The 72089-nt window shown below is 40.4% G+C and overlaps 3 protein-coding genes and 1 long non-coding RNA gene across 4 annotated transcripts; 1 reads left to right on the top strand and 3 right to left on the bottom strand.

Moving 5' to 3' along the window:
- Positions 1–26108: 26108 nt before the first annotated feature.
- LOC147616875 (uncharacterized) lies at positions 26109–27025 on the bottom strand. The gene is made up of 2 exons (XR_015262302.1): positions 26613–27025; positions 26109–26515 (listed from the first exon to the last, which is right to left on the bottom strand). It is a non-coding gene; the product is annotated as an uncharacterized LOC147616875 (long non-coding RNA).
- Positions 27026–36182: 9157 nt separating this feature from the next.
- LOC147616874 (secreted RxLR effector protein 78-like) lies at positions 36183–36641 on the bottom strand. The gene has a single exon (XM_086776282.1). It carries the CDS (start codon positions 36639–36641, stop codon positions 36183–36185), a length of 459 nt encoding a protein of 152 aa, XP_086632408.1.
- Positions 36642–37013: 372 nt separating this feature from the next.
- Positions 37014–38108, bottom strand: LOC147616873 (uncharacterized). The gene has a single exon (XM_086776281.1). It carries the CDS (start codon positions 38106–38108, stop codon positions 37014–37016), a length of 1095 nt encoding a protein of 364 aa, XP_086632407.1.
- A 29651-nt stretch (positions 38109–67759) lies between these two features.
- On the top strand, positions 67760–69892 carry LOC147616872 (uncharacterized). The gene has a single exon (XM_086776520.1). It carries the CDS (start codon positions 68307–68309, stop codon positions 69453–69455), a length of 1149 nt encoding a protein of 382 aa, XP_086632646.1. The 5' UTR covers positions 67760–68306; the 3' UTR covers positions 69456–69892.
- Positions 69893–72089: the final 2197 nt, after the last annotated feature.

Here is a 72089-nt window from a genome sequence, read left to right as displayed (position 1 = left end):
ATGATGCCAAAAACAACGCGTGGTGAGCAAATTGATAAGGCACATATGCACGAATGAAGATAGAAAGTATATGGGAGACATAGGGAAGCTGGATGACATAATCTTCTTGAAAAGGAGAAGGCGGCAATGGGGATAAGGGGTGAAAATTGTGAAGATTTTAGGGGGCCCTCTAGATAAGGTGGTTCGTGTTACCCACAGAGGAGAGAGAGAAGAGGCAGACTGCAGTAGAGTGGTCTCCTGCAAGTCTATATTTCTGATAATAACAGTTCACAGGTTTGAGAACCTGCCAATTGTGAAGATTGTAGAGAAGCAAAGCAATGCAGTGTAAGAGAAGTTGTTTGTGGATTAGAGCAAAAGACGTTGAAGAACAAAGAATTGGCCTAGAGGTGTGACTTCGGGTTCTCTCAGTAGCCTTTATATTAGATACATGATCTGGATCAAGTCATCTTCCACTGTAGCTGCTAATACATGACTTTCCTTGCTCTTGGATTCCAATCCTTGAATTCTTTTACATCTGCAGTAGTTGGATTAATCTCCAGTATCTCTGGTGCCTCCCCATGTTCACCTTCAATGTAGTCACAGTAACCTTTTCCCATTAGGAAATTGGTCAATCAAAACCTCCAATCATGAAAGTTGTTCTTGTCAAGCTTCTCTGCAATAATTTGGTTTACTCCATCATTCGACATCTTGTTTGCAACACAAATTTACCAAAAAACAGTACTCTTGTTTGACCTGCACACAAACTGTTGTATTCTCTACACAGCGGTACTATACTGCACCCAAACTATTACAACCAGTGACCTCAATTTGCATACATACACCCAATGGCAACTTTAAGACCTCTTTGCAACACACACAGTGTCAGCACAACCAATCGCCCTTCCTGCAGTTCTAAAAAAAAAGTTCTGTAGAGAATCAAAACTTACCTACAGTGCCCGTGAATGCATGCGAACTGAAAAACGGAGGTCTAGATACGCCCAACGGACAGTATAGTTGCCCTGTACCTCTCCTCCCGCGAAGAAAGCTCCTCAATTAGAGTTCGTTTATCGGTATCTCTCGAAGAGCTCCCGAAAAGGGTGTAGTAGCCAACACAAAGGGGGAAGAGTAGATGAAGCTCTTACCCTCGTACCACTTTCTGTGCTTCTCTTGCTTGTCGCTCAACCCTTAGCATGAACCAAGATTTGATACCATGAAAAGATACAGGAGAGAAGAGAGCTTGAGCTCTTGCAAGCACACACACACTCACACAAACCCTAGAAGAGAACACACAAGGTGAGAGGCTTAAAATTCTTCTCCTTCTTCACACAACAAAGAGGTCTACAAAGAAGATCAAGTGACTAACACACATAATAGAGTATATACAAGTGGTCCATAATGTGAACACGCTAAGTGGAGTGGGCAGATGTGGACTAGTCAGTGTAGTCCCCAGCTGTAGAATCTTTGGCGAAGATATGTCGGTGCCAGCTACCAACCCGCCAGTGATGTAAATGCAAACGGTCATGTAGGCGCCTCCTGAGTGTTAGCTCATGTTGAGCTTGACATATCAACATAACAAAGTAGTGGAGCAAAAGGGGTTGCCAAAACTGGACTTTGTTGGCTTCATGTGGCGGACAAGGCTGGGGCGAATTGGAGAGTTGTGAGGACTATTTACAATGGCGGGCCAAACAACAAAATGGAGGGTAGAGAAAGATCATGCTTGTTCCATTGGGAACAAAGTCTCCATAGTATGTGGTGAAGAATCACCAGGATGAGCATCAGCTTTTGTGTAGGCAATGGAGGTGTGCTGAAAGTGAGGAGGATGCCTTAGCCAAATACATACATATATAAGCGCGTGTGTTGAAAGTGAGGAGGATGCCTTAGCCAAATACATACATATATAAGCGCGTGATGGGGTAATAGCAAAGTGGCAGATGGAAATATTCCTTTTATGGATCGTTGGCGGAGCCGGTGGAATGTCCGATACTCTCATTGGAGAAAACAACTAGTCACGGTGAGATAATTGTTTAGTGGTTGGTGGTAGTTATACTTGTATTTGATATTATATTTAATTACCTTCTTCATTAGCAGGTTTTGGATGAATCTACATTGGAGTACGTTTCACAAACAAACTTGGCAAAATCCAAGCATGCAAGTTGGCTTGCTGGCGAGAGGTTCAAGGGGACCATCTCTCCTTATGATGCAGTAGTGACAAACCTAGCAAACGCACTGCTTCAAAGTGTAAAAGACAAGCATTCCAACAAGGGAAGCTCTTAGGGTCTGGTCCAAGCATCACAAAGTTATTAGAGAGGTGTGCTAACATAATGGATCATCACCAAGCCCAATCGCAACAAGTAGGTTGGTGGGAGAAACAGTCAAACTAACTCCTATGTTTCATGTTCCCAATGTCGTGGTGGGCAACAATAAGACAGTGCACCGTAAGAGGCGTCCACAAACTATCATGGATAAGGATGGAAATAGCTCCCATAGGTCTAAATATGTTATTAAGAATCAACCTCGAAAGGGTAAAGGGAAAAACATTGAATTTGTACAGGAGCAAAATAGAGGAGGAAGAGGAGGGAGTGCAAATAGTACGAGAATCAGATATTCATGATACAATGTGGGTAATTTGTTGTACGAAAATTAACAGCAAAGTCACTTGTCAAGCATGGCTAGGTGGACAAGCATAAAAATGTAGAAAATAAATCAAGCGTGAGGCCTCAACTGTGTGGTTGAGAGGCTTGGGCCCTTTTAAGAAAGAGGACATGTGGCTTTACTTTGAGGATCCATGCATGAGGGCCACCTTCTTTTGATTAGCTATGTTCCTAGATCTCAAGGTGGTAGTAAAGACTGGGCTACTTCGTTGTGTGTTACATCTTTAGTAGTAGGGTTTTTGTTGTGATTGTGGAGGTAGTTGAAGAAGAGGAAAATGTTGCAATTAGGAGTTGTTTTCTTTGAAGATCGTTGGAGGTTCCTATGCACAATTGAAGAGGATCTATGCAATGCCCCCCAATCCAGAGATGTATTTGGATGGATGTCAATGGTGAGGCTTGGTGCATGTGCGATCTATTGTGAGTGCTTATTTATGTAAGATGGTCTATAAGAAGTGTGAAGCCCTTAGTGATTATTGCAGGTGTTGTACATTGGTTGTGTGGGTTGAAGAAATGCCCGTGTGTATTCTTCTTCATGTGATAGCTCTAACTCATCTACTTTCACTCTTATTTTTGCTTTTCTTGATAGCTCCAACTCATCTACTTTCTTTCACTCTTATTGTTTCTTTTCTTGATATTTTGGTTAGGAGAAGATTCAAGGGTATATATGTGAAGAGGTTGTCATTGAAGGGGTTGGTTATTATCTGTGAATTAGAATGGTACATTAGGGGAATTTTGGACTCAACTTTGGGCCCTCTAAGAAGTGCCAACTTAGCTTAGAGAGAGATAATCCAAAAAGTCTTAAAAATAAGGTAAAAGTGATTTTGACGTATTTTTCTCCTATTCTTAAATGTAGATAAAGATATAAAAAATATATTCCTATTCTTAAATGTAGATAAAGAATGATAGAAAACTGTTAGTTTTTGAAGTTTTCAATCATGCTTTCTTGTTCATATGTAGTACAAACTACATGAAAAGTGAAGTACATTTATGATTTGGCCAATTTTTTAAGTCTAATGGCTCATATCTCAAAAATTTTACTTGGATGCCGAAATAGCATATTTCTCAAAATTTGAACCAAGCTCATCTAAAAGTAGTTCGACGTTTTCCTATTTTGGTGCCTTTTTATTTCCATTCTAATTTTGCCATCAAGGGGGATCAAGAGAAAAGAGAAGAAAAGATCAAGAGGATGTCATATGGATCAAGAGCAAGGAGGAATACAAAGAGGAGTGACATTTACAACTTGCACATTGAGCTTGAACGTGAATATGAGCCTTTGAGTAAGAGAAATAAACCCAATACTTTGTCTATTGCTTCTAAAGAAATGTTAAGGTTGGAAGGGAATAAAAACATAGATTTATGAATTGATGGGAAGCTATATCCAAAAGACCCTTTTACAAACTCCATACTTCCATTTAAGAATATGACATCTTTGCTTAACTATGTTGGAGATGGCTATAATGGGCTCCTAGGATACACACATCATTTGGAAGCAACAAGCAATGTTCTTAAATTAGAAAGAGATTTGTTTGAGAAGGAGAACTTCCATTTGAAGAGTAAACCATGGAGCAATGTGTACAGAAGCTATTAAGTAACAAGGAAACCATTCTAGGGCTTGAAAAACAAAGGGATGAATTAAGACTTAAGCATACCTCATTAGGTCTACGTAGACGACAAAACAAACTTATGGATATTAAGAAAATTACGCTAGGGGGTAGTGGCATCAAGAAGAGAATACATGCAATCAAGTAAGCTCCTTTCTATTAATCGGTTGATTGTTGTTATTGCAATATTTTTATAAACTTCAATCATTATTGCATATATTCATGTATAATAATTTGTTCATTTCAATCTGACATCAGATCATTGTTGCACTTGGATAAAGAATCAACAATAGAATCTTCTGGCACACATTTTAGTCTTCTTTTAGATTGCTAATATGTAGAAGCAATGATGAAGGAAAAGAAATATAAGAAGGTCGCAAAAAAGCAGATCAAAGACTTTATTAAAAAGAATCAACTTAATCCATAGGACATCTAGGTAATACTTGATGAGGCGAGTATATCACATAGAGGGTACTGAGCCATTTATAAGACTTTGTAGGAAAAGATGAAGGGTTCTAGTATGAAAGGATCATTATTGCCAAATCCTTCTTCAGTTTAAAAAATGCACAAACAAGTAAATGAAGAGGTACTACAGCATTGGGAGCCCCATTTCACATTGAAGACACACAAAAGGAGATGTGGTATATAATGGATACAATAATATTTTTTATGACTTGGAGGCCTTGCAATCGTATGTTGTCCAATTTCTTGATCGGCCTCCTCTTGTGCCAATTGTATTATCCCACCTCCACCACAACCACGTCCACGACCATCACCGAATTGGCAACCACTAACTAACATGGTAGTAATCGATCTTTTGAATGCTGAAGGATCTGAAGAGCAAATTGCGCAAACTGGAGAAACGCAACAAACAGAAGAAATGCAACAAACGAAAGAATCACAACAAACCTAATCTTCCTCTCTTTCTCAAAACAACTAGAGAAATCAAAGGAAATAAATTTCAACGAGTCATCTGCGTCTAATGCAAAGAGAGCAGCCTCCAAGGATGTAGTTTTCCTAATTTTATGGTGATGATATCATGCATGCTTTTTTTCAACTACTACTACAAATGTACTATTCATAGTGACTACACTAAATATATGTTATCAAGGCTAGATGGCAATATTGGTTAGTTAAGCCAAGATAGAATGTGGTTAAGATGATCAAAATTAGTGTGTTTTTGAAGCTAATTGATCATCTTACTTTCCAAGTTTCATGGAGCAAAGAGAGCCACCAAGGGTGTAGTTTCCTTATTTTATGTGTTTGGAATGTAATATTTATATCCAGTACACCAAGTATATGGATTGTAATATTTTTATCCACTACCCCAAATATATGGATTGTAAAAACTTTAGTTTGTGTAGCCTATGTAGATGCTAAAAAGCTAGAACAAAGTGGGATCAAGTTAGAAATGCAAGAAGGCATGAATCACTTGGGTGTTCCAATGCTACTTCCATGGCCCATGAAAACCTTAGAGAGGAGGAATCATCTACAACAAATGATTCTTAAATATGTCAATAATAATGAGATGCAACATAAACTCAAGGACATCAAGAGATCAAGTTTAAAGGGTATATGCTGGTCTTAGGTATTGGGCACAAGGTTTATGAAGACTAAGGTCTAATTATGAGTTTGTATATTTCTCTTTTGAGGAGTCTATTTTATGTCATGAAAGCAAAACTATGATTTATACTTGAGAGTATTGGACCATATTTTAGACAATATTACTATACACAAACCCAAGATAGGTCTTTGGGTAAACATTTTTCCAAATTATACTAGCTAATTTTTTTGGGACTCTCATAAAGTCTTCTAAAACTTATCCTATTTTACAAGGTGGCCTTTGTCTACTTAGAACATTTTGGAAAACCAAATCATGCATCAGCTACTTCTAAAAACTATTTGACATTTTTAATGACATTACATGTATATAGCTTTAAATGTGGCTCCACATGTATATAGCTTTAAATGTGGCTCCACATGTATAAACTTTATTAAGGTCTTATTGAATAGTTTTTAATCTTAAGGAAAAGAACTATTCTTTGTAAGCTATAATTTTAAGAGTTTTTGTTTGATAAGTTACACTTTTATTATGTAACATGCCGATCTTCAATAATAATATATGTCCATTTAATAGATGAATTTATGGTCCTTTTTCAAAATCAATTTTAATAATTGAGATATTTCCACTTGGAATCTTAAAATTCTAAGTCTAAATTTGGAATCTACGTGAGATTTTACCCTATTATAGGATTTTATAGCACTCAAAATGGACACCGGAATAAGCCTCTACGTAAATTTTTAGCTAACATACAATAAACTTTCGACCTTAATAAATGCATGTCCAGGTGTTCGATTGATGAACGGACTGCACCCCTACGACCAAGGAAACACCCTTGACAATTTCATCAAAGTTGTCGCTTTCTCGAGAAGATAATGTGGTTTCTTGTATCCTATGATTTAGTTAAACAATTGTGCTGCTATCTTGATTAAGTTAAAGTATAGGTACATCTTCTCCTTGCCTTGATGCTAATCTCGTTCCTGTGCTTGTGTAGTCGAGCGACAACATTAGCGAGGCTCGGAGTTGGCCCAAGATATCCCTCCTACCATTGGGAAGTTGGAACTCACCGGTTTGGGCCAGTGTTATGAATGCTGCCTAGTTCTATGGGCCCAGGCTAGTGTGGTAAATAAGTCCACCCTGGCACGTAGACATCCCTCCTACCATTGGGAAGTTGGAACTCACTAGTTTGGGCCAGTGTTATGAATGCTGCCTAGTTCTGTGGGCCCAGGCTAGTGTGGTAAATAAGTCCACCCTGGCGCGTAGACATCCCTTCGAGGAGCGAAAGAATCAAGCGACAGAGCCTAGAGGGCGCGACAGGCCTGACTTGAGTCCTTGTTGGCTACCAATGTGATGAGGTGTATGGTCCCATAGGGATTGCCTAGTCTATGGAGACTAAAAGGCCAAATTCTAGATTATTGGCCGGGGGGGGGGGGGGGGGGGACGAAATAAAATCAGCCTTGACTGGCCATGGATAGATTTGAACATTGTATCTATTTTTAATCCCTTATTTTCTAGTATTATTGTATCATTGTTAAGTGGTTGTTTTAACGAACACTGTGTAAGGTCTCTAATTAAGAAACTTGTTTATATATGTCGCAGAGTGTGGTAGGACTAATTAGAAAACAAAATTGATGCTCGATTTGGATGGAAAGTGGGAGGATGGAATGCCCTGATGGCACCATCCTATGGATGGGTGGACCTGATTAGTCGGGTAGCTTTTCAACAAAATTAATTGAAAGCTTTACGTTAGGTAAGTAGGTCCCTGGGAAACCCTACTCTAGAGGATTAGGCCAGTTGGCTGTGCCTCGCATAGATGGGAAAAAAAGAGTAGTTTCTAGGAATTAAGAATAGAGGTTGCCCAAGTTAAGTTCAATCACTCTATGGGTGATTCAATTTTAAGAGTCATTTAGGAGACCATGCTCCCCTTGCAGGATAGAACTATGTCTTACCTATTAGTCGTATCCTTGCATCTTTACACGGTTGAGGTGTTTATGAGTAGGAAATTTTTCTTTTGTCAGACTTAGTAGACTATCTTAAGGTTTCCCCCTTTTAGGTTGGGGGACCTTACAATTGGTATTAGAGCTGATCTTAGTTCCTAGGATTTGTTATTCAAGGTTGTTTTGGAATGTATGTTTTACCTAAAATAAATGCTTATTGATAAAATACCTTACTAGTACAATTTGAATTGGTGATTGAATGATTATAGGAAGAGGAAGATGCTTACTCCGATTTTCTAGTCTTCCAAACAACTTGTCGCTCTTTGAATTTTGAATTTCACGATAAGATGATGCAGCTACTCGAGAAGTGGTCCCTCTCTCATCCCTCTCGTATCCAAAGAGGGTGGAGTAGATATCACTTTTGGAATCGTGGGCCGAGGTACTTCATTATCTGAGCAGACCGAATTGGGAACCTCAACATCGATTTAAAACGGGTTCGTTGGATCGAGAAACTGAAGATGGTTTGTTTATTCTGGTTCATGGGTACTCCCAGACGACCTGATAGCTATGTGACCATAGAGGGGAACCATATACCACAGAACTGTTGGGTATATGACTAGGTAATGCAAGTCTTATCCATTGACATAGTAGTTATGGAACACAATACAATCTAGAGTCTACCTCCCCTACCATCAGTTTTTCATATCCTAGAAACTAGGGTGGAACCCCCATATTTTACCTATGTGGACCGCTTGAGTCTTATGCCTTAGTTAAGCCTAGGAGTCTCTTTTATAATGAATAAGACCAAATTCATTAATCTCAAATCCTTGTAATCAATCTTGTCCTTGTAAATATTTGAATTGAGAAAAAAAGCGATTTCAAGGTTTTACTTTTAAATCATGAGCATAGTGTAAAGTATAAATCTCATGATTCTAAATTTAATCTTGCGATGATGGCCAGGACGATCAGCCTCCTCTCCCCAATGCGCTATACACAGATACCCAAGAGAAGAAGCTCCTACTCAAAAAAATGCTACCTCCCTCTCCTTTAAGGGGAAAGGTTTGAAAATTGAGAAGGATGCCGAAGTATGGATTGAAGAAATGGACGATTACTTCTCAGCTGATGCTGGTACAGGAGCTACGAATCAATCCATGCTTGCATGGTTTCGCCTCACTGGGCATGCTAAACTCTGGTGGAAGCAATGGTGCCGCGATAAGGGAGTCACCGAACACTCCCGAACCTAGGATGACATCAAACAAGCTGTGAAGGAGCGGTATCTCCCCCCATCTCATGAATCTATCAAGATGAATGAGTTCTTCAGTCTCAAGCAGCTTAGTTTAACCCTGGAAGAATACTACTCTAAGTTCATCACTCTATGGAAGTATGCCCACCCATGACTGCCTCCCAACAAGTGGCCCGCTTCTACCAAGGCTTGAATGGACCGTTGGATTCTTGCCTCGAAGCAACGAGGCCAAGTACATTGCAAGATGCTCTCATACGAGCCAAACCTCTTGTGAAGAAGCTAAAGTTTGGCAAAGCTAGGACCTAGAAGAGATCTCACCCTGAATTAAACCCTAAGGATCAGTCTTAAAAGAAGACCCAACAAAATGCTCCCTACTACAACCGAGGTCGGCAAACCAACTCCTTTTTTCCCCGCTCATATACTGCTTCTTCTAGAGAGGCCCTTGTGTGTTTCCATTGTAATGAGCTGGGACACTTTAAGGCCAACTACCCCAAGCTAGAAACATCCTTTCCTCAAAGTGGTCGAGCAAATCAGGGCAGTGGAACCCCCATCCACCAAGGTGCAAGAGGTGGTGGACGTGGCAGAGGTAATGGAGCAGTTGCCCGTGCCTGTGCTATAAATGAAGAACCAACTTTGGAAATGGCTGAAGAAGAGCGTGCCACCGTCCATGCGGCGGTAGAACATCAAGGTCTTAACTAGCAATTTGGTGTTATTCAAACCTCAGCCACTCATCATGGTGGTAAGCCATTCTAGCTTTTGATTGATTGTGGCAGTACCCATTCATTTCTTTCTCCAAGGTGTTTACAAAAATTAAACCTGGGTCAAAAACAAGCTTTCGATGCCAAATGATCCCATATTAGTCAAGGTGAAAGAGTCTCATTTCATGATCCTGATTATCGAAGGATGGTGAACTTAGTCGAAGAAGGGAGAACTTCAGAGAAAGAGAAAAATCTAATCAAGGGTTACTTCACCCATGATGGGTGCCTCTACTTCAATCATAGGCTATGTATTCTTAAGGATCCTTCCCTAAAGAAGCTACTCTTCCACGAAGTTCATGATAGCCCCGCTGGAGGACACCTAGGCTATGCAAAGACCTTGAATGCTCTAAGGAGGAGCTATCATTGGGCACGCTTGAAAAATGATGTCCTTCAATACTTGAAGCAATGTCTCTCATGTCAAAGGATCAAAGCTAAAAGAGTCAAGATGCTTGGGAAGCCTCCGCTACTCAATGAGAGTCCATTACAATGAAAACACTGTATAGTTCCCCTTGTCATAGTCAAGTTTATGTCTATTCTTTTCAACTGTACTATGGTTTGAAACACTTGTACTGGCGTGCTATTCTATAAGACATAATACTCCAGTGTGATCTCTGTGGGTTCCAAGAAAATCGTTCATGACATGAACCGTTTTCTGTAACTTCACGTCGTGAACCACTCCTGGCATCAACGTCATGAGATTAATGCTGTAATTCATGGGATTACCTTGCCAAAAATAGGTAGCCTTATCTTGACACCTCTGACACCATAAGATTTGACAAAGTTAAGAATTGTGAAAGTGCAGAAAATCGTTCATGACGTGAACTATTTCAAAACTCTTCACGGTGTGAACCATTTTAGAACCCTCGGCGTGAACCATTTTTAGTTCACGACATGAACCAATTACTTTTCACAACGTGAAACCTTATCTCTTCACGGCGTGAACTTTTTCTGCAATCTCACGCCTTAATCAAATCAAACTCACGAACTTGGTATAGTCAGATTAAGGCTAAGGAATTCTTGAAAAGATTAAAACCCATAACAAGGAAATGGGGAATTCTAATTCCAAAAAAAAAAATTTAAACACGTGAAAGTACAGAAAATCGTTCACGACGTGAACTGTTTTCTGACACTTCACGGCGTGAACTTTTTCTACAATCTCACGGCCTCAGAAACAGGTCAATAGAATCTGATCAAAACTTAAGTGGGAGAACAAAAGAGCTTATTAAATCATATATACATGCACTTAAGGTCTGGAAAGCTCATCGGAGACGACCTTACACTTGACGATAGTGCATCAAATCACCCAGGATCTTCCTATAAAAAAAGTGTGGGTTAAGGCCACTTAGTAAGCACTCACTTGAGTGTCTTAAGGAATCTGACCACTGTTGAAACTAGTAGTGTGGGTTAAGGCCACTTAGTAAGCACTCACTTGAGTGTCTTAAGGAATTTGACCACCGTTGAAACTAGTAGTGAAGAATCCATGAAAGAAGGGCTACGATACTTTGGGTTTGGGGAAGAGGAGAAACCACCCTCCCCAACCAGATCTAGTGGTATCATTGATATCGCTCAGTGATTTTTTTGTTCTCCAAATGAACCATGATGAAGAAGCTCAATCTGTGGTGGGCATGGGTCCGTCAACCAGCGTTGGACTTGGTCCAAGGCAAGAAGTGCCCATCCAAACGTCAAATTCGAGACTATCAAACACCGCTTCCCCCCCGAATGAGCAGGACATGGAAAGTGCAGCCAGGACGGGTCAAGTATTCTTTCCAACCTCAGAGGAAGTAGAGTTAGATCTAAAAAGGATCGAGGTGGAACAACAGCTCTACGAGAGTTGAGCTTAAGGAAATAAGAGCTCGATACTCGAAGGGCGAGAGCTAAACAAAAGGAGATGGGAAGTGTAGACTTACTACAATCACGGGGTAAGGAGCTGGAAGAAATAGTCATGGGAAAAAGTGGGGGAGAAATTCCAAACTTAGAACCCATAAATAAAGAGCCCAAAGCTAAGGAAGGTTTTGTGACCCTAGAAGAAGAGGATAACCTAGCAAGAGCGGTGGGCGCGAAGTGGAGGACTGTCTGTACACCAAAAACAATATCAAGCAGATGATCAATCATCCTACGTTCCTACACAAGATATGGAACTCTCAATTTTGCAGAGGCGTACAGAAGCAACTAATGATGAGCCATTCCAAGGTGCAGTGGTGGCAGGACCATCCCATGGACTGGAGATACCTAGAAGAGCCAACACAGGAAGAGGACGAGGTCTAGGTAGGGGGGAGAAATTCCTCAAAGACCAAGGATGGATCAAACCCTCGATCTTAATGTAGCCACAAGGACGGATCTGTTGAATATGGCTGCAGAAATGGGCCGATGAATGGTTAGGGAACTAGGCACTACTCCAGAATCCCGACCCTCCTAGATGAAGCCACATATCATTTCCAAGCTCGTCCAAAAATTCTATGGGGACAGGGATCCTATTCAACATGTAGAGATTTTTGAATCCACATGCGAAACCTGCGGGCCTGTCAACAGTGATGTGACAATGATTCATGCTTTCTCACTGACCCTAGAAGGGAAAGCGCATCAGTGGTTCTGAACCCTCAAACCCGAGGATAAGGTTAACTTCACACGACTCAAGAATGTGTTTGTGCCCAGCTTTGCCAGAAGTGGTGACAGATGGAGCCCTGTGGCACAGTTGCACAATATCAAACAAAAGGAAATGGAGTCGATGAGAGACTATGTGTCTCAACTAAATTACTTAAATTCAAGGTGCAAACTACGAGAGAGACTAACTGACGATTAGTTATTGCCGTGCTTCCATAGAGGAGTTAGAGACCACAAGATGCATGATTATCTGGTACTAGCCCAACCAGCAACTCTAGATGCATGTTGCAAACTGGCAATTGAATATAAAGATAATATGCTGGAATTGCCACAACCGAAAGATGTCAGAATATCTTCGGCAACAACGGCTTTGCATGTTTCGAGTCACCAAGAGATTGGAACTTGGAGAGAAAGCAAGTCGGAAACATGACTGTGGATGAGCTCAGTAACGCAATACTAGAGAAATTGAAGGTAAATGAGGGAAGAGAAACATCTGGGCATGGGCATAACCATCTTTACTCTCATAGGGAATTGGTGTGGTGCTCCATGTGTAGATTGAATCACACTACCACTGAATGTCCACAGTTAAGAGCAAGGCTACTACTCTATTGTGCTTGTGCACACTGTGTAAAATTAGGGAATCATGACACTTCAACGTGCAGATATCCAAGGTTCCAAACACTTGCACAGTTGTCGGCACCTAGAGCTCCATTGGCCTTAAAAGCACCACCTGGACAAATCACTATAGCCGTAGGACAACCCAACTCTTCCTATTTGCCTAGGGGGATGTTTTGGGTACAGGACACTTCACCTTTACCACCACTTGTTCTACCATCACAACGACCACAGGCTAAAATCAACCAAGTATTGATTGAAGAGCCATCTGAAGATATTGATATGGTATGTGAAGTAGAACTTAGTGGAGAGTACTGTGAGGAAGCTGCGGAGGTTACACCTGAATTCTATGTCAAGCAAACACAATGTCTAGGATGTTTGAGGAAAATGCCGTAGAGTGAGTCCATCCATTTCTTCCCTAGGGATGGATACGAGACACACACATGGATGGAACCCTCAATCGCCAGAGAACCTAGAGACATAAGAAGCCTCGCGATTGTAGTGTCCACGTCTATGAAAATGCCATTGGGGCAACTGCTACGTAGTTCACCAACCCTATGGACATACATAAAGGAATGGGTAGAAGGGGTTAGGATCATCACTCACAAGACGTTGCTGGGAAAACTGGGAAAAACCCAATATAAAAAGAGCAAATCTAATCATCGTTAAAATGGCATACGGAACATCTTTAAGACCCATTGGACTTTTGGAGAATGTGAAACTCAAACTCTTTACATTTTGCTACCATCGTACATTTGTGGTAATGGACTTCTTGCACCAACTTGACTCATATGACATAATATTGGGAAGACCCTTCATGAGGGAATCCAAACTGGTGCACGATTGGGCATTAGATCATGTGTATGTGCATAGGGATTCACAAATTTTAAAGATAGATTTGAGAACGTGGAGAGCACACCCCATGGAAGGGAAGCTGTTCAGTAATGATTCGGTCAACTGAGCGGACCACATCCATACGAATATGCCAGCATTCGATGGAAAATTCCAAAGAGGAAGATGAAACGTGAATGTATGCATCACTTCCTCCTCCGGATTTCAGTGAAAACTGGATGCATGTGCTATCTACCATAGATGTGATGCAACCTAGAGGACCCAATATGTGGAATCTAGAAATGTTCCCATGACCTCTGTCTATATGGTTAATTGGCAAACCATTGATGAAGAATGAGAAGAGGAGGCATCTAGCATAGAAGGGACTGTAACACAAGGCCGAACCAACGCTCAACGACTCAGAAGATGGCGAAAATAGAAACGATATATTGCCCGACGAAATGCCCTATTACGAAGAAAACCCAAGCATGCTCAATGGCTAAGATACCTCGAAGCCTCTAAGGTACACAATGAGTTTTCCAAGGATTGGGGTGAGAAATTGATTAAGATATCACTAGAGGTAAAACATAAGGAGAAAGTCATCCTCCTTTAAGAGCCAAAAACACCTAAGCTTACGAAAGCTGGGCATTGAAAATAGAATAAAGCTCTGGCAGCAGAAGCCAAGCGAGAGGCTAGAGAAGTTATGGCTAAAACAAAAAGTGAGAATGAGGATAAACCAGACTTGCTCTCAGTACTAGACCACTTCAAAACCTACACTGTTGATGACGAACGGAAAGTGGTCCAACTGACGGCAAAAAGGGTTAAGGAAGATGGAGTGCCCACATCATACGATGGCCCGACTGAAGTCAAGGAAGTTGATATTGCGGGACCAGGAGGGGAGGAAGCTAGACCCATGTATATTGCTAAAGAACTTTAGCTGAAAAGATGAGCTCGTTACCCTTCTTAAGGAATTTAAGGATTGTTTCGCATGGAATTACAAGGAGATGAAGGGTGTACCAAACACCTGAGGTGGTGCAGCATACGATCCCAATCATGGAAGGATCAAGACTAACCAGATAGAAACCATACCAGATGAATCATAAGTATGCAAAAATTGTAAAGGAGAAAATAGATAAACTCGTTGCTGTGGATTTCATCTATGAGATAGAACATACGAATTGGTTATCACTAATCGTATAGTGCCAAAAAAGAATGGGAAACATAGGGTATGTGTCGATCTTAAAAAGGTCAGTGCAACTACTAGGAAAGACCATTATCCATTGCCCTACATACGGAATATGTTTTGGAGAGAGTGGCTGGTGAAGAAGCTAATCTATGATCCTACTAGGCTACAACTCAAGGACTCCTTGAGTTGGGATTATAACTTTCTTATAATCAAGAATATGATTGAGACTGTGTACATAAGGCTTTAACAAGCTTACATGAAATACATTATGGACCTTAATATGGACTGGGAGCTGTAGCTTATAGGCACTCTTGCCCAGACACTTGATGACTGTATAGGGTCCACAATATCTTGGGCTGAGCTTCTTATATTTCCCAAGTGATAGAGAGCTACACTTAGGTCGCACCTGTAGAAGAACTTTGTCTCCCTCCTTCTTAAAGATCCTTTTAGACCTCCTTATATTGGCATAATTCTTTTGTGCCGATCTTGAGCAACTTTAATATCTTTATGGATAGCCTTGGTCTGCTCTTCCATCTCCTTGAGCATTTTTCTGGTTGGATCAGAGAAACTTAGAGGAGATAAGCATTCCTGCCCATAGAGTTCTTTAAATGGTGATATCCCTATGCTCTAGTAATAAGATGTATTATAGGCAAATTCTACTAGAGAAAGGTATTAAATCCATCTTCTTGGCTCCTGTCCATAATATGCTTTGAGAATGTCTTCAATTACTTGATTAACTCTCTTAGTCTAGCCATCGGTCTGTGAATGATAAGCAAAGTTGAGTACCCAAGGCCTGAAATAAGGACTTTCAAAACTTTGAAGTGAAGTCAGAGTCGTGATTATTGCTGACTATCCTTTTTGGTAAACCATGAAGCTTGAAGACCTCCTTGATGAATAATTGAGCAACATCAAAATTTTTGAAGGTTTTCTTTGCTGGTATAAGATAATCTACTTTGGTGAGCAATTCCACACCATCACAAAAATGGAATCATATCCTCCTTGTACAGTGGGGAGACTTGTGACAAAATCCATGCTAATGCATTCCCATTTCATTTGGGGGATATCCAAGGGTTACAGCTTCTTGGATGGATTTTCAGGCTACAATCAGGTGTTAATAGCACCAGAGGACCAGCATAAGACAACTTTCAATACAATGTGGAGGACATTTTCATACAAAGTCATGCCCTTTGGTCTCACCAATACCCCACCAATAACAGTCCAACGATTGATGTGCACAGCCTTCAAAGACTACTTGTTGTAGAAGTTGTTGGAGGTATTCATTGACGATCTGTGTGTACTCTCAATGGGCAGACCATCTAGAAGGTGTTTGAGCAATGTCGATTATATCATATATCCCTAAACCCTTTAAAGTGCCAATTTTGGGTCAAACATGGTGTGATAGTATGGGGACACATTGTCTCAAAGAACGGTATATCCACGGATGACAGCAAGGTCAAGTTGATCTTGGAGCTGCCACCACCCACTAATCTACAAAGGTGTGCAAAGATTTATGAGCCACGTTGGGTATTACCATCACTTCATAATATTCTATGCTAAAATCACCAGGCCATTGTACAAGCTACTCATTGTCTTTGAATGGACTGAGGAATGCCAAGAAGCATATGATCAATTGAAGCAGGCATTGGCTAGCGTGCCAATTCTAAGACCCCCCAATTAGGACCTTATATTTCATGTGCATATTGATGCATCAAACTTTGCTATTGGATGCGTTCTAGCACAACCCAGTGAGTTCAAATTGGACTATCCAGTCTGCTTCGTTAGTCGTCAATTGAATGATGTAGAGGTGAATTTCACCACCACAAAGCGAGAAGGGTTAGCCATGATCTACGCTGTCAAGAAGTATCGACATTGCCTATTCATCAAACAAATTCATATTCTTTGTGGACCATCAAGCCTTATTATACTTGGTGAACAAGCCTTGCACACCACAAGAAGAATCACACACTGGTTGCTCTATTACTATTGGAATTCGACTTTACAGTTATGGGTAAGGAAAGGGACACAACATGTGTTAGCCGATCATATGTCAATAATTCCAAATGGGGAACCAGCTTGGTGTTGATGATGACCTTCCTAATGCTTGTTTGTTTAAATTCGACATGGTACCCGAATAGAGATATCAGATTATCTAGCTTATGGATTGTCATTAGGAAACACCGTTGAACAAAGATAAAATGCGGCGGCTTATCAAGCTTGCTACACCTTATCAATTAATTGCAGGAGAACTATATAAGCTAATCATGTTGAGATATCGAGCTCAACTACTACTACAATAGACATTGATGACCCGCCTGGGTGATAGCTTCCGCATCTACACCACTGGCATGATTGGTGAGATTATGGGTGATATGTGGCCAGTGGGATGACAGGCTATGTGATAGCCATTTTGGATTACTAGAGACTGGCATAGTTATAGCGCCAGCTCATTTAGTCAGCTTCACATTATGGACCGACCCTCGTATGTTGTAGTAGTTAAGTACTAACCCATATAGTATGTACTCTTATCTTTATGTTATGTTGGTTGAGTAGAGAAGAAGAAGATAGAAGAAAATTTAACTATCCATCTCTCTCTTGTGTCTTGCTCTCTCTTGTGTGTGTGTGTTTGCTTGCTAGGGTTTTAAGCTCTCCCTCTCCCCCACATTCTCTTTATGGTATCAGAGCCTGGTTCGTGTGTGTGAGAGCTAAGGAGGCAAGCAAGAGGTAAGAACAAGCAAGGAAGGAAGTGGTACTACACGGGTAAGAGCACCATCATTTGTTTCCCCTTCTTGGTTTATGTACAACACCCCCTCAGTAGCTATGGGAGCTACACATCTCCAATTGAGGAGCTGTCTTCGCGGGAGCAAAGCTATAGGGTAGGTATACTATCTCATTGGACTAAGTTTTTTCAGGCAGATTTGCATTTCGGGCGCGTTACAGGCCCCGTTTTTCGTCACTGCAGGGTATTTTTGGCAGTTTTCTAGAAGTTTTGGTAGAGAACTGTTTCTACTCCGAAATCTGGTTATTGCAGTGCAACAGTGCATTTTGAAAGTGCAGACAGGATCTGCACATGTATTGTTGATACTGGGTGTATGTACATGTATTATTGATACTGGGTGTATGTACATGTACCCTGGGTGTATGTACATGTATTGTTGATACTGGGTGTATGTACATGTACCCTGGTCACATTTGGTGACACACAGGCTGTGATGAAGTACCGCTTGTAGCTGTAGCAGTTACAGGAGATACTGTTGTATTACAGGTTGCATTCAAAAGTTGTCTGTTTACAGGTTATTTGATTGCTACAGGAAAACATGTCTGAAGGAATTAATCAAATTATAGTGAGAAGCTGGATAAGAATAACTTCCATGCCTGGAAGTTTAGAATGACCAATTTCCTAATGGGTAAAGGATTTTGGGATTATATAGAAGGAGACAATGAGGAGCCTCCAGAGTTATCTGAGGAGAATGCCACTCCTGCAGATATAAAGGCATTCAAGGATTGGAATCAGGGTGCAAGAAAAGTCATGTACTGGCTTTCAATTAGTGTCACAAACACTATGATAGGACATATACATGATGCAAACACTTCAGTAGTTGCATGACAAAATCTGGTTCAGATGTTCCAGACTAACACAAAGGCAAGGAAGTTGCAATTAAAGCAAGAGTTGCATACTATGGAAAAGAAAAGCATGTCCATCAATGAATATGCCTTAAAGATCAAGGGCATTGTTGAATCCCTTGGGTCTATCAATGTATCAGTGGAGGATGATGATTTGGTGAGTGTGTCTGAATGGGCTTGGCAAAGAGTACAAGCCATTCAAGACCTCCATTGCAGTTAGGGAGAATATTCTAACTTTCGGGACTTGATATCTATGTTGATCATAGAAGAAAAGGCTTTAGGTGAGGATTCTTCTTCACAAAGCAAGAACACATCGGAACAGGCCTTCCACTCTAATTCAGGTAGAGGCAGAGGTAGAGGCCGTGGTGGAGGCCAAGGTGGTGGCCGACAAGGAAATCAGAATTCTAGACACAACAACAGTCCAATGATTCACAACAGCAATCATACATAGGTGGAAGAGGCCAGTCTAGAGGGAGGGGGAGCCAAAGAGGCCGAGGTGGTTGGCAAAGAAATCAAAATGCAAATAGCATAGAGTGCTATTACTGTGGCAAACCAAGACACATGGCAAAGGACTGCTACAAAAAGCAGAATGACATTAAAAGTGGGAAGACAACTATGCATCATCTAGCAAACATGGAGAGGTGATGACAGAAGTGAGCAGCTATTTGTGATGCAGCACATGCTTAGTTCCATAATAATAGGGGATGTGTTAGGATCTCAAGATATATGGTATGTGGATTCTGGCACCTCTAACCACATGACCAGTCATGCTGAGTGGTTTAGAGATCCATAGAAAATGGAAAAACCAGATTATGTAGAAACAGGTGATGATATTGCGCATCCCATTGTGCATGTTGGTAAAGTGCCATTGTCTATGTGTAGTAAGATGGCAAAATGAAGCACTTGGCTGATGTACTTCTTCATGTTCCGAATATTACAAAGAACCTGGTTTCTGTTGGACAAATGGTTGAGCAGGGTCTGCAAGTGAGGTTTAATCCTCAAGGATGTTTTGTGGAAGACTTCAAAAATAAGTGTCGCTTGGTTGTAAAAAGGGTAATAGAAATGGCAGGATGTTTACTTTGGATGTGAACATGCTTGAGACAAAGGTAGCCATGTTTACACATGGAACAAGTGTCATTGTAGATATTAACATATGGCACAAGTGCATTGGTCATGTGAATGTCTAGTGACTGAAGTCTATGTAGGCCCAAAATATTGTTGCAGTTTTGCCAAAGTTTAAGGTTGACAGTATACATAAGGTATGTGAAGCATGCCAACTTGGTAAGCAAGCCAAACATGCTTTCCCACATGAAAAGCATGTCAGTGCAAGGCCATTGGATGTCATACATTCAGATGTATGGGGACCGACCAAGACTGCAACAATTGCAGGTTGCAGGTACTATGTTACATTCATCGATGACCATACTAGGAAAGTGTGGGTTTATTTCATGAAGGATAAAAGTGAGGTGTTTGCTCACTTTCAGAGGTTTAAAGCCTTGGTCGAGAAGGAAAAAGTCATGCAAATAAAATGCCTAAGATCAAATGGTGGGGGAGAATATTTCTCTAATGAGTTTAGAGATTTCCTGAGAAAGCAGGGAATCAAGAGGCAGTTTACGTGCAGGTACACTCCACAATAAAATGGTGTTGCAGAAAGGAAAAACAAGCACATTACAGAAGTGGCAGGTATACTCCACAATAAAATGATGTTGCAGAAAGGAAAAACAGGCACATTGCAGAAGTGGCAGGTATTGTGGAGTGTACCTGCAGTTTACGTGCAGGATACACTCCACAATAAAATGGTGTTGCAGAAAGGAAAAACAGGCACATTGCAGAAGTGGCACGTGCCTTGATGGCTGAAAAGAATATGCCACATTAATTTTGGGCAGAAGTAAGAGCAACTGCTGTGTACATTATGAACAGGACACCCACTACAATTGTTCAATGGTATGAGTCCTGAACAGAAGTTTACAGGCATAAGACCGGATGTGTCTCACTTAAAAGTGTTTGGGTGTATTGCATATATACATGTTCTTGATGAAGTGAGAATAAAGTTGGAATCCAACGGCAGAGAAATGCATCTTCATTGGTTATGTTGTGGAGCAAAAAGGTTATAGATGCTATAACCCTATCACTCGTGAGATGCAAGTAAGCAGAGATGTTGTCTTCGATGAGATGAGTAGCTGGTATGCACCAATAGTGAAGGTAACAGAAGATGTAGATGTAAGAAGTGTTGATGTTGCACCAATAGTGAAGGTAACAGAAGATGTAGATGTAAGAAGTGTTGATGTTGCACCACATGAAGCAATCACAGGTGCTGAGTGAACCTGGGGAGTCCTTGAGCAGTGGATCTAATGTTAGCCCATGGTCAGGCAGGTTGAGGAATGATGCAGGTACACATGATCACGAAAAGGGAAGGAAAAGTAGATCAACCTTTTGTGCCTGATCTGTCAGCATGTCACTCATATGTGGATGGTGACTCTAGTGGCTTTGAGCAGAGCCTTGATGAGGAGCTTGGCATTCTATTTGTGGTTACTCCTGGTGTAAGGAGAACCAGGGCTGTTTTGAGGACACCTGGCAGTGATCCAGGTGTATGTAGGTCTATGAGGGATAGATACCCTATTGACAGGTTGAGATATGATGGATATATAGCCCATCATTATGCTTACATGGTAAAAGCCATACAGGAGGTTGAGCCCACTTGCTTTAAGCAGGCAATTGGAAATAAGAAATGGGAAGATGCCATGGATGAGGAGATGGCAGCATTGGATGCAAATGCAACATGGGAGTTAGTGCCTTTGCCTAAGGAAAAGAAGATGTAAGTGGTTGTATAAAATCAAGCACAATGTTGATGGTTCAGTGAGCAGGTACAAGGCAAGATTGGTTGCCAAGGGCTATGCGCAGACTTATGGCATAGACTATGAGGAGATATTCAGGAGGCCGGTTGCAAGAATGGCAACCGTGAGAGCTGTCATTGCTATGGCTACAGTGAAGGGTTGGTCTTTACATTAAATGGATGTAAAGAATGCTTTCTTGCATGGTGATTTGCAAGAAGAAGTGTACATGATGCAGCCACCAGGTTATGAGAGTGATGCACATCCAGATTTTGTGTGCAGGTTTCGCAAAGCCTTGTATGGCTTGAAGAAGCAGGCACCCAAAGCATGGTCAAACAAGATCGGGGAGTATCTTCTTACCATTGGATTTTAGATATGCAATGTAGATTTTTCACTATATGTGAAAAAGACAGATAGAGGGATCGTGCTATTAGTCATCTATGTGGATGACTTGATTATCACTGGTGATAGTGATGTAGACATACATGATGTTAGGATGCTTTTGAAGCAGAAGTTTGAGATGAAGGATTTGGGTGAGCTGCGGTATTTCTTGGGCATAGAGGTGGTGAGATCACCTCATGGCATTTTTCTATTTTGCAGAGGCAGTATGGCTTGGACATGTTGTCCAAGTATGGTATGACAGGCTGTAAGCCTATTTCAGTGCCATTGGAGTAGAACACAAAGCTTTCCGCGACGCAAATACAGGTGAGCTTTTGGAGGACCCCACTACATGCATGTGCATAGTGGGTAGTTTGATCTACATGACCATTATTACAAGGCCAGACTTGAGCTATGCTGTTGGACTTGTGAGTCAGTTTATGCAGGCCCTAGGAAGCCACACTTGGATGCAACTAGACGGATCCTCAGGTACATAAAGTCCACAGTTGATTATGAACTTTTCTATGAGGCTGGTACTACAAAGATACAGTTGCATGGGTACATAGATGCTAATTGGGCTGGTAGTATTACAGACAGGAGATCTACTAGTGGTTTTATGTTCTCATTTGGGAGTACTGCTGTGAGTTGGATCAGTAAGAAGCAGCCAACAGTTGCCTTATCGAGTACAGAGGAAGAGTAAGGGGTGCTACTATGACAGCTTGTGAGGTAGCTTGGTTTCATATCAACCATCAAGCTCTTCATTTTGTCCCAATATCAATCTAGATAAACATCTTGGCCAAAATTTGTAGATTTGCCAGCTATTGTCTTTCTTGTCCCGAAGGCTGAAACACCCTAGGAACTAGCCCGCGTAACCCCTACTCCACACACTTTTCAAAGCTAAAAGGTTTAGTTTTTAAAGTTATAAAAAAATCAAATTTGAAGCCTAGTTATTTAAGCATTCTAGCTTTTAATCATGCTCAAATTTAAAGCTTGTGGAGTTAAGATTAAATTGGCCAAAAACCTCAAGCATAATTCTTATGCGAGGGTGTTAAATAGCTTATGTAGATATATACTTTTATTTCACTTATGAAAGCATAAGTTAAGACTTACTAAAACCAAAAGATGGTGGAACAATTAGGATAATTTTCCATCATGTGACTCTAAGACAAAACCTATTAGAAACTTTCCTTTAGACTTGTATGTTAATTGGAAAATTATGACCATAGGGTTGTCTTCTTCAAGTTTGAGAGACACATGCCGTATATGCCTTATAAGGATACTCTTACAAGATTTAATAAAATTATGCCATAGATTTTATCCATTTTCAAAATATATATATATATATATATATTCAATTTGACATTAGTCTAGTTTGTGGCGAGTTAAATCATAGGGGGACAGTCTCGAACAGAACTATTCAAGGATGAACTAGTGATGTTCCATTTTGGCATCTTTGTTTGAGTTTTTCTTATCTATCTTTGGCCTCTTTTTGGGCTTCCCTTTGAAAATCCTTCTTTTGTTTAATCTTCCCTTGGGCTTCATGAATTCCCATAAGTTGTTCTTGACTTAAGGGCCCATAGTAATGGCAGAGCTACGGCTCCATTTGGACACCTTCGAGAGTTTCTAAGCACACTGCACCGCTCTTGGAGAATTTAGCCACTTTGAAGTCCATGATGTTTCCTTTTTGGATATTATACATCAAGACTAAGTTACACACAAGAAATTTATGTTTCTTCATGTTGGCATTAAACCAATACTTCCTTCTGCACTTCTCTATCTAGGATCCCACTACTACATATAATCTTGCTTTGTCCAACTTTTTCGGCTCAACTAATCGTTTAGACAGATCATGTCTGTCAAGATTGGCTTCTTTTGCTACCCTTAGTGTAGGGATCAACATTTCAATACGGGCGATAGAATCTACACCATAAACGCAGAAAGTTGTTATCCTAATTACAGGTTTATAAGTTGTATGATAAAGCCCAAAGAATAGTTGAAAGTTTTTTCTCCTAGTCTGTACACAAGGCTTCAACTATCATTATGAGGATTGAGCAAAGAACCTTGTTAGTACTTTTAGCTTATCCATTTGCTTATGGATAATAAGGTGTTGACTTCCTATGGATTACCATAAATTCATCCAATAAGAATGCCACTACCTCATTTAGGAAGTGTGTGCCTCAGTCATAACTAACAATATCCAATAGATAACCAAATATGGTGATGATATATTTTCACAAAGAAATCTTGTCGTCGATCTCCCATCAGTATTCACTATTGTCTCGGCTTCCATCCATTTGGTATAATAGCATGTGGTCACAATGCTGTACGCGAGCTTGGGTATGGTGAGTGGTAGGACTAATGGGTCCTACAAAATCTATGCCCCATTTAGCAAAAGGTTGTAAGGATATAATGGAAGTCATGGGCATACTGTCTTTGTTTCGAGTCACTAAAAATCTTTGGCACACATTACATCTTTTTACAAATTCTGATGCATCATCAAAGAGAGTAGGCCACCACATACCAGCCTATAAAATCCTTTGTGCTGTGATTTTGGGTTGCACTCAAATATGGCTAAATTTGTGGGAATTGAGAAAGAAGAGGAATGAAAAATTAAGCTCGCATCATTGTGCTTACATATGCTGGAGGATAACAACTTTGTACGTAAACTAGGTCTACTACATTGTGGTGCAAAGCCACAACCTAATGTCTATAGGTCCCAACTCTAGCATAATGAAATTTCCTTGCATCGAGTAATCGAGTGCAAGGCTTATGGTAGTGAACGAGTAAAACATAGAAGCAACCACATTCTCCCCATCTTCCACTTGAACTCCATGGCATGTAAAATCTCTATGGGCTGGAATTTTAGATTTTGGATAGATTTGGAGTAGATAAAGCTATTTGTACTCCCTGAATCCACCAAAATATGGGCCATCCTTCCATTGATAGTGCCTTGGAGTCTCAAAGTAGTCGCTCCCTTACATCCTGCAAGCAAATCATGAGTTATAGCATAAACATGGGTTGTTTTGCCACCATGATCAAATGAAAACTCTCTATCATCCATAGAGGCTCTTCTGCCACTTCCTCATGACAATCCACATAGGCATCCCATCATTTTCACCTGTCATTCTCTCATGCTCACATTAGGTTTCTTTCCCTTGAAAACATACTCCTTGCTCCACTTTTCTCCACACGTGAAGCGTAGCCCTTTACTCCCCTCAACTCGTAAGTCCTTGAAGAGTCCAATTACCTTGACTTGTTGGGAGTAAATGCGGGCTTCTTATCCTGATTAAGGGGCTTCTTTTGACCATCAAATTGAGCATGAAAGTTGCTAACCCTTGGCTGTCCAGCCCCATACACCGTTGGAAATTTTGGGTATGGAAGAGGGTGTTGTATGAAAAAGGGTCTTCCCATTATTCCATGTGGTAGTAGTGAATGGTTATTGGAAGCTCTCATTGGCTGAAATTTGTGGAAACCTCTTGTATTTTGGCTCGTATAGCTCCGCAAGTCTCATTGCTTCCTTCAAAAACTCGGAGGTGTTTGAACACTCACATCCGCTTTGATAAGAGGATCCAACCCATGAATGGACTTCCTCAATCTCATACCATCATTAATCCCCTCCACAAACATCGAAAGCTTCAAGAAGCTCTCAATGTAGTCTTTGACCATCTCACCCTTTTGAGTAAGCTCATACCATTGTTCCATGTACCTATGAAGCACTAAGGGTGAAATGCCATGCTTATCTCTCTTTTCAACTCTTCCCGAGAGTGAAGAGTGAGGTGTGTTCTCTCCCATAGTTGTATTTTGAGGTGTGTTCTCTCCCATAGTTATCTCTCTTTTCAACTCTTCCCAAGAGTGAAGAGTGAGGTGTGTTCTCTCCCATAGTTGTATTTTGATGGGCTTTATGCCTGTTTTCGACAGTAAAATACTTGCAAATTTTAAAATACCCGTTCAAAATAAATAACACTAAAATACAGAAAAAACCTGCTATATTTTACCAAACCCGTCAATTTTGAAGGACAAGGGTGTCGTCAAACACTACTAACTAGCAGTGACTAAGCCCCCTTTACATAAAAGCAGCAGCATGGCCGTGCACTGCGTGCTGTAGCCTGTCACCCCTGCTAAAAATTAACACAGAAGAATCTTTTGCGTTAAATATAGGTCTAGAGTGTAGGCCCTGTACTGCCAGAGATTCGAGAACGTGCGCGCCTGCCTTGCCTTAATTAGACATCGAAAGTCAGATCGCATCGGGATTAAGTTTGAATTTTTTAAACTTCAAACGCGTACTAACTTATTATGGGTTAAGACAAAATACTAATCCACAAATTATCCAACAAACTTCGAGTTGAAAGCTACAACACAACAGAGAGAAAGTTGTACACAAAGCTCAGCCCAACAATCTATCAAACTCTGCTATAGCTAACAAGCAGATTGAAATCTGCTAGAATCCCTAATTGGGCACCTGCGTTTGATTCTCGCCTGAGCTGCTGGATTTGTCATCTCCCTTCTGCGCCTGCTTCTTCTTTGATGATGATGGAGCTGGTGGGAAGCTCATGGGATTACTATCGTCCCTTCTGTCTCTAACAAAGAGGGGCCTGTGGAGATACTTGGGCTCTTCAATGATGTCAAGAGTGTCCAGCTTCACGCAAGAGCATCGGTCCAGGGAGATGAAGAAAGCTGCATAGATGCCGGAGCTCACCCAACAAGCCATTCTCTCCAACATGCCTGTGTCACTACAAGTATTACTTCTGCTACCATTGCGCATGAGAGAAGCTCTGGACTTTTGCACCATCTTGATTACAACTTAACAATACTCACACACCTGTTACAGACGTGTGTAGTTTGAGCTATGGCTTTCACCACCATCAGGTTTTCTGATTGGTTTTTCTCATATTCTCAGTGGTTCTTAAAACCTTAAGAAAACCTAGCCCCCATCCAAAAGCTAGAAGCCAAGGGCCAAAACGAAAAGATCATTACCTGTTGTGACCACGCTTGGTCTCTCCTTTCCCCATATCCTAGTAGGTCTTTTAATAAGTCCTTTGCACATTGTGGCCCACATCATACATACATCACACTAGAAGCCACCACGACATGGATGCCCATAAATGGACATTAGGCATTAGGTAGCACCTTTTCATTAACATTATAAAGTGGCTTTTTAAACACAATTTAACAAAATAATATAACATTTACTTGGTCATGACCCATGAGGCTAAGCTTTTTTCTCTCCCAATGAGTCGACGGCCACCATTTTAGCTTAATCGAAATTTCACAGAATTTGTAAAGTGGTCCCATTACCAGATCACCCAAAGTCCACTCCAAAAACATTGAAATCACAATTGCTCCTCTCAATCCCAACCATTAAAATTAAACCTAATTGTCCTCCATAGTTCAAGTTCTTTGTGCTATATGCTAGGTTGCCCTCTATTATTATACATGTATGACGTAAGCAAGTCTTTAGTTCACACATCATGTGCAAACATGGTCATATAATACCATTATACATATAAATGACTAAGAGTACATCTAAAAGCACCTTTGAAGCCTTGACCAAAAAGTAATGGTTCGAATTGAATCCTTGTAATTGCCTTAAAAAAAGTAGCAATTTATTCGAGTTATAGTACTTAAATGTTAAAAGAATCCTCTATTATTTTAGAACCACTTTAAATCAAACATATGAATTTTAAGGCACCCATATAAGCATGTGACCTCAACCTTCTTTGTATTAGAAAGAAACATCTTAATCATAAACTTAATGGTTTTCGCTTTTGTAAGCCTGAAAATATTAGCATGAAATTCACAAAAACTAATATGTGCTCCAATAATGTAGCTCATAACGATGATGGGATCAACCTCACAAATGCCACTCTTACTTTTACCAAACCAACTTATGTGGGATAAACTCAGATTATAAATTATCACTTAATTAAAATACCAATAGGGTGAATGTAATTGGATAAGATGGAGCTTGAAAGATGTAACATCACATGCATTATATTTAGATTCTTGTTTTACATCACATAACGTAGTCATGAACTTAAGAATCCTCAAACTATGTCTCCTACTTTTATAAGGAAACTTCCACACAAAACCAAGCACTTCAATCATGCATGGTCCCCCCAAATAAGAACCCTCTTCTAGTGAGTAACAAATGTCACCAATTGAGATTAGCTAGTGTCAATACGAATACATGGTTCTCTTCTAGTGTGGCTAGCTAATGTCACCCATTGATATTAGCTATTACCAATAAGTATACATGGTCCCCCAATAAGAATCCTCTTCTAGTGATTAGTCGATGTCACCTAACAAGATTAGGTAGTTCCACCCACAACTTTGACTATTTAAAGAAAAAGAGTACGTATACCATTTTATAAAACAAGGGTATGCGAATTCCTAAAGAAAAAGTGTGTTGATTAATCAAAATCATCTCTCAAATAAAAATTTTGTACACTTGATTCTGTGGCCAATAAAAGTGTGATGTGGTGTGATGTGATATCTTGTCACTTTAACAAAAAAAGGTTTGACCCCATATGTTAGGTTGTATGTTTAATGGCAAGTTAAATGCAATGTGTTCAATCACTTGTACTCATAAATGAACTCATATATGGACTCTAAATACAAACTAAATTGAAAAGTTTGAGTAATGAATTGCATCAAAAACTCTTGGGCAAATGGTTCCTTTTGTCTAAGAACTTTGATAAAGTATATTTTATAATACATGTCTTTTGCATGGTGACCACATCTATATGCTATTCTAACTTCATCCAAGATAGGAGTATATGTGCGATAATTGTTCCTATAGTATATTAGAGACACTTTAAAATATCAAGATTTTTTTCTACCAATTTGCAATCATTTTCAAGAAAATTATGGCTATTGAAACAAAAAGTCCAATAGTAAGTTCTCCCAACCTAAAACAGGGAAACCTTAAGATAGTCTACTAAGTCTAACAAAAGAAAAATTTCCTACTCGTCAATACCTCGACTGTGTAAAGATGCGAGGATGCAACTAATAGGTAAGACCTAGTTGGGGGAGTGTGGTCTCCTAAATGACTCTTAAAATCAAATCACATAGAGTGATTTAAAACAAATGTGGGGGAGAGGGAGAGCTTCAAACCCTAGCAAGCAAACACACACACACAAGAGAGAGCAAGACACAAGAGAGAGATGGATAGCTGAATTTTCTTCTATCTTCTTCTTCTCTACTCAACCAACATAACATAAAGATAAGAGTACATACTATATGGGTTAGTACTCAACTACTACAACATACTATATGGGTTAGTACTACTACAACATACAAGGGTCGGTCCATAATGTGAACCCAACTAAATGAGCTGGCGCTATAACTATGCAGTCTCTAGTAATCCAAAATGGTTGTCACACAGCCTGTCATCCCACTAGCCGCATATCACCCATAATCTCACCAATCATGCCAGTGCTGTGGATGTGGAAGCTATCACCCAAGCGAGTCATCAATGTCCGTCCTTCCGCGTAGCACTAGTTGAGCTCGATATCTCAACACTCCTCCTTGAGCTCAACTCCACACACTGCACTCCAAGTAAGCTCCTAAACCTAGGTTCTCTGTTTCCAATGCCTTCATGACCATATACCAGATGTCAGCCACCTGATCCTCTATGCTGACATATACCAGATCTACATCTCCTGCTAGAACCTTCTCCCACAAAGTGATAATGCACCTCAATGTGCTTCGTTTTCTAGCATGATATACTAGGTTATTGGCCAATTGTATGCTGCTCATGTTGTCACAATATATGACAACTTCCCTATTCATGGGCTCTCCCATGTCACCCAGTAGCTTCTGAAACCAAGCTACCTCACAAGCTGTCATAGTAGCACCCCTTACTCTTCCTCTGTACTTGATAAGGCAACTGTTTCTTACTGATCCAACTCATAGCAGTACTCCCAAATGAGAACATAAAACCACTAGTAGATCTCCTGTCTGTAATACTACCAGCCCAATTAGCATCTGTGTACCCATGCAATTGTATCTTTGTAGTACCAGCCTCATAGAAAAGTTCATAATCAACTGTGGACTTTATGTACCTGAGGATCCGTCTAGTTGCATCCAAGTGTGGCTTCCTAGGGGCCTGCATAAACTGACTCACAAGTCCAACATCATAGCTCAAGTCTGGCCTTGTAATGGTCATGTAGATCAAACTACCCACTATGCACATGTATGTAGTGGGGTCCTCCAAAAACTCACCTGTATCTGCGGAAAGCTTTATGTTATGCTCCAATGGCACTGAAATAGGCTTACAGTCTGTCATACCATACTTGGACAACATGTCCAAGCCATACTGCCTCTGTAATAGAAAAATGCCATGAGGTGATCTCACCACGTCTATGCCCAAGAAATACTGCAGCTCACCCAAATCCTTCATCTCAAACTTCTGCTAGAGTTATGGCATAGTTATAGAGCCAACTCATGTAGTCAAGTTCACATTATAGATCGACCACTTTGTATGTTGTAGGAGAGTACTTTCCCTTTATGTATTTACTCTTATCTTTTAGTTAAATAGTTGTAGAGAAGAGAAAAAGATAGAAGAAAATTCATGCTCTAAAATAGTTAAATAGTTAAATAGTTGTAGAGAAGAGAAAAAGATAGAAGAAAATTCATGCTCTAAAATATATTATATGTGCCAGGGATCAAGAAGAACTTGTTCTCTGTCTCTGCCATTACTAAGGTTGGCTTAGTGGCAATAACATACAATGGTTAGTCCATAGTGTAAACTTGACTATATGAGCTGGTGCTATAACTATGCCGTACCATGCCAGTGGCATAAGTGTGGAAGCTATCACTCAGGCGGGTCATCAATGTTTGCAGCACTAGTTGAGATCGATATCTCAACACTCCTCCTCGAGTGCAACTCCACACACTACACTCTAAGAATGACATCACTTCTTACTCGCATCTCACGTGGTAGGGTTATAACATCTATAACGTTTTTGCTCCAAAGCATAACCAATAAAGATGAATTTCTCTGTCTTGGATCTAACTTTTTTCTCACTTCATCAGGAACATGCACATATATTGTGTACCCAAACACTTTCAAGTGAGACACATCTAGTTTTATACCTATAAACTTCTATTCAAGCATCATACCATGAACAATTGTAGTGGGAATCCTGTTCATTATAGAGTACATAGTAGTTGCAACTACTTCTGTCCAAAAATAATGTGGCATATTCTTTTCAAACATCAAGGCACATGCCACTTTTGCAATATGCCTATTTTTTCTTTCTGCAACACCATTCTATTACAGAGTGTGCTTGCATGTAAACTCTCTTGATTCCCAGATTTCTTAAGAAATCAGTAAACTCATTGAAGAAATACTCTCCCTCACCATCTAATTTTAATCATTTTATTTGGATGCCTTTTTCTTTCTCGACCAATGCTTTAAATCTCTGAAAGTGAGCAAACACCTCACTTTTCTCCTTCATGAAATAAATCCACACTTTCCTATTGTGATCATCAATGAATATAACATAATATCTGCAACCTGTAATTGTTTGCAATCTTTGTCGGTCCCCATATATCTGAATGTATAACACCTAAATTGGGAACATTCTCTCTGATTGCAATGGAGAGTCTTGAGCGTCTTGAATGGTATGTACTCTTTGTCAATCCCATTAAGGCACACGCTCACTAAATTATCATCTTCCACTAATTACAATGCCCTTGATCTTTAAAGCATACTTATCAATAGACATGCTTTTCTCTACAGTTTCCTTGCCTTTGTGTTAGTTTGGAACATCTACACTAGGTTCTGCCATGCAACTACTGGAGTGTTGGCATCATGTATGTGTCCTATCATTGTGTTTGTGACATTGATTGAAAGCCAATACATGACTTTCCTTGCACCCTGGTTCTAGTCCTTGAATGCCTTTACATGTGTTGGTGTTACATTCTCTTTAGGAAACTCTGGAGGCTCCTCATTGTCTCCTTCAACATAGTCCCAAAATCCTTTACCCATTAGGAAATTGGTTACTTTGAACTTTCAAGCATGGAAGTTATTTTTGTTTAGCTTCTCACTAACAATTTGATTAATTCTATCAGATATGTTTGCCTGCAACAACCAGAAAACTACAAACAGACAATTTCTATATGCAACCTATAACACAACAATATCTTCTATGACTGTCATCTCGCAAAGCGGTACTTTAGCACAATCTATATGTCACTAGATGTGATCAGAGTACATGTACATATACCCAAGATCAACATTACATGTGTAAACACTATTTGCCTGTAGAGCAACCACAAAACTACAAACATATAATTTTTGTATGCAAGCTGTAACACACTGTAACACAACAGTATCTTTTATGGTTATGCAAGCGGTATTGTGTATGTCACCATATGTGACCAGAGTACATGTACATACACCCAAGATCATAAATTCATGTCCAAACATTGTTTGCACTTCAAAAATGCACTATTGCGAGTAGAGACAGTTCTCAACCAGGACTTCCACCAAAATTTCCCATAGCTACCAAAAACAGTTTGCAGCGATCAAACGGAGACCAAAACATGACTACAATGTGATTTAGACTATAAAATTACTTGCACCATGCAAGCACCTCCAACCCTGCAAAGAAAGCTCCTCAATTAGAGATATGTATAGCTCTCGGAGCTACCCAAGTGGTGCTGAATCTAAGCAAGAAGAGGAAGAGATGATGATGCTCTTACCCGTGTACCACTTCCTTGCTTACTTTTTTCTTGCCTCTTGCTTTCCTCCTTAGCTCTCACATGAACTGGAGCTCTGATACCATAAAGAGAATGCAGGTTAAAGGGAGGTCTTAAGTTCCTTATACAAGCGAGCACACACACACACACACACACAAGAGAGAGCAAGACACACAAGAGAGATGGGTGGTTGCATTTTCTTCTATCTTCTTCTCTTCTCTGCAACCATATAACTAAAAAGATAAGAGTACATACCATAAGGGAAAGTACTCTCCTACAATAACATACAATGGTCAGTCCATAGTGTGAATTCAACTATATGAGTTGGTGCTATAACTATGCCATAACTCTAGTACTCAAAAGTGGCTCTCACATAGCCTGCCATCCACACTGGTGGCATACAATCATAATCTCACCAATCATGCCAATGGCATAAGTGTGGAAGCTATCACCCAATCGTTTCATCAATGTTCATAGCCCTAGTTGAGCTCGATATCTCAACAACAATGATCTGGTATGGTTGGCTCTTGATAAGAAGTTTGTGCTTCTCCTTGGGGCTCATTGCTTTCGCGAAACGAGTTATGCTCAGTAGCACCACAGTATCTTCGTACCAAGTAGGAGTGGCATCCATTGGAAACAACATGCTATCTATAAGGTCATCATAAATGCCACTAGGTGGCTCACCACACTAGTGACTCCTGAAAGGTGATTGGTGTCAAAAGTATGGAGAGTATGCACAACAACGGAAGCAATAGTCGATGGCGAGAGAGCATATGAGAGGGAGCAAGAACACAAGATGTATAGAAAGCTTCTATATTACCTTATATTTTAGCCACCCCAAAGTTGGCTTGACCTTCTCCTTTGTGAATGTCTTGATTGTGTTGTGTTACAAAAAGTGAGGCGCCCTGTCCTTTATATAGGGTCCACCAAGGGCTAGGGTTGGGCCAACCCTAGATCCCTTTTCCACCCACATGCCCACTTTATTTGGGGTGTATTCACACCTACATGACCTCTTTCTCTCACCCTTTATCACTTGTAGATCATATATTTCAACACCCCCTCTCAATGCCACCATGGGACAAGCCAAACATGGAGCAAGGTTAGCATTGGATATACAAGAACAAAACGAACCCCTCTCAACCATAGGTAGATGACAAGGTAGGTAGCCTTTATAAATAAATTAGGCTTTTACAAAAGTGATGAGATATAGAAAATGTGTTTCACTCCCAATGCTAGCAAACATGCTTCGCTCTTCAACTAGAAGATTATGTGAGGAACTTGCAAAATTCTCCTTAACCTTAGTAACATCTTTGGTACCATCTCTTCCATAGTGGCTTTGTGCACCACCCTTGTTGCTCTTTTTCTTTGATGAAACCATCTTCTTGCAAAAGACAATCTTGAAGTGGGATTTGGATGTACCATTCTTCATTACATTGGCTTCATTGGTTGCATCTTCGTGCCTCTCCAAGCCTTTCTCGTGGTAGACACGTTTCATGTGTACATGTCTCCCTCTAATCATGCTAGCTTCCTCAGTATATCTGCCACATAGATCAACACATGGCTGCCACCCATGTTTTAATACCTTATGCATGTGCTTCTTTCTTCCACCTTCCACTTCATCATGATGCAAAAATACATACACCAATGTGAGCATTGATTTAGGGGAGGACTTACCACTTGTTTATCAACACAAGGGCATTGTCTAACTCCATTACAATATGGTAGGATGATTTCCATGCACATGATTTCATTAAAAAAAAATGATCGGATTTCATGCTTGATGCGTTGATTTGTTTGGTTTCATAAATTGTGCGTACCAGCTTTTCCCTCTTTTCGTGAGTGTGACTTTCAAAAGGCATAGAGTGCTTTGATGAGCAACACATCCTTGGAGATGACGGCCTCTCTCGTCTTCCACAATTCCTGAATTTGCTATGTTATCTGATCCACTTGCTTTCCTTTAGCTTTTTCCTGCAGCAGCCGATGAAGCTTGGAGTCCATGTCTTTCAACCTTCTTTGTATGCATCTTTCACCTACATGAATCAAGTTCTCTTTCGGCCTGAAATTGTTAGTATGCATACTATTAAAAATCGAATTAAGTCTATTTAACCATAAGCACCATAACATTTCGGTTCTCAGGACAGCCCATAGTTCCAAGGTGCACCCGATGCCTTCTCCAAGTAACAAGTTTTTCCAGCCAAGGGTGTAGCCATTCCATAGCTGAATGCATTTGGCCAATGACTCGAAATATTTCTTTGCAATGGGACAATGCATGAAAATGTGCAGGTCAGCCTCCACCTCCTTGCATCTGTGGCACTTCCCATCCCCTATGTTAAGTCTGAAGGCTGTAAGCTGGGTCCAAATAGCTTTGCACATGACCAACCAAGCTAGGCATGCTTTTTTTAGTTCCACATACTTATTCCATAGCTTGTCAAACAGACAATACCATTGCACTCTGTCTAGAAGGATTCCCCATCTCTTGTTTAGTGTGCAATGGATAGGATCCGTCCTCTGTTTGGGGGGAATAGGGACAAGTCCTTTTTTATTCTTCCATTGGAAAGCTTTGTGCGCTGGCATATCTTTAATCGAAAGCAGCCAAGTGTCCAATTGGTGCCATAATCTGATTCTTATCCCAATAAGGTCTAATTCTGCATATGAGACATTATAATCTCTGATCAGATCAGCTCTGGACATCCAGGCATTGATGTCTCTATCCCAAATATCCCACCAACAACATATTCCTTTCCTGTGCATTCTCAAAGCCGCTTCAGCTTGGGCATTATCAATTGGGGGGGGGAGGGGAATGCTTGGCCACCGGATAGAGTCTCTCCCATGTATCCCCCATGTGTAGCTAGGCTTCTCAGACAGGATAAGGTCAGTCTTGATAGCATTCTAGGTGGACCAAAGTGAATGGACCAATTGGCTGCCAACAATTAGTTTCACCAAGTATTTGCTCGCCATAATTGTGAGCAGGGGGAGCTTCTTCCACTTGGGGAATTGTTTAAGTTGGAATTGTTCCAACTTCCTAGTGATCAACCAGGCCCAGTCTTCAGAGGGGTAGAGAAAGCTTCTCAGCACCCACTTGGCAGGCATTCTATTAGAGCCAGATTGGACACGTCTTTGATTCCAAGGCCCCCTTTACCTGTATCCAAACAGCACCATTCCCACCTGACTTTAGGGATTTTCCTAATCCAGGGGTCCCCCCCCATAGGTAGTTCCTGCAAAGCCTTATGAACTACAGTAGATCAGAGTCTGGCGGTCTGCAATAGCTAAGAAAGTAGATGATAGAAGGGATAATGAAGTGGTTAATTACCATCTTTCTACCCCCAACTTTAAATGCAATTTCTGCCATCTGGTAAGTTTCTCTTCCACCTTGTTTAGCACCCACATCCATCTTTGCTTCAGGGTGACCTTGAATCCTATGAGAATGCCCAATAATCTGAAAATTACTCCCTCTTCCAAGACTTTGCAGCCAGCTTTAATCAGCCAATCAGGAGGAATGTCAATAAGGGACCTGATACCTGTTTTTTTATGGTTAATGTGACTGAGCCAGAAGCCCTGCAGTAAATGTCCAAGCACTACCAAAAGCACTTTATACTTATCTCAGTATTGGCAACCATGGCATTAGTATCATGAGCAAACATTTGGGTGCATAGCTGTTTATTGTTGGGTAGAGAGATACCGTTCATTTCCCCTTGTCCATCCTATCTTTAATCAGCCAGTTCAGACCCTCTGCAGCAATAGCATATAGGAGGGGAGCTAGAGGGCAGCCTTGTCTGATAGATTTGGTTAGAGAGAATGTATCAGAGAGCACACCATTGACGTTCACCCTAGCCGTGGCATTCCCAAAAAGAGTACTCACCATCTGGATGAAGTGCTGACCTGCACCCGTGTGTTTAAGGGATTCTAGAACATAATGCCAATCGAGCCTATCATAGGCTTTATCAAAGTCAATTTTGAAGAAGATGTAGTCCTGTTCAGATTCTTCTGCATACTCCATACCCTCCCACAAGGTGATAATGGCATCTAGAATGTACCTTCCTTTGATGAATCCCTTCTGCTCCTGTCTGATCCAATTCTTTAGATGACTAGATAGTCTCAGCGCAAGGGCCTTGGCAAATATTTTGTAGGCACAGTTTAACATGGTAATCGGTCTCCAATTGATTAAGTCATTCTTCTCCCCTTTCTTATGGATAAGTTTTATCCACCCTTCATTGATCGGGCGAGGCAACACCCCAAAAGAGAGCCTCCTGCCACACCGCCAGCAGAGTAAGGGAGACAGCAAGAGATCCTTGAATGTCTTGTATAATTCAGCGGGCATGCCATCAATCCCCGGGCTTTTCCTTACCTTTAGGCAATCTATGGCCTTGCCAATCTCTTCCTTAAAGATATTGTTTTCTAGCTCTTTAGCAAGTGAGTCAGGTATGGTTGGCTTCCTAGCCTGCCCTATGAGAGCTATGCATTTGAGTTGGTCATTGGTCACTCCTCCCCCTTTATTAAATATATTGTTAAAGTACTAGAAGACTCTTGATCTTTTCCCTTCCTCAGAAGTGTTATCCAGATAGTTGGGATCATGTAGTGTAGGGATTGCATCCTTACATTGTTTGACTTTTAGCATTTTGAACATCTCAGGAGTGGGAAGGTCAGCTTTTCCAGCCCACCAATCTCTAAAGAAAAGAAGGGCCTGCTTCTGGGTTACCTCCTCTTCTCTCCTAATTTCAGCCCTAGTGCCAAGAATGGCTTCTTGAATAGCCGCATCTTCCTTATTGGCTACAGTTTCCAGTTCTTTTAGTTTCAGATATAGCAGATCTCTTCTGTTTTTCCTAATTCTGGTTACCTCTTTCCTAATGCAGATCAAAAGAGCTTGGGTAGATTTGATGGCCAGACTCCAAGCCCTCACCGGGGTAATGCCACAACTGAAGAATTCAGTCCAGATTCTTTTGACTTCCTCCTGCACAATAGGCATTTTGAATAGGGCAGGATCCATGTGGAACCATTGATTAGAGACCTTTTTGTCATGGTTGTCCAACACTAATATCATGGGGTAATGATCAGAGAGGCAAGTAGAGATGTCAGTTCTACATTCACATCTAATGTAGGAGTTACCGAGGGTTTTGCTAATGTATCCTCTATCCAATCTTGCTTTCCTGATCAATTCCCCATGGGCATAGTTCTGCCACGTGAAGTCTCCCGTATTCCCCACGTCACATAGCTCAAAGTGATCCGCAGTGCGCTGCCAAGCTAGGAGCTCTGTCCCTTTAATGACTTGTCCCAGCCCTCTTAATCTGTCATTTCTGGATTCTACCATATTGAAGTCTCCCATTAGAATGATAGGATCCGGGACGCTTCTCACTGTACCCCAAGTTCTGATTCTGCTCGCTTGAGGACCTCCAGAATAAATCCCAATTAAGGAGAAGGTTGTCATTTCAAATGCAGCCCATTGATCAAACATATCAATCCTCACGTCTTTCAGATCATTCTGATGGTCCACATGCATCCCCACAGCCACTCCTCCAGATCCCTGACAGTGTGTTGTGTAGATCCAGATGTGCTCTTTAGAGATGTTGAGCAACCTTTTTTCAAGCTCATCTCCGCTAACTTTGACTTCCATTAGGGGAAGGTTGAGGTCTATAGGGGCCCTTTAAGATGCCATGTGATTAAAAGGTTATTAAGGAAAAGGGCCAATCATGTGATGCCATGTATACAAAAATGTTGGGTGATTAAAGGTGGTCAAAAGATTCTCTAGAAGATGCCTTTTTGTACTTTTCATTCCCAAAAAGTGGGGGGAAAAGTTTTTGAAATTTCGGACATCCATAACTTCTACATATGAGCTCAAAATTTGTTAGAGATTAGAGATCCAGAATCTACTCGCTGAGCTCTTTCCATAGATATGTCACATGATATGGTTTTGCCCACTCAATTTTAAATTCAATTTTGGAGAGAAACTTTAAAATTCAAACTTCTAGCCATTTGAAGAATAAGAAGGTATCTAAAGTCAAAGAAACTTAACATTTTAACAAAAAGTCATTAAAATCATAATATGGCAGCTTAAAGGGCCCCTATAGACCTCAACCTTCCCCTAATTGGCAAGTCAAATCTTCCTTGTTTCCTTAGCCATTGTTTCACTAGTTGGACTTTTGAAAGGTCAGTCAACCCCGTGACATTCAAAGTGGTGCATCTCATTTGCTCTTTTTCTGGGAGTTGACCTTTTTAGGTGTCCCACTTTTGATGCTGCTTGAGGTGTGGTGGAACCCACTTGAGCATGCATTCTTTTCAATTCCTTGACTATCTCCATTTCTTTGGGCAAGCCATTTTCTGTATCAGACACAGATTGCTCAATCCTATCTTGCTCATCTTCCAACAGGCCAGCCGTCATTGTGAGGGGCAGGAGCACTTGGTCATGGTCCATTTGATTTGTTTCGGCCACAATTCTAGATCTATCCAACAGCATGGATTGACTGATCTCTTGGGAGCTAACCGAATCATCCGGGTCAGATATGCTATCTAATAAGGCAAAGGAGTTGGCAAATGCCCTCTGGTTTCCCGCCCTATTATGTCTAAAGGTCTTCTTCCTATTGGGCACAGTAAACTTTTCTCCCTTTTCTTTTGATGTAGAGGGAACAAGGGGAGAAGGCACTGTAGTATTCTTATTCATTCCAGTAGGCTGAGCTTGGTTGATGGTGGCTAGGGGAAGATTAGGGGCACTAGTGGCACTCAAATTGGGGTATTTTGAGGGACACTCTCTGATAACATGTCCTTGCTTTCCACAATGGAAGCATGTGTTGGGTAGGTGTTTGTATAGAATGCTTTGCTGGATGTTGTACTCACCGCAATTGATTTCAATCTCATCAATAAGGGGCCTATCTAGATCCACTTCCACAAGGACCCGAGGATGCCAAGCCGGGTTGTAATCATTCTTGGGTCTCATGCCTAGCACTTTCCCTATAGGGGAGATAATTTTTTTTAGCCAAGGGTACAAGTAGAAGGGCAGGTTAGGAAGCTCCACCCACACCGGGCAAGCTGAGGGTTTAGGACCTTGAGGGTTAAAGTTCTTGGACCAACTGAAAAAACAGAATGGGATGTTCCTGTACATCCATTGCCCTGAACCTAGGACCTTAAGGGCCATATTTGGGTCCTTGAATAGAAAGAGGTAGTATCCATTTAGGGGAGGGCTTGGATGATCTCTACCTCAATACCAATGGAAGTCCAGTTATCTTTGACCCACCCCTAAGGAAATCTACTGGTGGTCTTGGCCCAAACATTAACCCAACTAAACAATGGGCTGTGTAATCAGTTTCCACCGAATGAACCAGCTCAGGAGGAAGACAAACCACAAGATTAGTGGAAGAGGGTTTACCTGATGTGTCCATTACCTTAGCTGGAGCTTGCTTGTTGATTTGAGCCTCTTCTTCGACTTGTTTCTGCAGCAACAACAAATTTAACTCTTCCACTCGGGCTCTGGAGTCTTCCAATTGTTTTTTGGTATCCATGAAGTCTTCTAAAACCTGCTCATACTTTAGCATGGTTTCTCTAATGCCATCCATGGCCGGGGGCCAATGTAGGAAATTTTTTGAAACACGCTCCTCGGCCTCTCTAGCACCTCAACTCGTAAGTTCAAACTCTCTCTCTCTCTCTCTCTCTCTCTCTCTCTCTCTCTCAGGCCATGCTATTTTATAATTCTTTTTTTTTTATAGGGGATACGGTGGTCAGCCTCCTCGCGCTTTGCTTCAAGGTTTGTGCTGGTCAGCCTCCTCACGCTCTTCTTCAAGTTTTTATTAATGGTGGTCGCCTGACGTGCTACTGTTGTTGCTGGTGGTAAGTTTCCTCTCGCTCTTTCTTACTGTCTCATTCCCAAGAGAAGGTGGCAGCGTGCATGTAGACAGAGAAGGCGATGATATGCATGGTTAGACAAAGAAGGCGACAACAAAAAAAAAAGTTGATTTTTGAATAGCTATGCTCTTAGGCTCGCGAGCTCTATTCATTAAGGTTTATTCTATATAACTAAATCTTTTCCCATGGCTTTACGCAAACATGAGTGATTAAAGCATTATGAATCATTCATTTCATAAAGAATCTCACAAGACTTATGTAGTGTGTAATGCATTCTATATTTGATATTAATGCTTATGGATATGCTTATGCATAAGACATATACATATGTATTATGTTCTATGCTTTACCATGATGCATGATGCTAATACCTAAAACCAAATATGGAATGCATAAGTTGTTTGCATATGAACATGTCTTTTACATGAGAGTAATGCAATGGATAAGGTATACATGTGGATTATGTTTTCTCCACAAACATGTGCATTGCATTAGCTTGATATATAATGCTTACACATAGCCTTATGCCTAAGGCACAGACATGGATTATGCTTTTTGCACAAACATGTGCATTATCTTGATACATAATGCTTACACATAGTTAATGCATTATGTAATAATCTTATCCATGAAGCTTAAAAATTAAGCTTAAGCACAAGTCTTAATGTTTATACTTAATCTGGTGATCGAGAGAGAGAGAGAGAGAGAGAGAGAGAGCACATCCAAACATTCTCTATTTCTCTTTCAATCTCATCAAGTGTGTTACCACATCTAAATAGTTTATAATATTGGTGTGCTTGGCTACCTAAGCTAGAAACATTCCATTTATTAGACTATTGCCTTTGAGATTGTAGAGAGAGTTCTAGAGAGATTATAATGGGTCTTAGAGAATTTATAAACTATAGTAACCTTCGAGAATAGTTCCTTTATAACATGAGAAACATTCTTTAAAAAAATCTAAAAAAACATGATTTTGCCAATTATACATTAAATATAGAGAAGCATACATGTGTATCTATGATAGTTTTCTAGGAGGAATCTACATGTATATAGGTAGGTTTCTAGGGTTAGTTATATGTTGGCAAAGATATAAAGAGATATTTGTAGAGCCTTAAGATATTAATTTTAGATTTCAGCAAATGGAGATTCAGAATGATAACAACCACTCAAGAGCTATGGTTGCGAAGGATTGTTCCAATGAAGAAGTAGCTTTGTCTACTCCACCTGAGTTGATGAATGTTCGAGCTGCAAAACACCTTGCTAGGTCAAGGTCTCCATCTGGACAACCAAACTCTAAACGTCTACAAAATATTGTGGCCATATACAAGCGTACTGAGAAAAATCAGGTTGCTTGCCAAGGAGTACTTAGATGTTCTTTGGGATGAGATCTGTGGAAGTGGCAGCCAAAGGGGAGATACACTAAGAGACAAGTTATCTCATCATCTCCATCGTGTTCTTGATAGTAATGATCGCATGGAGGCTAACCAACTAGACATGATTTCTTTCATGGAGAATATGCATGTTGAAATTGGGGAACATCTAGGTGGATGTAATGGGCAACGTAAAGAACGAGTGGATTCTCTAAAAGAACAAGTACGTACTCTAGGCTTGGAGGTATTGAGTCTTAAGATATCTGTTAATCGACTCAATGCTATTATGAAAAAGATGAGCCGCATGTTAGAAGCCCAGGTAGTTGCCTGGAGATTTTGTTTGAGTAATGATGTTTTTAAGGGACAAATTGTATTGCAACTTTTAGATTTGGCTCTTCCTTTTGGAGATATTTATGAATTTTTTATTTTCTCAAATTCCCAATCTTCTCTCTTCTATTTTGTTCCCTCACACTTTTTTTATTATGTCTCAACTTCTATTTCCTCTCTCTATTTCTCTCACTATCTATCTATCTCTGTCATTATATATATTATTACCCTTTATCTCTATAAGAGATGGATTGTATATGTTATGCTCACTTATCTATGTAGGAGATGGTTTGTATATGTTATACTCACATATGTATTAAAAACTTCTCTAAGAATTACATTGTTATTGAGCTGAGTCTATCTGGGAGCAGGGTCTCATGTGTGATAATGGCTGTTGAAGTAGAATATTATATTGTTGTTTGAAGTTAAGAATGTTAAAAAAGAAAGTTAGTGTTCGTTATTTTGTGTTTCAAAGGAGATTGAAGATGGTTAGGATCTATATATACTTGAATTTGAACCAAGTTCATTGGCTTCGAGTTTTGGATGCAACATGTGTGTCTTGTCGTAATCATTCAAGGACAAGGACTTGCATTTGAAAAAAAATGTTGCTAATTTAATGAATTACCTTAATGAAAATGAAATTGGGACATTTGGAAGGGTTGAAAATGAGGAGAAACATAGAGGAATCCATGGTGGAATCCACTTACTTACAAGAAAAAGAGCAATGCGGCCAATGCTACAGTACTTCAAGAACTTATCAATGAACATCCACAGAGAGATATGGAACGAGAATCTTTTTAATTTGATTTAAACAAGCTACCTGTATAATAATATTCGTTCTATTTGTTGTGTTGTTGGTGATGTGAAAGATATTAAATCTGAATGTCACTCTATAAGGCGTGTGTTTTCATTTCCTCGAAATGTTAAGCACCCAGCAACTATGGTGGTGTATTCTGGAGATTGCACTCTTCACTCATTATTAGGAGCCCTTACTTATAAGTGCCATTTTTGTAATGCACTAATTTGGAAATGTGAGGCATCAAGAAAGTTAAGACAATATGTGGGCAAACACTGCTGTGGAAGTGGAATGTCTCTTTACTACCTTTGGAAAATCCACCTCCTGCATTAGCTGAGTTGCTACTTGGTAACGATAATGCAAGTAAGGATTATAGAAAGTATATACACTCTTACAATAATTCCTTGGCATTTGTTTCACTGGGGGCTCACTTGGATAATCAGTTCACTAGGGGGGGAGAAGTATTTGATTTTCGAATCCATGGTACTACCTATTAATGAAACACGAGATGCGGCTCCTCGATTTGCCCAACTATATGTGTATGATACAGAGCATGAATTAGAGAATAGACTTCATGGGATTCCTTGTTTCATAATGTACTTGAGAGGTTGCAAACAATAATGTATAGATATAATCCGTATGCATGTGCACTTCGTACAATGAGAGAAATGTTGCAATCAAGCCCACATGCAGATTTGAGAATGGTCATCACCCACTAAAGCGCGATCAACTTCAAGGCAATACTTGGTTCCTATAGGAAGTGAGGTAGCAGTTATCATGCCGGGTCAAGGATATGATTTACATATGGGGCATAGAGATATTCAAATAGTATCCTGCAAAGGTGCTATAAAATAAAATATCTAACCTTCACCATTCGTATATGCCTCTATTATATGTTCTTCTATTTCCTCAAGGCGAGGATGGTTGGCATGTTGAAATTCCACTCAATGGTAGGAATAGACAAGGTTCAAATGAGGAGACAAAGACCGTAACTCAATGGCAATATTATGCATATAGACTACAGATAAGGGCACCTGAATCAACATACCATACATCATCCTTACATGTTGCTACATCATTTCTAGACAGCATTAACTATATGTTGCATAACAAACAACCTCTCATGTCACGTAGGCTGTAACGCCTATGATCGACGGGGCAGACTGGATGGCCAAATGGGGCTTTAGCGTCAACACCTCGGCGGGAGCGCCGAGGACATGGCCATCCGAGGTTCTGTGGGAGAGGTTTTCCATGCGGAGTCATGGGCGGCCAGGCTAGTGTGGACGGCAGGCCACACACTATATAGCCTGGGGGATGAGGGGCAATCCTCATTCTTCCTCTGTGGCTGGGTGGTGAGCCAGAGGCCATCCCCTCCTGTGGTAGCACCTGTAGTAGTGACGCTACGGTGATCTAACATTGGTATCAGAGTGTCAGTTCCATTTGGTCAGGGTCTTTGCGTGACCGGGGACCGTGACCGGGGACCGGAGCCCACTCAATGGTTTTCAACCATTCAATAAAAATCTTATCCTTATCTCCACAATTGACTGTGTGGAGGGAGGCGGCCATAGCTGGAAGGAAGGGCTCTCTCTCTCTCTCTCTCTCTCTCTCTCTCTCTCTCTCTCTCTCTCTCTCTCTCTCTCTCTCTCTCTCTCTCTCGTTGCACACACCCAAGCTCTCCATTGCAGGTAAGAATTTCTGTGTTTTTTTTTTGCTTTGGAGCTTGTCTGCGAAAGAAGAGTTTTCGTCTGGTATAGAGAGAGAGGTCGGCTGTGAAGAGAGAGAGGCGACTGTCTGGTGTGTGGAGGGAACCGGCAGCCTGCCCAGTGGGAGGCCTGCCTGGTGGGAAGAGTACTTGCCTTTATTGGAGTTTGCCTATAACAGCTCCAAACACTCAGCGCTGGCCTAGAAAAGGAGAAGATTCAATCTGTCAAGGATTTCCTTGAAGATATGAAGGATATGCTAAGAGCCGCACGTGAGAGCATTCGTAGCGCTCAGGATCGCGCTAAAACTTATGCGGATAAAGGACGTAGAAAGGTGATCTTTGCAGCAGGTGACTTTGTATTCCTCAAGGTTCCTACGCAGTCAGAAACCATGAAAACGGGAAAGTGTAATAAACTTTCTCCGAGATATTGTAGTCCTTTTAAAATCCTTAAAAGAAGATTGGGGACGTAGCATATAAACTTGAGTTACCGGAGAGTTCTCAAGTCCATCCTGTCTTCCATGTCAGTGAAATCAGTTCACGGGTTAGAGAACGCAGTTTCTCCAGAGATTTTGGTGGACTTGATAGAGCCACCAAAGATACCACATGAACCTGAAAAGATTCTAGAGTATCGTGACAGACAAACCCAACATAAAGTGTTCCAGGAGAGGTACTTGTTAAATGGTCAGACAGGGATGAGGAGGCAGCTAATTGGGACGTCGTAGTGCAATTTCCAAGAGGTTTTCCCAGTTTGTTTTCGAGGACGAAAACTCTTCTTAAGGGGGGAGTAATGTCACATAGGCTGTAACGTCTGTGACACCGACGGCAGACCGGATGGCCAGAGCACCAAGGACGTGGCCATCCGGGGTTCAGCGGGAGAGGATGCCCATGCGGAGTCATGGGCGACCAGGCTAGTGTGGACGGCAGGCTACACACTATATAGCCTGGGAGATAAGGGGCAATCTTCATTCTTCCTCTGTAAGCTGGGTGGTGAGCCAGAGGCCGTCCCCTCCTATGGTAGCACCCGTAGTGGCGCTACGGTGATCTAACATCTCATTATCCTCATTATTTCTGCTAGAGGTCGCATAGTTATTTTGTTGCACTTTTTCATTTCACATGTCACTCTGTTTCTTATAGCAATCTACCTGCACATGTCCAGGCTTACCATCGTAAAAACAATCTCGTGTATCATTATGCTGCCTTTGCCAATTACCACCATAACCTCGTTGACTCCCCTTGCCTCTAAACTGCTGGCCTCTTCCACCTGTGTGTTGTTGTTGCAAATCCTGGGACTGTTGTTGCTGGTGGCTAGCCATAATTTTGATTACAAGTTCGGCCATCACCTTGGCCACATCCATGACCTCTACTTCTTCCTCTACCTGAACTTGTGTAGAAGGCCTACTGCTCTGAACTGTTTTTGTTTTGTGAAGACTATTGATCTCCTATTGATTTTCACCCAAATTCTTCTCTTCAATGATCAGCATTAACACTAGATTTGTGAAGTTGGGAATGTTCTCCCGAGTTTGAATAGACGTCTTGAACGCCTTGTATTATGGCTCGAGACCACATAGACACACTTCCACCTTATCATCATCAACAACAAAAACACCAATAGATGCAAGGGATTCCACAATGCCCTTGATCTCTCAAGGCATAATCATTCACAGACATATTTTTCCTCCATAGTATGGAGCTCATTCTTCAACTGAATCTGTCTTACCTTGGTGTTTGTTTCATACAACTTCACCAAGGTGTCCCATGCCTCCTTTGGTAACTTGGCATCCTGTATATGCCCAATCATAGTGTCTTGTATGCTGATAGAAAGCCAATACATGACTTTCCTTGCTCCTTGATTCTAATCCTTAAATTCTTTTACATCTGCAGCAGTTGGATTAATCTCTGGTGCCTCGTCATGTTCACCTTTAATATAGTCCCAATAAATTTTTCCCATTAAAAAATTTATAAATCTAAACCTCCAAGCATGGATAGCCAATCGCCCTTCCTGCAATTCCAAAAATAGAGTTCTGCAAAGAATCGAAACTTACCCGCAGTGCCCATGAACACCTATGAACTGAAAAACGAAGGTCCAAACGCTCTCAAAACGTATTTTCAACCCAAAAAATGTCATCCAACAAACAGTATAGTTTCCATGTAGCTCTACTCGTGAAGAAAGCTCCTCAATCGGAGTTCGTTTTGCCAGTGCCTCTCCCGAAGAGCTCCCGACACAAGAGTGTAGCAGCCAACACAAAGGAGGAAGATTAGATGAAGCTCTTACCCTCGTACTACTTTCTATGCTTCTCTTGCTTATCGCTCAGCCCTTAGCATGAACCAGGCTCTGATACCATGAAAAGATACAGGGGAGAAGAGAGCTTGAGCTGTTGCAAGAACACACACACTCACACAAATCCTAGAAGAGCACACACAAGGTGAGAGGCTGAAAATTCTTCTTCTTCTTCATACAACAAAAGAGGTCTACAAAGAAGATAAAGTGACTAACACACATAATAGAGTATATACAAGCGGTCCATAATGTGAACACGCTAAGTGGAGTGGGTAGGTGTGGACTAGTCGGTGTAGTCCAATTGTAGAATCTCTGGCGAAGATATGTCTGTGCCAGCTTACCAAACCCGCTAATGATGTAAATGTCGAACAGTCATGCAGGCGCCTTGTGAGTGTCAGCTCATGTTGAGCTTGACATCTCAACAAACGTCTACGATAACATTCAAGGTATCGTATTAACCCATTACTAGGGTTAACAAGAGCTACTACCATTATCTTATATCAAGGAGTCAAGGTAGATAATACATTCAAGATATCAAGCAATGGTGTCCAAATCTACAACTTGGATGGGCGCCCGTAATGGTCCTATAGAATACTTATGGTGATTTCCACTTCAAGAGCGTGTGGTGGTAAGTTAGGATGAAGTCCCAAGTAATGTACTTCATGGATATATTACGAGATGAGTCATTGTAATAGCATCACGTCTCTTATGAGCCTAAAGTGCCCGAGCGGCCACAGTTTAAGTGGGTGTGAACACCCATGGCCATGAACACCCATGGCCACAGTTTAAGTGGGTGTGAACACCCATGGCCATGTATATAAGTGAATATCTCTCATAATATAAAAAACTCTCCTATTATGCAATAGAGTCTTGCTCTTGCTAATTCTCTTGCTAATCTCTCTCTCTAATGCATGCTAGTGAGTGTGTGTGAGTAAAGTGAGGTGAGAGGAGGGACAAGTATACGTAGTCCAACGCGACGGTGTGACAACGCTTGCTCAAGATATGGTGAAATTGCTTCTCAAGTAGTTGTAGATTTTGGAGACCTCAAGGGTTACAAGATCAGCCATTGGAAAGATCCTCACAATAGTTGCAAATCACCAGGTAATCTCTTGTTGGATGGATGTGTTTCAAAAGGGGGTTTGGGTGAGCCATAACATTTTTGGCGCCACTACCGGGAAATCATCCCTTGGCTTTTTTCATCGTTTTCCTCTAATCTACGCATTACCCATTGCCCATTGTCTTGATTAGTAGTTTTCCATGAAAAAGCTATGGTTTTTATGGTGATTTATGTGTGCTTTGGTGTCGAATAGCTCTCTTTTTTGTTTTATAAAGAATGCCTTTTGCTTAATTTTTAGCTTAAATCATTGTTTTTGTTGTTGTTAATTTAGTTTTAATGTTCCTAGGGCTTGAACATAGAGTGTATTAGGCCTTATTTTCTTCATTGCATCAAAAAATGCAATAGAATGCATTTTTTGGTGATTTTTAGCTCTCTTTAGAGTTAAACATAGAGCTAAAATCATTAATTTTTGTTTGATTTGTATGTTTTTTGTTTGATTTGTATGTATTATAGTATTAGAAAGTATTAGGAGTAACTTAATGCTTTTTTTTAATGTCAAAACCATTTAAAAAAACTCTTGAAATCAACTAATCTTTCTTAATTGACTGGTTTTCATTAAGGGGTGATTAATCCAATTCAAGAGGCAAAAAATTTAGAAAACATATTTTTTGGGGTACATTTTTTATCGTATTTTTTATCATATAAGAGGTCAAAATTAGTGTTTTTTAGTGTTTTGAGAGCATTTAGATGCATCAAAACACCTAATTACATTAATTTCTACATCAATTGGAGAAATTTCTATCTTTTTTTGCTTAATTTATATATAGAGAAGAGGTTAGAATTAAGAGTTTAAGTAATCTCTAATTATAGATTAATTTACACATTAGTTGGTGCACATAGCTTAGCAATTCCATGCTCTATCCAATGATGTGCTTAATGGTGTGAATTAATTTAGTGATTAGTGATTAATTAAAGCTCTTAGTTAGTTCAAAAGAGAGAAAGATTAGTGAAAGGATTAATCCTTGATTAATTTTTAAATACTTTTTCCCATAACTCATTAAGACTAATGAGCATTGAATGAAAAGATGCTAATGAGCTGTCAAATTGTCAATTTTAGGAGTTATTTATGAAGGGTGTAAGGAGGTGTCATAAAAGTGTTGACATTTTTTATTCCCACTTGCCTTTTTGGAAAAATGCCCATATCTCGTCATTTTAAAATTCAAAAAATATTCCCTTCACAGAAGGAAATTCAAATTTCCCACTACACTCCAAAAAAAAAATATGGGTTCACGCTGTAAAATCCTACTGTTTCATGGCGTGTAGTGCCCACGAAAAAAAACGTGAAAATCTAGTTCACGGACTAAGCGTTTCACGCCCAAAAATAATAAAAATTTACTTTTTTGCGTGAAGTCCATTTCACGTCATGAAACCTTGCTAGTTCACGTCGTGGAAGGTCCGCCAGCCATTTCACGTTGGCCATTTAATTTTTTGTGTGAAGTCCATTTCATGTCGTGAAGGAGGGTCCATCGGCTTTTTAAAAAAAAGAAGGGTCAGTCTGGAAGACAACTATGTTTGGAGGCTCACATCTCCTAGACCGTGTAGCCAATGAATATGCTCTAGTGCTCATCGGAAAGCCGGCATCGAGTTCTTCGAAATTGGTCTTGTGCATCCGAGGGCAAAATTCTTCATTTTGGCTTTTGACCAACAACTCAAAATTCGACCTGGAATCGAGCCAAAAACGGCCTTAAAGAACTGATCGCCCAAAATAGCCCGAAAATGATTGCAAACCATATTTGGGCTACTTTTTGAGTGCCTGAACGACAAAATCATGAAAAAATCAGAGAGACAAAGTTGTAGTACTCCAAAAATACTACAACTCTCTCATACATAGTTTTTCCAAATTCTTTTTGGAACACATTCAAAAACGGGCTTCGAAATAGGAAAAATCTTTCCGAAAAAAAATCATCTTGAGACCGTGATGGAAGATAGGTTTTGAGACCTCGTGTTCCATTTGGGATGCTACTGGCATGCACTTTTTTCAAAAAAAAAACTCAGAGATTTCACATGCATGTAGTGGCTAAGCTACCATTTCACAAGCCCTAAGCCTTTAGGCATGCTAGGTACCAACCCTTAGATACCCACACCTTAGACATATTGACTAATCTAGGAAGGGGGGTTGCCCAAGGCCTAAGTGAGTCTCTACCACATTAGCACTCACACGCGGCCTCAGTGACTCATACAAAAATATGGCCGTACAGATTTCCAAAATCATTGGGCAAATACGATGGAACAACTAATCCTATTCAATTCATACAAATGTTTGAACAAAGATGCAAAGCCTTTGGAAATCCAAACTGCCCCACCAAGGTACATGCGTTGAACCTATGCTTGATGGGAAAGGCTAGTCGATGGTTTATTACATTGATGTCGGCAATCAAGACGAACTTCAGGACCTTAAAAATAGCCTTTATCCATGGCTTTTCACAATGGTGGAGTGCAGCAAAAGAACTCTATTCAATTGAGCATAAACAAAACGAAACCATTAGAGATTTTATCCTTCAGATAAAAATCTTGGACTCACGATGTGCGCCATGGGAGAAACTAAATGATGTTTAATTGAAGAGATGTTTCATGATGGGCATAAGGAATAACAGCTTACACAACTTTATCATTGTATCCAATCCAGAAACATTCGATCAATGTTGTAAAGAAGCAATACGTTTAGATGACAACATGATGGAGGATGATCACAATACGAGATGTTCCTCATCTAAACTAAGTGAAGCAATGGCTAAAGAAAAATTGATTTCGAAATTGTCATTCCCTGAATTCTACACAGCCTTGTTTAAATGCTTTAAACCAGAGTCTCCAAGAGAGGATGATCCCCCTCAAAACCAAACACCCTTAATGCCTCTTAAAGTGATGGGCAAAATGCCTTGTATATATTGCAAAACCTTTGGTCATGACACACCACAGTGTCCCAATTCACCTACAATTAACTCAAAACATCCATCTCCCGTGCCCCAAACAGAAATAGTCCAAAGGATCGAAACTGCTCAGGAAGTGGTTAAGCAAACACTTCAACGTTTCTATTGTCATGGACTGCACAAAGTGGCAAAATGCACAGTTTGCAATACTTCCATGCCCACAGTCTCATTGACACTTTGCAACCCATATGTGAACAATGTGGCATCGATCACATATTCTAAGATTGCCCAAGGCGAGTTGGTTCCCTACAACCTATCTCACAGAATACAACTCTTAACATGTTGAGTGTACAAAATGGGCAATTGTCCTGCGGTACCCTTGAATGTGCTTATATGCTTACAAGCCAAGGCACAAGAAACAATAAAAAAAAGAATGCAAAAGAAAACACTTTGAAATGGGTAGAAGAGCATGTTTTAAAGAAGAAACCAAAAGAGAAAGCAAAATCTTCTAAACCCAAGAAAAACAAGGGGCAATAAACTATCGAAACCAAAGTTGAAATAAAGGATAGGGAAAAAGAGTCTATGGAGGGCATAACCCCAAAAGAGCTAAAAGCTATACATAATGCAGAAGCATCCACCTCAAAGGCTAGCACTCAAACCACAAAACCCACAGGTGCAACATAGGATACAAAAGCATGAAAGAAAGTTTGTTCTCATCGCATGGGCAAACCTAATGAAAACCTGACGATCCAGAAGATGAAACAAGTTCTAACATGTTACTTAGTGAGGAAGAAACAAGTTTTGATTCGTCACTTAGTGCACCTCATAGACCAATCAAGAAACTAGAATTCGCCCAACCATCCCAAACTGGAAATCATGATCACATGACATATACGCAATGCAAAAGACAAGGTCAGGAGAGCATACTTAGCATTGTTGAGTGTCATACAGGATCACCGGTTGTGATTGAACATCATAATGTCAAACCTACAAAAGCAACAACCAAAATACAAAAACCAAAGGAGTATTGCTTCCCCTTTCAAGAGGAAGACGTACTCTCTACGGAAGAGTCATTAGAGGTAGATTGCACGAATGATGCAGTTGAAAAAGCACATGATGAATTTGATCAATCCCTTACAAAATTAAAGCAGTCTCTCAAATCCTCATTTGGAGGAGTGCTCTTCTCTTGTTGGTGAAGCCAGCATAGCATCAACACTTGCACCATTAAAGGGCTAAACATGAGTTGTATCAAGACATCAAGAGCTACATAGAACAAGACTGTAGGGATTCACAAGTTTCCAAACAGACCTCACTTAAAGTTGTCCAAAGGACCAAGTGTGCCATTGTACACATTGGGTACTATTGACAAAGATGAAAGCCAAGCAGAGGATGAAAGTGAATGGGAATATTGGACCGAAATGGAATCTGAAGCTGAAATAAAAATTGAAACATCCACGGTTCCTCTTGAAGATTATATCATAGTATGGTTAGATTTTCCTATAGGAAATGATGTTAAGTACAAGCGCGCATTGATTAGCCCTCAAGCTAGTCATAACATCATGACAATAGACACTTGGGTGTCATTGGGATAACCTAAAATCATCCCTAAGGACAATGGTCTTGCAAGAGGTGCCAGTGAAAAAAACATTGAAGTTCTAGGTTAATTTAGCTATGCTACTCAAACAATTGGTGGAAATGTGAAATTTAGATTCCATGTTATCCCAGATCCCCTTAAGTATGATGTCATCCTTGGTGAAACTTGGGTAAGTGACTCGTTGTATTCAATTGACGAATCTATGCAAACAGTCACCTTGAACACTCCTCCAGGCATTGTGAAATTGCTATTACAGGAGGAAGAGACCTTAGAGGAGCTAGAACTTTCAACATTTCTTACTAAGAATATCCCAAAAATTATGGTTGGATTAGAACTTTCCACTAGATTCACCACATTTCATGCACAACTTTATCCACAACGAGAGCACAATCTTATGACCCTCAAGTTATGGGATTTGTTAGGTCAACCAATCTCACGACTCATCCTAATAAAATTCCATTCATACAAGACTTGAACATGCCAAGTTTGGGATACTTTGAACATACAATGTATATTGAAACTAACCTCCTTACTTTTGCAAGTTTTTTATGGTTGAGTATGTGTTGGAAGTAGATTTAATCTTGGGGCATAAATGGACTATTGCTGTCCAAGCACCATTGTGCTTTACTAGCGATAAGGTCATCATAATAACGACACAAAGTTAACAATACCATACTACACGGAAGAGAATCCAACCTTAATGGATTTCTAAGATGATGAACGTAAAAAACTACAACCCTCTTCCTCATAAGCCCCTCTACACGACCTACTTTACACGACCTACCATTTGCATCAATAACCGACTCCAATAAAGCTTCTATCCCTTCAACTCTATCCTCACCAACAAAGTCCAATGCCAAAACCTCACAATCAAAAGCTATTTCTGACAAAGTCTCCCAAGTACAACCATCTATCTCTAAAAAGTGACTCAGGAAAAGCTCTAGAGCCAACGCCTCTTCATCATCAACCAACCTCACCAAAGGAGACGGCTGCATGCTCAAAAGCCTCATCCTCAACAGCCACTCCGCATGAGACTTGAGTCTCATCGACAACAATGCCCATGAGTCTCAAAATCGCAACCTCAATGCCAACCAATGTAAAGGTGGACCCAAAACCTTTCACTTCATCTATAAAGAAAACTCCACCAACACAACCAAGATCAAGGTATCTTAATGGTATCCAAATGTGGGTGGAAAAGCAGCTACTTGTAGCTCAAGGCTACTACTACGAAGGTGCCAATCCAATCTGGGTGTCTCGATCATAAAAGCCTCTTCCTCAACGCAACACTCAAAGGCCAAGGAAAAATAAAAGTACTCCACAACACCATCCACAAAAGCCTATGCAAGTTCCTCAAAGAACTTTGGCAACTCAACAAGTGTGGGTAGCAAAAAAATTTACTACAAGCACAAGAGTACTACTACCAAGGTAATACCAAAGCTTAGATTCCAAAGAAGGTCAACAAGAAGTCACCCAAGCCTGCACAAAGAAAGAAACCTTAGGACCAAAGGCATCAACCATTAACTCTTAATGTTCATCAAAGTCGTAGGCAGATGCCCTAAGTTGTATGCTGATGGTGAATAAGTTGAGTTTCATCAAGTTTCGGAGTACACATACACAAGAGCTTGTGTGTTCAGCCAACCCCAATGGCAACCAACCAGAAGCCTTCCCTACTGCCGCGCTCGATAACAATTGAGTCACAAATTCAAGAATCAATACCCACGTCTACAACAAACGGAGACTTATGAGTGCATTAAAGACAAACTAACAATGCTCTTTTCACCCTTCTGTGGGTGAGAAGCATGAGTGCAGAAGCTACACGGTAGACATAAGAACCTATTCTCTCAAAAAGAAGTAGCCACAAGAACCTGTTGCTCACAATGTGATAGTAAAAAATTAAAAATAATAAAACAAAACAAAAGGGATTCACAATATTGCTTACGTCAAAATGGTAAAATATCACAAGAAACTCTCTTCGTCGCTAGCCAATACGTTTTTGTTAAGCTTATAGTTTACTATTCTTTTGGCTAAGTTAATGTAGCAATTACTCCATGAGTACATATCTATACTCATGCACTGGAGGGCATATGCACCAGAGCCTCATCATCGACAACCTTCCACCAGCAGCACGTACATCTCTAGATGGGGGGACCATGGTGAGCGAAAGCTTGATCAATGGTAAAACCCATCGCCTAAAATTTTTCTTTAAATTGCAAACCTCTCCAAACAAAGCTAGAATCTTCACAACACATTTAACTCTAATCCTTGACGAAAATATCTAAATTAGCCTCGCAAGTCAACGTACTTCTTTAATGCCTCGCCAATAAGTAGCTACTTCAACAAGAAGCAACTCAATAAGAGTCCAATTGACTCCTTTAATGTACTTCATGTTTATCTACTTCATAGAGAACTTAAATATACATAAAAGCATAAAAAGCACATGGAAAGAAGCATCGAGAACAGGTCCTACTCAACAACATTTGACAAAAATCTTACCACCAAAAGGAACATCATCGAAGGCCAATTTCTTTCAATGATGAATGTCACTTCAATGAATCAGATGAGGAACTGAGAATCAAAATCTTGTTCGAATGATTTTGCCTACGTCACTCTGGATTCTCCCTTCTCTTCTCTCCCATTATTAACATCTCTTAGTTTTCCAACTAACACAAATCCATGTAACTCTACTTATGATTGCCAAAAAAAAGTGAGATATATATATATATATATATATATATAGATACATATATACATATATCAAAAGTTAATAAAAATATCAAAATGCAATCATTCTCAAAAATCCCACCACCCCCACCCATTAGGAATTACCGCTAGTCTCTAACCTTTTCATTTACTAACTAGCCTTTCTTATTCCTTTTGGAAGAACAACGACCATTGAACTTCACTCAACATCAAAAGCCATCAACAAAGTTTGCCAATTCTCCCCACCACCAAAGGTCTTCGACCGATTACGAGGACGCGATCCGCATCAAGAAGGGAGGAACCTAGGGTTAACAAGAGCTACTACCATTATCTTATATCAAGGAGTCATAGTAGATACACCAAAAGGTCTTATATTCAAGATATGAAGCAATGATGTCCAAATCTACAACTTGGATGGATACCTGTAATAGTCCTATGGAATACTTATGATGATTTTCGCTTTCAAAAACGTGTGGTAGTTAGTTAGGATGAAGTCCCAAGGGATGTACTTGATGGATATATTATGAGATAAGTCATTGTAATAGCATTAGGCCTCTTATGAGCCTAAAGTAATCGGTCGGCCACAGTTTAAGTGGATGTGAACACTTATGCTATGTATATAAGTGAATATCTCCTATAATACAAAGAAATCTCCCATTGTGCAATAGAGTCTTTCTCTTGCTAATCCTTTTGCCAATCTCTCTCTCTAATGCATGCTAGTGAGTGTGTGTGAGTGAGTGAAGTGAGGTGAGAGGAGAGACGTGTACACATAATCCAACGTGACGGTGTGAGAACTCTTGCGGGAGACGCGATGGAATGGAGACCTGAAGGATTACGAGCTCAACTATTGGAAAGATCCTCCTATCAGTTGCAGTTCACCAAGTCATCTCTTATTGGATGTATTTCAAAAGAGGGTTTGGGTGAGCCATCACATAGAGAGTGTGAAGCATGTCAACGTCTACGACAACATTCTCTCTAAGGCTCAGTAGTGGGCACAGCACAGTCAAGCTTCATTGCCTTGTGGCTCACTGCAAATTCATCAGTGCAGCATTCGACGTCCATAAAAGATGGTGGTCTGATCAAACAACAAGGGATCTCTTGTTCGGTGTGCAAGAAGAGCCATTAGCGTCTCTATGGGCACACGGTAAAGAGGAAAGCATATCATCGAGCTCAGAGACATCAAGATTAACTTTGTCGTTTACAGCTCCGCTTGGCTGAAGCGCATCATTCAGCCATCATCAAGCTTAATGCTATCTTGGAGACTATTGTAACGTGCATCTCTCACAGATTACTGTTGTAGCACGCCTAGCAGCCGTTTCTACAGCACGCAACGTAAGAGGAGTGAGGGAAGCTATAGGCCTTCATGGCATTTTTCAAAGGCTACAAGTGTCCCATTAGTAGTTTCCACCACCGCAAGCTGCAGTGTTCAAGCATAGCAAGCGTTGCACAAAAGACGTCCAGCATAGTTTCTCTCTCTCTCTCTCTACGTTTCACCTCAGATTGCGCATGAGCAACGCTAGTAGAAGAAGTGATTTTCAGCATAGTTTCTCTCTCTCTCTCTCTCTCTCTCTCTCAGAGTTTTGCCTCTGACTGTGCATGAGATGAGAGGCTTTCAACCATCCCTCACCCTCCAACCTCTCTGCCAGCTAGTGTTTTGGCTCATCCAGTGCATACACCCCCCCCCCCCCCCCCCCAAAACAAAAAAAACAACTTCATCAACTCAATCTGAGGCTCGGCAGTGCACAGCAACTCTCACAGTAGCATACAACTCCTCTTAGCAACGCATCAGCAGCACAAAACAACCCTCACTAGTGCATAGTGCTTAGGTGGAAGAAACACGGACTGTTGAACAATTAGTTCAAGCACTCTAAAGATTTACTTTGAGAATGCATCCTTTTGAAGCAGCATCACAGAGCTTTGCAGTCCATTTCATTGAAGCATAGAAAGAGGTTGGCCATCAGTAGTGTTTTTAAAAAAAGAAGAAGAAGAGAAGCCTCACGTGTCCGCTCACGCCTGAGAAAGAAGGAGAGTGTTAAAAATATTTAGGGTTTCACTTTTCTTTTTCATATTTTTGGGCCTTTCACATTCTTTTCTCACATTTGGGCCAACCTTGTTTGACCACCCAAGGCTTCCACATTCCACCATTTGCTCAAGGCCTTTATCTCCATTATTGTCCCTTATAGATTTGAGTGTTCTTGGAGGATATTTTAGTGAGTTGTACATGCGCTTTGGGTGTGTTCACATGCTATGGGGAACATGTGCCAAAGCTTTGTTTGATGACGATTTCAATAGTGCCCATGTGAACAATCTCTTAACGGAGGCTCCTTCTCTCTTTGTTTTGGCTAGTTTTTCTGGCGATGGAGATGTCTCTATGGAATGCTTGTTGCTATTCTCAGTGATGTGCTACTCTTGCCTCACTGGTTGTGCTGTTGCAGATCACAGAATGTGCTGCATCTCTTCTCTCAATTGCGCTATTGTATTGGCTTTACTGCTCTCTTGCTGCTGTACGCGATAGTTGCTATGGCTTGCGCTCTGGAGTCGGGTGAGATGCCTACTATGTTGCAGACGCCTACTGTGCTCCAGCCACCTACTGTGGGCTGGAACAGTTTCCCTGCCCACGATGGCCTTGCTTGGGTTGGAAGCCTTGTCGCAGTCGCCTCTCCCGATTCTATGCCTGTGATCCGGCCTTGAAAGCACACTTGGCAAGGACCCAGCAAGCAGCAGCTCAGCAAATGAGGTATAGACCTAGACCTTCAAGAAGAAGAAGGCAATGGAGGTCAAGGAGGCTGCCACTAAGCTCACCAATCACTCCTATTTGTGTTTTTTTTTTCTTTGCTTCTCTCTCTTGTTATCTTCTATAGCTACCAAATGCACGGATCGAGCTCCCCTAATGACAAGAAATTTATCTAATCACAAACTAATTAAACACTAATCTAACCTAATGACATGGCTAATCTAAGGTGGATATAAAAATAAATGAGACTCATTGTGATGAGTGTGTGCTAATTAAGTTTAGACTCAAGTTTAGTTGAGCTACAAGATGGAAACTTGTACTCATTAAAAGACTTGAGATGTTGTGCTTGTATTCCATTGCTTGAAATGTCCTCCTTTTATATGAAGAGAGTACAATTTAGCTTTTGTCTTGCATGTGGGATAATTCTCACTTGGTGATGTGCCTTCTCACACTCACTCCATACTTTTATTGTGCTCCATGGCACCATATTTCTCAACACATGGGTGATGATGATCATGGTGATCATTCATGGGATATATTTGGTGAGTTATGGCATGACAGGATTGGATCCTTGGAGGATGCATATCGAGCATGTTTACACTTTGGCCGCTATTGCAATGGTGCCTCAATAGCTTCTACGACTCACCCACGACATCAACTAGTCATCATCTCATTGATTCTCATTTACTTAGACCGACTCATATATTGTATTATGATGGGGGTTGATGAGGATGATGATGTATTGTACGCACACACACACACATGATGACATTGATGTATCACACGCACATCCACATGATCACAGTGATATACATGCACATGATGCCACTAACACGTATGCACATGATGATGATATATGTGATAGTGATGTGTGTGAATCTGATCATGTGGGCATGATTTCGAGGGTAGAGATGGCAATGAGCATACCGAGCATCGACACTTCTATACCTATCATCTTTCCTATGGATCATTTGGACACTATAGTTGATCGTGGTGACATTTTAGAGGATAGTGTGCATGTGATATATTTGTTAACACACTTGAGGTTTGTGATACTCCGCATATGGGTGATAGAGACACCTACGAGCATAGAGCTAAGATCCTAGTGTTAGATGCATCAAACTATTCTTCTACTATTTCTATTTGTGGAGATATCACTAATATGACCACTACTCCTAGTATTCATAGCATTCCTGGTAACGGTGGATAGCAGTTAGGGATAGTGTATGATAGCAGTGATGATCTTTTAAAGAGTAGACCTCGTAGGAGGGATAGGATTGTGCATATGAATCTAGAGAGCTTTATATTTGATTTACACATTTTCTTAGATCCAGTGATTAGAGAGGTTGACCTATCTTGGGATATAGGTTATACAAGGATTCCATTGATGGGACACATACCATGATCATGATGTGATGAATTTAGAGATTGTGAGGATGGCATGGTCAATGATTTGATGGATGATACCACTTTCATCTCATGTGCAGATACACTATCAGTATTCACTGATGATGATGCTTATGGTGATCCTATTGATCATGCTTTTGTTTTGGAGGACCACACATATGTTGAGGATTTTACACATGATGGCATGTTACATATTTTGGATTGTGCGCATACACATGTTGATACAGTGGATCATGCGCCCCATATGATTCAATCTATGCTATAGTGGATGATGGCATTGATTCACATGAGTTCTTGCACGAGGCCAACTTTGAGATGTGTTTTTTCGGTGTCCATGATTGTCTACATGGCCCTAGTTTCTCTGGGGGACATTCATCTTCGGGTGCATCATATGCCACTTGGGATGTATGGTAGTTGATTATATGGGATACCATTCTGATGCACTTGTGGCATCTCTTGGTCTTGATCTATATGGATCATTTGACATTCCAGTTAGGAGTTTTGCTTCTATTTGGGGGATACCCTAGATGTTAGTTCCATGTTTTAGGGTTTATGAGCTACCCCTCAGACTTGAGCTTTCCTTTTGACCCAAGAGCTATTGTCACATTAGATTTGAGGGTCCGTGATGTGTACTTCATTTATCCATTCGACCCAAGAGGATTCATACCTAATCGACATTGGCTTCTTGCACTTTACTTTTGACCTTGGGGGATATTCGGCTGCTTTCATCGTCGACAGTGGTTTCTCACAATTTTCCTTTGATCTAGTGGAAGGTTTCTCTTCCTGTTATGGTATTTGCGTCTTCCATGGCAGTGTGTTGGTCATGATTTTTGGCTTTCATATAGCCTTTTGTATATATTTGATTTCTACATGACCACCCTCTGATTTTGAGGACAAAATCATTATAGGAGGGGATGGTTTGTAATGAAGCAACAACTTTAGATTAGGTCTAGGACCTTGGTCCTGGACTCAAGTATAAAAGGAGGCTCATGGACTACTATTGTACCTTTGGTATCTTTTGAAATCTTTTGATATTGGTCATCTTGACTCTTGGAGCCTCATGGCTTTCATACCTTGGCTTGTGGAAGGCTATTTTCATCCTCTTAGTGGGAGGTTAACTCACTTAGGCATCATGGCCATTATATGAGATTATCCCTTAATCTTGTATTAATCCATGGTGATTGTCTCTTATTTCAACTTTATGATCACTCGATTTCAAGAAGATAAGTTATACCCCAAGATGAGTACGGGGGGAAAAACCTCCTAAAGAGGGAAAAAGCGCCCTGGATGGTCCTAATGTGCTCACACACATTTGGTAGTGACTACCAAATATGGCTACAAATCTCCCCTGGGAGTGATGATGTGAACAAGGGATGATTTGTCACTAGAAGTACAGAGATGTGCCAAGCTCTTTGGACTGTGATAGGGAGCCCAAACTAGTCCCCAAAGGGAAGTTTAAAGCTTTGCGAAAATCTTGAAACTTCTCTCGTGGGTAGAGCCTTTGTGTGAACAAATCTGCCAAGTTGTCCTGTGTTGGCACATAAGCCAAGCTGATTTTCCCTGCTGGTAGAGCATCTCTCCCTTATATAATGATAGTGCACCTCAATGTGCTTTGTGCAAGCATGAAAAATTGGATTACTTTCGCAGTTGCTGCCATAGCGCTCTAATTGTCAGTGAAGATGGTAGTGGCTGAGGACTCGTCCCAATACCCAAATCAGCATAAGGTGCCTGAGCCAAACACACTCAACTGTAGCTGTAAACGTTGCCATGTACTCATCTTCATAGCTAGAAGTGGCAACAATGGGTTGCTTCTTGAGTTGAGCCATGATATACATGAATCACCAAGGTGAAAGCAAAAACCACTCATGGACACTGGTGTGTCATAACATCTAGCCCAGTCTCAGTCTGTAAATGCATGCAGCTGTGATTAACCCCCCTTGGGATAAAATAACCCAAAGTACTTAGTGCCATTTAGGTAACAGAATGCCTGTTTGATAAATTTCCAATGCTTTGTGCCTAGGCTATGCATAAATCTACTCAATATTGAGACCACATACTAAATGTCAAGCCTAGTGTTACACAAAAAGATAAGGCATACAATAGCTTCTTGATACAAGCGAGCGCGTCAAAAGAGTCACCTGCATTTTCAAGACTTAGACATAAACCTAGCTACATAGGTGTATCTACACCACAAGTTTACATTCCTCAAGATTGAACCTCTTCAACAATGCATCTATGTATTTCTTTTGCATCATAACAATGCTATCATTACACTGCCAAAACTCAATGCCCAAATAATAGTGCAACAGTCCAAGACCTGACATCTCAAAAGAATTCTATAAACCAACTATAAAAGATGAAATATGATCATCATTAGGTCCTGTGAGCAGCATGTCATCAACGTATAACACGATGACCAATAAAACATCCTTAGACCCCTTAATATAGAGGGCATTGTCGGTTGGGATATTACAAAAACACTGTGCAACCAAGTATGTATGTATCTTTTTGTACCATGCTCTGGGAGTCTGCTTAAGACCATATAAAGCTTTCTTCAATCTGCATTCTTTTGATTCCTGACTTTTGTGAACAAAACCACAATGCTGAGATACATAGACCTCCTCATGCAAATCTCTATTCAAGAAAGTAGTTTTGATATCCACCTGACGTACATTCCAACCTTTATGTGTTGTAAATGCAATGAGTCCGCATGGTAGTCATACAACATGTGAATGCAAAGGTGTCACCATAGTCAATGCCTTTCTCTTGTGCATAACCCTTTGTAACAAGCCTAGATTTGTATTGCTCAACACTGCCATCTACTCTATGTTTGAGCTTGTAAACCCACTTCGTACTAATGGCCTTCTTGCCAACAAGAGGCAAGTATACCAAATCCCATGTATCATTTTTTAGTATCGAATCATACTCATATTACATAGCACTCATCCAATTTTCAGATTCCTTTGCTTCATCAAAGGAGACAAGTTCCTCTTCATCACATAAATTAGCAATATATAGCATAACATCCATCAACATGAGATGCATGATGAGAACTTGCACATGTTCTGCTAGGCAAAAGAGTGGCCAATTTGTTATCACGTAGTGTTTGCACTAGCCATTTTGGCATACTTTTTGACTGCACAATTTTCCTTCTTTCCTCATCAACTACATCATCTACATTTGCCACATCAATAGGCTGATCTGTGGGCTGAAAAGCATGTTGATTTGTAACCTATGTGGCCTGATTCTCACCATTCCTTGAATTACCCACATGCTCTATATCAATGTGTCCTACATTGAACAATGAAAGGAGAGTGTCGAATATGTCGTGCAAACAACATTTTGTTGTTTTTTATATGAAAGCAAGGGCTAAATTGCATCTTCCACAAATACATCTCTACTCACAAGAATCCGCTTGGTAGCAAGATGATAGAGATGGTAACCCTTACTTTTCGAGCTGTATCCCACAAAAATACATTTAACAGGATTATCATCAATCTTGCTACTACGAAGCTGCTCAAGCACAAGTGTATAAGCAAGACAACCAAAAATGCATAAGTGAGCCATAGAGGGCTTTCTTCCATTCCAAGCTTCAAAATGCATAATTGTATGCCCTCCTTTGTAGGACACCTGTTCAAAACATATGTTGCACACATGACTGCTTCTAGCCAGAAACCATGAGGTAGCTCTCCTGACTTTTGACCATACAACGTGTTATCTCCATGAGAGATCTGTTTTTACGTTCAGCTATACTATTTTACTGAGGTGTATAGGGCACAGTATGTTGGTGTTTTTTCCCATGATCAGCCATGTATGCATGAAACTCCTTAGACATATACTCCCCCCCTCGATTAGTATGCAGGGTACCAATCTTACATGTAGAAGCATTTTGAACCATACAAGCAAAGTGCCTAAAGCACATAAAAACCTTTGATTTCTATTTCAATGGATATACTTAGGCATGTATAGAATAATCATCTAAATGTGACAAAATAGAGATAGCCCCAATAGATGGTGTCTTCATAGGACCACACACGTTGTTGTGTATAAGCTGTAATTTTTGAACAGCTCTAACTAAACTATCTTTGGAAAATGATGCCTGCTGCATTTTTCCAAGAATATAGCCCTCACAAACTTGTTTAATAGGGGCTTCAAGATGTGGCACCTCAAACACCATGTCTTGTTTATGCAAACGCAGCAAATTACCAAAGTACCAAAGTGTGCATGCCATAGCTTAACATCACCCATTGCCTTTGTGGTGGCAAAAATTGTACATACAACATGCCTTTGTCTTTTCTATGCATCTAGCCTCTAAAGGCCATGAGACAAAGTACATAATCAACAATTGTCTTGCCATCACTGCGATCATGAACAATACATCTGTCATCCTCAAATTAAACCACTAAGCCAGCCTTAGTAATGGCAGAGACAGATAACAAGTTCTTCTTGATCCATGGTACATATAATACATCTGAAAGCGTGATTGTTCCACCATTTATAATAGTGAGAATAATTTACCAACTCCTTTTACAAGATATGAGGAGTTGTTTGCACATGTTACACTGTTTTCCTGCGGAGCAGATTCAGATTCAGATGATGAGAACAAACTACGATGAGAAGTAATGTGCTTACTAGCACCACTATCAAAATACTAGACATGTACATCTGTAAAACAGCCATGCATACATCCTTATGCGAAGGGCCATAACTGCATTACACAATGAAAGCCCAGTCATCATGCGCATGGTTTGCAGATTCTTTGTTTTTTTTCATTGGATGTTGATGCATTAGCTACTACAGCCATACCTGAGTCTTTCTTTTTCTCCTTCTCCAGCCATTTTCTGCACTCATTAATGTAGTGACCAGGTTTCCTACAATAGTTGCATTTTTTATTTTTCTTTAGCTTGTTGCCTTCCTTGCCCAGGCTTGCCTGATGAATCTTATTTTGGCTTATAACCACCCTGAGGAAGGGATTTACTTTGTTTCTTTGTTGACTAGCAGTAAAAGCCTGATCTCCTGTATGCATGACAGATCTGTTTTGACTGGATTGCTCTTCTTTCAAGGGCACAGAAACCAACTCCTCAAACTTCAAGGCATTTGGATTGCCTTTCATCATGAGTCTGATGGTAGAAGCAAAACCTTAATACGAGTTTGACAATGCATTCAAGACAGTAGGCACCAATGAACTGTCATGATATATTTCATCAACACTAGCCAATTGCTCCTTAAAATCCTTGACTTTTATAAGTAAACTGTCCATGGAGTCTCCCTCATCCATATGTTTTGACTCGAATTGCTTGTGTATATAGGCACACATGCTTCATTGCGTACCTGGTATAATGATGCAAGTGCATCCCAAGCATATTTATAGCAGCAGTCTTGCATGACCAAATGTGAGGAATGATACTCCTGTTAACAAAAAAACAAAGTATTACACACTCCACGGTCCTCTTTCTTCTCCCAAAAGGGCTCCTTGATCTGATTCAAGAAGACAGGTGACTCGGCGTGAAGGATAGGCAGTAGCACAGGGGTGAGGATCGTATGCTCTAATACCAAATGTTGGAAATAGGGTTGCAGGAAAGCACGCACCCACGCACACAGTGGAGAATCTCAAGGGAGCACACAATGAGATGATAGATAGATAATGAATGTGTGTTGTACAAAGAAGATAAGTATACCCCAAGATGGATGTATACTAGCACGGGGAAAAAAACCTTCTAAAGAGAGAAAAAGTGCCCTGACTAGGCCTAGTGTGTTCACACACATCACTACCAAATATGGTTACATACCCCATAAATAAATGTGGCATAGGTATGATGTTATTAAAGATATTGAATGTCAAGATATAATATTGCATAGTAACAAATATGAATACATGGAGACCTTTTCTACTCTAACTCATGTTTGGAGAAGTGATCATTATTATTTTTTGGTATGGTAGTACACAATGCACCTTCATTTGTTGGAAGCTTCTTGAAACTATAACATAAAGAATGAGGGTGAGAAACTATGAGACTTAAGGTGTTTACATAGTTTTCTCTAGGCTAAGCTTGCCGAGACTATTGGTGGTAGATATTTTCTCTATAACATACCCTTTGCTTTTGCTAATTGTGCCAAAACAACACAGTTAGTAATTTGTTCTCAAACTAGACCACATACAATTACATGATGACACAACAAGCTCGTGGTAATGTAAATAGTTTTTAGACATTAAATCCTATTAAATGTCATAACTAAGCCGTGGGAAAAGGTTCTTACATCTTAAAGTCCAGTACGTGATCCAATATTCTCCAAGCATTACACTTAGCTTTGTAAAAGGCAGTTCCAAGTTGGAATTTTGGCACCTTAATGTAGTAAAGAGTCACCAATGAAATTCCTTTATGTGAATCTTGCCCACCCATGTCTCTTGAGAGGGAGATCTACCCCATCCAGCCGATGGGTAGAGGATGATGTGTGTATAAAGTCTCTTATCAAGAGTGACTTCAATCTTGATAGACATTTACTTAAAAATATTTTTAGAAGTGGTCGCTAGTCTTTGATTGAGTTTGAGTCTTGCAAAAAGTGCTAGTCTTTTGCATGGGTTATTGATAACATTCTCTTTATTATAAGGGTTATTGATGACATTATGTCTATTGTAAGGGATAGTACATTTCATTTGGATGAAATAATCCATCAAACAAAGTTGAAACATGCATGCTTTTTTTCTTAGAAATTAAGTGTAAAGCATGACTCAGTTAAGGGATCGTACATTTCATTTGGATGAAATAATCTATCAAACAAAGTTGAAACATGCATTATTTTTTTCTTAGAAATTAAGTGTAAAGCATGACTCAGTTATATAGCTCTACATTTTTTTATTTGTGATAGTGAACAAAGCATAAAAGGAACTTGAAAAAAAAATAGTTTCCATTTTTTTGTTTTAAAAATCACCTCCATTGGCACTTGGAAATTAGTTGCAATTGTGTGAGCACATGTTTAACATTTCTCTATACAAAGATTATTAGAAATGAAATAAGTTTAAAATGTTTACAAGGCACCACCCTTCTAATCTTTGTGAACAAGTACTTCCAAATACTTTTGAATTCTCTCTCTTTATACTAGTATTATATGTACAAAATTCAAAAGATTTTTTTTTTAAATTGGGTGGAAGACGCAAAGTCTTGCACATCCCAAACTTACTTTTGTGTTATCCCAACTTCATAAAGAAATCAACAATTAATGTCAATAAGTACAGTCTACATTGATAAATGACAATATGCATGATGAATCCCACGCACTTTTGTGTTGGAAGACTTGTAACACAACTACGGCATATCTTTTAAAGAACTCCTCAGTAAAGCACACTCTTCTATCAATAGCTTTTGAGTGAGCATGACAATGTTAATGTCATAAACATCTACCCTACAAATTAATGTAATGTAGATATTATGCTATTGAAGATATTGAATTTTAAGCTATAATATTGCATGGTAACTAATATAAAAACATGGAAACCTTTTTTCCACAAACTCGTGGTTTGAAGGAGTGATCATTATTATTTTTTGATATGGTAGTATACAATGAACCTTTGTTTCATGTTGGAAGCTTTTTGAAGCATAACATGGAGGAAGAGTTCCAGTGCGAAGGACTAGCAATGGTGAGAAATTGCGAGACCTAACGTGTTTACATGTTAAAGTCCAGTATGTGAACCAATGTGCTCTAAGCCAAGTGTTGTAATAATGTAGTCTCCCAAAAAATCCCTTAATGGAAACTTTGGCGAGTGGCCACCCAATTCTCTCCTTGTCCAAGATCGTGCCCAACCTATAGGCCGGGAATGATATGTAAAGGCCCTTATCAAGAGTGAGACGGGGGGTGACACTTTCTTAAAAGTAGAAGTGATCACACCTTGTGAAAAATGGTAAGCAATTGTGTGAGTTTACAATGGCCAACCATGAAGGGGAAGGGGGGGGGACATACATGGGCATGGAGAAGGGTGTGAACGCGGCCGTGTGAAGTGATCACACTAGGTCGAACAAGCAAATGCGTGAGTTTACAATGCCCAACCATGAAGAAGTTGGGAGGGAGCCTTCACACCACCCCCCCTACGTTTGGGGGCGACATGGGCATGGAAAAGCGTGTGAACGCGGCCTAGTGGATTATTTTAAGGCACTAAAGTCGTTGCGTTCTTTCTTCTTCGCCCAACGTTTGAAATTGAAGCTTTCTGGCCACGTTAGCACGTTCGGGGGCTTCGTCTCGATACGCTTACCTACGTTTTTGACTTTGCAAGGGCCTGCCATTTGGCGACGAGGTCCTAAAAGAAAAAGGAAGACTGGGCAATTTTCTAGCTTTCCACTAAAGGAAGGAAGGACCCAGGAGCGAGCGTGACAGCGAAGTGGCCAATCCTCCGAGGGATTTTAAAAATATATATAAATTTTCCTTATATACATATAATAGAAATTGACACCTTTATAATAACTGAATATCTATTATGGTAAATAGATTGAAAATAAAATTTGTGTGTGTATATAATAAAGAGAGACTTGCATCAGAAGTTGGAGGGTGGACTTTGCAACTTGCAAGTAAAGGTGATGTGGGAAAATAAGCTAGAGTCTAGACTTGGCCACAGATGAGATTTGGCCATTTCTTATGACCAGAAAATTGTGCATTCCTTTAACCTCATCCTTGTCTTTTGTTGAGAAACGATCAATACTGTTCAAATTTTGCAATAGGCCCAACCTTGACTTTTGCTTAGCTGCCATCAATGCTCATGCTGGGCATGCTCGCTTATCAATAAGTTGAAGGTTCTACAATCAGAATCCCATGACTATTCAATGGGTGAAGGTAGTTGTTTTCCTAATTAGAAGGAACTGGTGCAATGCAGTAATAGATTGGCTAGTTCTTCTTTGATCTAAAACTATATATTTACGGGAGAGAGAGAGAGAGAGAGAGAGAGATTGCAGCAATAGATTATATTGATTATCTAGCTTTTCTTTGATTCATAAGCAAAGAGAGAGTGGGGCGTGCACTGCACCATTGATTGACTGGCTTCTACTTGATCTATTGGCGAGAGTTAAACTAGAGTTATATTAGAATTGTTGAGAGACCACGATGGACAGGCATGCCAAGGAGAACCACATTGTCACATTCGCGGCTGATGATTCAAAGGATGAAGAACAGGAAGAAGCAGAACAGGGACAACACAAGATGCTGATGATGAGCAAAATAGATCGGAAAACCTCAGAGGCTATGGCTATGGATATGGCCAACACCACCACCACCACCTTCACCCCAATGGGCTTACTGGACATCATGAGAGAATCGAGCACTCTATTGAGATCAAACTCATCTCTATTGATGTGGGTTATGTTGATCCTAATCTGCCCACTATCTGCTCTCCTTCTATCAGCCACTCTGCTCCACAGCCACGTTGCAATAGCGCTCTCTGCCAGCCTCCATAGCTTTGCCACTGCAGCTGGCCTTCTGCATTCCTCCCTGTTCAAAGCCCTTTACTCACCCCTCTCTCAAACCCTCCTGTCTTACACCCTATGCTCCCCATTATTCTTCACCACATGGCTCCTTGCCAAGGCCTTCATCGTCTTCACAGTCTCCTCCACCTACTCTGCAAGAAAACCATCTCTCCCCATGTTCATCTCCATAGCCTTCAAGCTATGTAAACGCCTCTTCTACACTTACCTCAGTGTTTCGTCTGCCTTTATCTCCTTCTTCACCATAGCCACCCTTCTCCTCTTCCTCATCACCACCTCCCTCAGAGCTATTGAGCTTCCTGCGGATCTAATCTTCTTGGCAGAAATGGCATTGGGTTTATCATACTCAGTCATTTTGGCCCACATGGTTATCATTGCCGATCTAGCCACGGTGGTCTGCATTTTAGAAGAGCACATTGGCATGGCATCTCTGATGAGATCTCTGCATTTGATAAAGGGGAGAACACAGGTGGCCTTGTCGCTCTTCTTAGCTACAGCAGTGTGCAAAGCCATGGTGGAGAGCTTGTATCAGTACAGGGTGATTGGGGTCCCGGATGGGAGCTATGAGATCAACACTGCATCAAGGCTATGGGAGGGGCCCCTGCTTATCTTCATGTACTCATTTCTCTACCTATACGATGCCATCATGGGCTGTGTTTTCTACTTCAGGTGCAAATCAGCTTCTCCAGAACAGATCTCTGCTGGTGATAACAAGCAGGCTGCATGGCAGCACATCTCCATTGGCATGGACTTCACAGGCCCGAAACCATAGCGCCCACCATCATCACATTTGGCTGGTGTAAAAAGACTTGCAATCTTGCTTGGTGTAAAAAGACTTTCACCACGGTCCCATCTTTCCATGTACACGAAGAGCCCATCCGTTTCTCTCTGAGATAATGATTGGTGGCCTTTAGCTGCCGTCTAGATTAATAAAGACTTTCCCACCATTATCTATCGTTCACTCGTCAATGTTCAAGGCATTGTTTATAATGCCTACTAGTCCCCTACAAGTAAGCCCACCTACATAAAGTCAAGCATGCACCTGGTCAATGACGTGCATGCTCATGTACCTGTGAATGGGATTACATAAGCCAGCTTTCTTGTACATAAATTCACCTCCCAGACTCCCTAACATATGTATTTTGTTTTGTCTTTGTAATAATCACAAAGAGGAAAAAGAAAAAGGCGTAAGACCTGGTTATTCACTCCCATTCATTTAGTGATATACTTGACGATGGCATTAGTAGTGCAAGCAGATTTTGTGACTCCACTTCTCTTTCATGTGTGTGTGATAATGGAAAGTCCACCAACAGAAAAAAACATGGGCCCTTCCTATTCAAGGCACTCAATGGCCATTGTGTATGGGGTAGTACTTGAGATTGAGGTTGTAGCTTTGGTTGCTACGGCTTTGACAATTGCTGTGAGGGTTCTGATGACTATGGCCGGTTAAGGTTTTTACTCAAAACGCCGTTGCCTTGCAAGGGTATCAGTACTAAATGACCTTGCAATTAATTTTTTTGGATTATCTAAAAGGCCAAGGAAATAAGCCGGTTTGAGTCCATAAAGCTAGGTATCCTTTTGATTGAAAATCTTTAAGCTGTGGTACTTATTGGTTTAAAGCTAACCACTAGGAAGAGGAAGAGGAATCCAGAAGGTCAAGAGTCAATAGAGTTAATAGGGAAAAAAAACTATTTAAGGTTACCATGAGTCCTTCCATGCATTCTAGGATGATGAAGAAGAGAGAGAGGAATAGGAAGCCAAGCAATGATAAGGTCAATCATTACGAAAAACGTTTTAAAGTAATTAGCATGCCATTGGGATCAAACAATAAGCTTTTAGCCCATGATAGTAAGCCATAAATGGATGGCATTGGATGCTACTTTGTATTGACCAACTTTGTTGGTTGAGGTATGTCAAAGGCTCTTTATTCAAGGCTACACTATCCAACCGTGTGTGTATACACATATGTAGAGAGAGAGAGAGGGAGGGGAGCAAGAATTACAGCGGAAATAAATCCTTGATAGATGAACTTATACCCGTTTTAAAACTATGAAGAAAAGTTTTCGAGTTGCCAATACTTCATTAAAGGGAGAATGTTAGTTATCTTTATATAGTACCATGTTGAAAAAGCATGCCTTTGTACAAGACTTTGTGGTGCAAGCCCACTCAAAGGCCCTACGATCAAAACAAGAAGCGATAATTTCCAAGAATATAAAGATACGCAAAGCATTTCTTGGTATTCGAAAATATTTATTGGTAGGCAATGTCGTATGAAACTTGTTCGGGAAAGGATAGGCTATTTGCTAGTTAAATTTTGTTTCAGAAGGAATTCAGCAAGTTGAAAAAAATATGGTAATAGTGGAATTTTGGATGCTGGCTATGTTCAACTAATAAAATAGTTACCGAGACACTTGTTTCATTTTATTTTCTACATAAAATTGGTTTGGGTTGATGGAAACAACCAAACCAATTTTATTGTCAACTGGAGTGAGTTCAATACGTTTGCATGGCTATATCTTAGAGCGTTTTCCTAGGGGCATAGTTTACTGCACCTCAAGCATTTCTTGCGAGCTTCTCCACAATTCTCTCTATCATTCCCATGCTGGTTCGCTACAGCAAGCATGACATAGCGGTCAAACTTTACATCCAACTGTGCCAAAATCGGTCAAGAAACTTTACTTTTATAGCTCCTGCAAATGAAGTGATCCAACACTCTTTTAAAAAGAGTTGACAGCCTTAAGGATGTCTTTATTTCTTTTACATTCAAAAGATTTTCCTCCATGATTCAGGTGAAAAAGGCTTTTTCTTCTAACCAGCCACTCAAGCTGCACAAATTAGCATCCAACACTCATTCCAAGTGGCAAAAATTAGCATCCAACACTCATTCCAAGTGGCCTCCCTCGAGCGCCCACACAAGCTTCCAAAATAATGCTACTAAAATGGGTTGATGCTCCCAGTGGTTGTGCAAGCTTCAAAACCTATTTCACAATCCTAGTGGGCACTCATTTCTCACGCGAAGCTAGCTGGCCCTTGCTATAAGCATGATGCATATTCAAGAACTTGTAACCAATGGGTGCTCCAGCAGGGTACCTAAACTTTCTCCCTCAAACATGCTGCTTGGAAGCTCTCAGTTTTATGCAATAACAACGCGCACATTCTTTGATAAGTATGTGGAGCAGTGGGCCAATGTGTAGCCTAATAGTGAAGGTGTTCATCTTCCAGGATAAAAGCCTGGGTTCATACCCTACTACACTCACCAGCTTGATTGCTACTACTATAATCTGCTCATTGAAAAAATGTGGATATAGATACCTTCATACGTAAAAATACTTAGAAGGTTAATACAGCTTCTTCTATCCGATCTATGGGCACATATATAGAATGCAACAGATGACCACGATACATC

The sequence above is a fragment of the Cibotium barometz genome, chromosome 37 (genome assembly GCF_041138505.1).
Source record: "Cibotium barometz isolate CiBa-2024 chromosome 37, ASM4113850v1, whole genome shotgun sequence".
NCBI classification, from domain to species: Eukaryota; Viridiplantae; Streptophyta; class Polypodiopsida; order Cyatheales; family Cibotiaceae; genus Cibotium; species Cibotium barometz.
The sequence above is the reverse complement of the archived record's forward strand: the minus strand, read 5'-3'. Positions and strand labels throughout refer to the sequence as shown.

What these genes read in the sequence shown, in the direction of transcription:
- LOC147616874 (XM_086776282.1), bottom strand. Translation starts at nt 36,641, where the DNA reads ATGTTAAACTGTGCCTACAAAATATTTGCCAAGGCCCTTGCGCTGAGA.
- LOC147616872 (XM_086776520.1), top strand. Translation starts at nt 68,307, where the DNA reads ATGGACAGGCATGCCAAGGAGAACCACATTGTCACATTCGCGGCTGAT.
- LOC147616873 (XM_086776281.1), bottom strand. Translation starts at nt 38,108, where the DNA reads ATGGAAGTCAAAGTTAGCGGAGATGAGCTTGAAAAAAGGTTGCTCAAC.